The sequence below is a fragment of the Mesocricetus auratus genome, unplaced genomic scaffold (genome assembly GCF_017639785.1).
Source record: "Mesocricetus auratus isolate SY011 unplaced genomic scaffold, BCM_Maur_2.0 Super-Scaffold_6730, whole genome shotgun sequence".
NCBI classification, from domain to species: Eukaryota; Metazoa; Chordata; class Mammalia; order Rodentia; family Cricetidae; genus Mesocricetus; species Mesocricetus auratus.
The window spans coordinates 37,246,517-37,318,605 of NW_024429184.1; the positions used below are offsets into that span (position 1 = coordinate 37,246,517).

General features: G+C 41.2%; 1 long non-coding RNA gene across 1 annotated transcript; it reads right to left on the minus strand.

The window, feature by feature from the left end:
- Positions 1-10,853: 10,853 nt before the first annotated feature.
- Positions 10,854-21,046, minus strand: LOC121138951. Its single transcript, XR_005875814.1, has 3 exons — positions 20,741-21,046; positions 16,412-16,501; positions 10,854-11,228 (listed from the first exon to the last, which is right to left on the minus strand). It is a non-coding gene; the product is annotated as an uncharacterized LOC121138951 (long non-coding RNA).
- Positions 21,047-72,089: the final 51,043 nt, after the last annotated feature.

The following is a 72,089-nucleotide window of genomic DNA, read 5'->3' on the forward strand; positions in this document are numbered from 1 at the left end:
CTCCTGAGTCTTTGCCCGTGTGAACGAGATTGTTTTCTAGTAGATGTATTCTGCTGATTGTTTTCTAGTACATGTGTTGTATTATGACAACTTGACACAAGCTGGAGTCACTTGGAATCAGGGACCCTCAGCTGAGAAAATGTCCCCAGTAGGTTTTCCTGATGATTGATGTGGGAAAGTTCAGCTCACTGTGGTGCTGCCAGCCCTGGGCCCATGGTCCCAGGTGCTATAAGAGAGCAGGCTATGTAAGCCATGATAAATAAGCCAGGAAGTACCTTCTGTTTTGGAAACAGTAGGATGTATTTCTGGATCTTAGTTTGAGTGCAAGATCCTCCATGGTGGGAAGGCAAGGTGGCAGGAGACTGACAGTCAGGAAGCAGAGAGATGAAAGATGCTCAAGTCATTTTCCCCTTTTCATGAAGTTTCGGACCCTAGTACATGCTGTCCACACTTAACTGTTTTTAACATAGTACAAGTAAACACGGGTTGTGTTATTTATGATTTAATAAAGCTTGTCTGAAGGTTCAGGATGCAAAGCCAGCCACAAGCTATAGAAGCCAGGCAGTGATGGCAACGCACCTTTAATTCCAGGACTCAAAAGACAAGCAGATGGGAGAAGCAGCTCACACAAAGGTGATTTCAGCACTTGGCATCACAGGCATTTAATCCCGGCACTAGGCAGGTATAAAAGGAAGAACCCAAGGATCTCATAGGAAAATGCGTCTCCAGCCACGTTGAGGAGAGACAGCAATCTGGGGTTTCAGTTTGAGGATTTGTGGGGACAGGATTGCTGTTTCAGTCTGAGGTACAGGTAAGAGCTAGTGGCTGGCTGCTGTGCTTTTCTGATCTTCAGCTTGAAGCTTGAACCTCCATATTAGTCTCTGGGTCTTTTATTTTTCATGCTACAACTCTCCACATGACAGTTCTCATAACAAAGCTTTAGGCATAGCTACACAAACACTCCCTAGTAAGGTAGCAAATCACCTTCAGCCTTTACAATAAGAATGAGACCTATTTGGTGATAAGCAGTGCTCAGGGCAAGGACTCAAGGAGGAGGGATTTGTAATATGTATAGGATACATTCTATTGGTGGAGGCTGCCAAGGACATGGAACCTCTTTCATAAGGATGGGTTCTATTCACTGATAGAGAATGCTCAGGATTGGGGCCTGTGGTGGTTTGAATAGGTATGGTCCCCACAGACTTGTACTTGAATATGTGGCCCATAGGGAGTGGCATTATGAGGAGGTGTGACTTTTTTAGAGGACATGTGTCACTGTGGGCTTTGAGGTCTCATATGCTCAAGCTATGCCTAGTGTAGCACACAGTCTCCTGCTGTCTGTAGATCAAGATGCAGAACTCTCAGCTCCTTCTTCAGCACCATGTCTGCCTGAATGCTGCCCTGCTTCTTGTCATGAAGATAATGGACTAAACTTCTGAACCTGTAAGCCAGCCCCCCAAAAATGTTTTCCTTTATAAGACCTGCTGTGGTCAAGTTGTATTTTTGTTTTTGTTTTTGTTTTTTGAGACAGGGTTTCTCTGTATTATAGCTTTGGAGGTTGTCCTGGAACTCACTCTGTAGACAAGGCTGACCTCAAACTCACAGAGATCTGCCTGCCTCTGCCTCCCGAGTGCTGGGATTAAAGGCATGCGCCACCAATGCCTGGCCAAGGTGTATTTTTTCCTGATATTTTATTTAATTTTTTTTCATTTTACATACCAACCCCAGCTCCCCCTTCCTCCTCTTCTCTCACCTCCCCATTCCTTTCCCCTGTCCACTTCTCAGAGGGGTCAAGGTTTTCCTTTGGGGGTTGTCATGTCTGGCATACCAAGTGAGGCAGGACCAAGCCCCTCCCCTCTGTATCAAGGCAGAGCAAGGTATCCCACCATAGAGAATGAACTCAAAACAGCCATACACCTGGGATAGGTCCTGGTACCACTGCCAGCCCCCCCATCAAGTCACATAACTGTCACCCACATTCAGAAGGCCTATTTCAGAGCCATGTAGGTTCCCCAGCTATCAGTTCATAGTCCCTGAGCAACCACTAGCTCCAGTCAGCTGTCTCTGTGGTTTTCTCCATCATGTATCTTGACCCCTAGTTCATATGATCCATCCTTCTTGTAATCAACTGAACTCCAGGAGCTCAGCCCAGTGCTTGGCTGTGGATCACTGCATCTGCTTCCATCAATTATTGGATATAGGTTCTATGTTGGCAATTAGGGTAGTCACTATCTGATTAAAGAGGAAGGCCAGTTCAGGCACCCTCTTCACTACTGCTAGGAGATGTCTTAGCTTGGGTCATCCTTGTGGATTCCTAGTAGTTTCCCTTGCACCAGGATTCTCCATAAATCCATAATGGCTCCCTCTATCAAGATATTTCTTTCACTGTTCTCCCCCTTCATTCTTTCCCCAACTTGGTCTTCTTGATCCCTCATGTTCCCATCCCCTATCCCATCCCTTCTAACCCCCTCCCAGTTTACCCAGGAGATTTTAACTATTTTCCCATCCTGGGGCCCTCCATGTGTATCCCTCTTAGGATGCCCCTTTTTGCCTAGCTTCTCTAGGGTTGTAGATTGTAGATTGTAGCTTTTTTATCCTTTGTTTTTCATCTAATATCCACTTATGAGTGGGTACACACCATATTTGCCTTTCTTGGTCTGGATTACATCACTCAGGATGTTTTTTATAGTTCCATCCATTTGTCGGAACATTTCAAGATGTTGTTGTATTTTACTGGTTGGTAGTACTCCATTGTAAATGTACCACATTTTCTGCATCCATTCTTCAGTTGCTTCTAGGTTCTGGTTATTCCAAATAATACTGCTATGAATATAGTTGAACAGATGGCCTTGTGGTATGAGTGTGCATCCTTTGGATATATGCCCAAGAGCGATATCAATGGGTTTTGAGGTAGATTGATTCCCAGTTTTCTGAGAAACCACCATATTGATTCCATAGTAGCTGTACAAATTTGCACTCCCAACAGCAATACGGGGGGGTGTTTCCCTGACTCCACATCCTCTCAGCATCAGTGTTTTTTTTTATCTGAGCCATTCTAATAGGTGTAAGATGGTATCTTGATGCTGCAACGATAAACGGCATACTAGTTGAGGGTATAGGTAACTGTTTATTGTAAAAATTATTCACAAGAGAAAAAAACAAGCAACCCAGATGAGTCTACTAGTTTTCTGCCACCGAACTAGAAGCCGAAAGAGAGTGAGCACTCTGCTGTTCAGTCCTTTATTCATTCCTCCGTTCACGCCCCTAGCCATGCCCAAAAGTGGGCCTGGCTAGTGGTGTAGTCATGCCCAAAGTGGTTTGGTTAGCAGCATGGTTCCGCCCTTTCGTTACCACATCCATATGCGTCTTTAGAGCGCCATGTGGCTAATGGCGGAGTCCTAAGTTTTCCCCTACTGTATCTCAGAGTCATTTTGACTTGCATTCCCTTAGTGTCATTTCATAGCAATAGAAACCTAACTAAGACAGGGACTGGGGTATTGCTGTCTAACTATATTTTTGTTTGGAGGAATTTGGATTTTGGCACTTTGTGTTAGCTAAACAATGGAATGCTTTAAGCACTGCTTAATGGGTCATACTAATAGAAGCATAGAAGACAGTGGTGCTGTCTCAAGAGGGTTCAAAGGAAAAGAATGCTAGAATGTTGCCTAGGGATCATTCTTGAGATATTTTAGTGAAGAATCTGACTGCATTTGCTCTTGTCCAAAAGGTTTGTCTAAGGTTAAATTGGAGAGTTTTGGATTAATTCCACTGGCAGAAGAAATCTGAAAACAGCTTAGTCTTGACTCTGTTGTGTGGTTGTTAGGGGTCATTCTTATACAGACCTATAGTGAAAAGGAACAAACAGAGCAAGAAAAAATACAAAATATACAGACTGAGGAGAAAATGGGGCCCTAGGAAGTAGAATTGAGCTAAATCCTGTATTCAAGGAGATAAACAGATTAGGAAATGGAATAAAGGGTCTAGTGACTTAAGGGCAAGACCCTACCCAGGTAAGCTGAAAACCTGTGCAAAGTAATTAAAGAAAATCTTAGAGCCCGGTGTGGTGAGGCACACCTTTAATCCCAGCCCTCAGGAGACAAAAGGATATAGATCTCTGAGTTCAAAGGCAGTCTGGTCTACAGAGAGAGTTCTAGGACAGCAAAGCTGTAATGAAGGAAACCATTAAAAACAGAAAGCTCATACAGATAGATGTAACTGAATGGGGGCTCCATGTTCTAGCCCCAGCAGACAGCAGAAGCTTTGGCCTTGTGGTTCTGGTTTTAGAGTAAAGGACAGAAGAAAGGGGTTATAGAAATCTCCCTTCATGACTAAGAAAAGCTGCTGAGGCCAGGTGTGTGACAGAGGTGTCCCTGTGTGGGAGGTCCAGAGAGGCCACTGTATGAAGTTGTGAAGGTGAAGTCTCACTTGCCATGGAGACCCCAAGATGCTGGAGATACCAAGGAGAGCTACTAATATGGAGTGAAACCAGCCCAAGAGAAAGAAGCAGGTCACAGTTAACAAAGCTGGCAAGAGTTGGAGATCTAAAGATTTTGACATCAGACATGGAGATGGAAAATTTGGAGCTTGTCCAGCTGGTTTACAGTCTTGCTTTGGTCCAGTATTTCCTTACTATATTTCCTTTTCTCCCTTTTGGAGCAGTAATAAATATCCTGTGCCATTTATATGTTGGAAATGGGTGATCTGTGCTTTGATTTTGATTTTACAGGGGATTACAGTTAAGGGATTGCATAAATCTCAGAAGAGACTTTGAACTTTTAAACAGAGTTGAGACTATTATAGACTATGGGGGGCTTTTGAAGTTGGACTAAATGAATTTTGCATTATGTTATGGCTACTAGCCTATGGGAGTCAGGGATTGGAATATGGTTGTTTGAACAGGAATGACTCCCACAGTCTCATGTGTTTGAATGCTTGACCCAGAGGGAGTGGCACTATTAGGAGGTGTGGCCTTGTTGGAGGAAGTGTGTCACTGTGGAAGTGAGCTTTGAGGTCTCAATATGCTCAAACTATGTCCAGTGTGGTACATGGTCTCTTCCTGCTGCCTGCAGTCCAAGACGTAGGACTCTTAATTCCTTCTCCAGCACTATGTCTGTCTGCATGCTGCCATGCTTCTTGTCATTATGATAATGGACTAAATCTCTGAAACTGTAAGCCAGCCCCAAATAAATGTTTTCCTTTATAAGAGTTGTCATAAATAGTGCCCAGTATATTGGAGTATCCAGGAAGGCAGGCTTCATAGAATAGCAAAGATATCATCAGGTTGTCTGATAACATCCACTCCAGCCTTCTGGGCAGCTAGGCGTCTGTCACTTCCTTCCATTTAGGAAGATAGACCTGCGTGTGTGACAGGTCTGGTTCCTCCAATGCTTTCTTTAAGCTGACCCTCCTACAGCAAAGAAGATATAATTGCTATGAAGGTGGATATGTTTGGGAAGGTTGAAATCCCTGGCATTTCAACCAGGTATGTGAATTATGATAACAAACCAATTAGGTTGGTTAGAAAGCTCCTCATACTGTTGGGTTTCAATAGCGCTTTTCCCAGGAAGGGAAAGTACATTGCAATAATTCATCCATTAGAATGGATGAATGAGGGATAAATTTCATGTAAAAATCTTAACCTGATGACTAACAAATATTTAAGTCTCCACACATAGGAGAGCTGTTATTAGTTTCATTTCTTCCTTATCATAATTCAATTTAGGTAAGTAACAACATATTGATAAAAAGGTATATTTAATAAATAAGATTTATAAATTCCTAAGGTTACTCAGCTTCACAGTAATATTTGTCTAGTTTTAAAAAATTTGCTCACTTTGTTAAATTTTAGCTATTTGGATAACTGAGTCATACAAAAATACTTCAATTTTTTGTAATCGTGCACTAGAAAAGAAAAGTTTTCTGAACTAATGGTTTATTTTGATGCTAAAAGATCTTCAGTTAAATCTTCAATTCAAATTTTAAGGCTCAAACTTAACAGAAATAAAGCTGTGAAAATTCTTATTTTATGAAAGCTACTAATTATAAACTATTAAAGATAATTAAGACATGCAAGCTAATACTCACTTTATAAATGATCAAATCTTTAATGTGTTCGGAAATATAGTCATGCTAAGTACGAATTTAATGAGTTACAGGACTAGCTTTTTTTTTTATTTTCCAGTTTAAATTTAGATAAGAAACAAGGTTGCTTCACAAGTCAGTTCCAGGTCCCTCTTCCTTTCCCTCCCCTCCTCCCGTGCCCTCCCCCAACCCCCCCCGTTATCCCTCATTCCCCCAGGGAGGGTGAGGCCCTCCATGGGGGTGTCCATAGTCTGTCATTTCATATAGGGCAGGGCCTAGACCCTTCCCCAAGAGTTCAGGGTGAGAGTGCACCTCACATTGTTCTATGGGAGTCCAAAGTCCATGTGTATACTTGGGATGGGTACTGATCTGCTGCCCAAGGCTCAATAGATTACCTAGGCCTCCTCACTGACACCCAGATTCAGGGGGTCTTGATCAGTCCCATGCTGGATTCCCAGGCTGATGCCTGGGATTCAAGAGTTAACCTTTGTCTGGTCAGCTGTTTCTGGGGGTTAAACCAGCCCAGTCTTAATCCCTTTGATCATCAGTCCTCCCTCTCTGTTACTGGCTTTCTTGAGTTCAGCTCAGTGTTTAGCCATGGGAGTCTGCCTCTTCTTCGATCAGCCACTAAATGAAGTTTCTGTTTCCCAGACTCTCTGGCCATAGGATTGTAGGCTGGCACTCCCCAGATCTGTGTCTAAAATCCATATATGAGAGAGTACATGCCATGTTTCTCTTTTTGTGACTGGGTTACCTCACTCAGGATGGTTTCTTCTAGTGTCATCCATTTGCCTGCGAATCTCATGATTCCATTGTTTTTTTTTTTTTTTTTTCTGCTGACTAGTACTCCATTGTGTAAATGTACCACATTTTATCTATCCACTCTTCGGTTGAGGGACATCTAGGTTGCTTCCAAGTTCTGGCTATTACAAATAAAGCTGCTATGAACATAGTGGAACAGACATCTTTGTTGTATGAATGGGCATCTTTTGGATATATGCCTAAGAGTGGAGTTGCTGGGTCTTGTGGTAGGTTTATTCCCATTTTTCTGAGGAATCTCCATACTGATTTCCAAAGTGGCTGAACCAGTTGGCACTCCCACCAGCAATGGAGGAGTGTCCCTCTTTCACCACATCCTCTTCAGCATAAATTGTCACTGGTGTTTTTGATTTTAGCCATTCTGACAGGAGTGAGATGGTATCTCAGAGTTGTTTTGATTTGCATTTCCCGGATGGCTAAGGATGTTGAGCACTTTCTCAAGTGCCTCTCAGCAATTTTAGATTCCTCTATTGAAAACTCTCTATTTAGTTCTGCAGCCCACTTTTTAATTGGGTCCTTTGATGTTTTGGAGACTTGTTTCTTGAGTTCTTTGTAAATTTTGGAGATCAACCCTCTGTCAGATGTGGGATTAGTGAATATTTTTTCCCATTCTGTGGGCTGCCTTTTTGTCTTGCTGACTGTGTCCTTTGCCTTACAGAAGCTTCTCAGTTTCAGTAGGTCCCATTTATTAATTGTTGATCTCACTGTCTGTGCTACTGGTGTTATATTCAGGAAGCTGTCTCCTGTACCAATTCGTTCAAGGGTACCACCCACTTTCTCTTCTAAGAGGTTCAGTGTGGCTGGATTTATGTTGAGGTCTTTGATCCATTTGGACTTAAGTTTTGTGCATGGCGATAAACATGAATCGATCCGCATTCTTCTACATGCCAGTCTCCAGTTATGCCAGCACCATTTGTTGAAGATGCTTTCTTTATTCCATTGTATATTTTTAGCTTCTTTGTCAAAGATCAGATGTTCGTACGTGTGTGGGTTAATACCCGGGTTTTCAATTCGATTCCACTGGTCTACCTGTCTATTTTTGTGCCAATACCAAGCTGTTTTCAGGACTATAGCTCTAGAATAGAGCTTGAGGTCAGGGATGGTGATGCCTCCGGACGTTGCCTTGCTGAACAGGGTTGTTTTGGCTATCCTGGGTCTTTTGTTTTTCCATACAAAATTGATTATTGTTCTTTCAAGGTCTGTGAAGAATTGTGCTGGGATTTTAATGGGGATTGCATTGAATCTGTAGATTGCTTTTGGCAGGATTGCCATTTTTACTACATTGATCCTACCTATCCAAGAGCATGGGAGATCTTTCCAGGACTAGCTTTATTGAGCCTCCTGCATGTTCAAAGTTAGGCCTATTATAATAAGCACCTAAAACCAAGCAAAGTTTGTTTAGTTTACACATAATAGATAATGATCCTTAAAACTTCAGAGTTGAATATGGCATTTAAAGTGTTTAATGGATGGGAGGAGCAGGAAATGCCACAAAAAAGCTTCCCTCGATAGAGAAGAGTGCCAGCTCCTGGAAGCAGCCTAAAATCTCCCTTAAAGGAGACAGATGGGCACAGAAGATCTCTACCTGGAACTTTAAATGTGCAAAGCTGGCCACAGGGTGAAAAAGCTCACCTCCCCTGCTGCTGGGGACCCTGTCGGCACTGTGGACAAGTAGGACACTGGGGAGTTGATTGCTCCATTTTGCCTAGACAAGCAGGTATGTTGGTCCTCTCAAGTTCCTAGGCCACAGCAGTGTCTGATCTTCTAGGTCTGGCAGCCTAAGACTGATGCTGCCCTAGGACCTCTGCCCCCAGCAAAGTCAAGATACCATCGAGGAACCTAGGGTAATTGTCCAGGTAGCAAGCAAGTCCCTGTCATTTGTAACAGATTTGGGAGCTGCTTGGTCTACATCTCCTACTTGGATGAAATTCATCCTTCTCAGGTCTCTGGTGTTGATGACTAGGCTAATGATAGCTTTGTCAGTTTAGCAGCATCAACCAAGGCTTCTGCTGCCTTCTCAGTTCCCTTCATATGTAAAAATCAGCCCTTAATCCTCACTTTCTTAGAGCTACTCTAGGTCTGACACAGTTTACCTTGCAATCAGACTCTGAAAAGAGATACGCTCACAAAACAGATTTCAGTGTAATTTTTTGTATTATTCCTTTATTTAAAGGGACTCCTTTTACAATGACTGGTCTCTGTAATCAACCCCCTGTGTCTCTTGGTAAATGATTGGGTAGACAACAGTGTAAATTTATGTAAGGTCTTAGGATTTGAAAGCTTAAGTAAGTTGTAAGAATCAAAAAAAGTGTTTTGATATGTAAATGCAAGTTATAAAGTTCTAAGAAAGTTTTAAGGTGAGTAAATGCAATTTGTAAAGGTATGAGAAAATGATTTAAGGTATACATAAAAATGAAAATTGTTTCAGATTTCTTCCTTTTTCTATGCTATTGTTATATTAAGACTTAAAAAGTTCACAGTAGTCAATGGAGTTCTCATAAGCTATTAATCTAGTTCTGGTAAGAACTGACTACTATTATTATCATAGTCACAAGCTCAAGATTTTAAATTTCATTTAGGATTGTTTTCTAAGTACAGACTTAGACATGCTTCTCACTGTGATAAAAATATCTCTGTCCAATCAATATAGCTGGCCCTCTGGAAAGAGTGTAATGCTTTTACCCCAGAATCATTTTTGGGTCCCCAAGTTTCTACTGTGACTCAAAGGTATAAGTCCTGCTGCCTTTTCTACGATGTGGATTCCAGTACAGATTAAAAACAGTGGTAATGCTACCATATCCAAAACATCTTCTGTAAACTTAAAGCAAATTCTTGTAAGCTTCTTGGAGTTGACTTGAACTACTTCTCAAAGGTCAAATAAACTCTGGATAAATACTATCAATCAAGATCCTGTTTCCCTACCTGCCTCTTCTGCTTTTCTCTCCCATTTTCCTGGTCTTGGGACTCCCTTCCCCAACTACCATGGGCCTAAAATTTTCTCCTAAACTCCTTAAGTTTTCCTTCTGTCCCATATATATATTGAAAACTTCTCCCATGTGACCTGTACCTCCCTAGCATCAGATGGTCCTGCAGAGCCTAGTCAGCAAGTGAAACAGCCAACTTTTCTTGGTCTTGGCCAACATTCCTGCTTTCTTGGGTCCCCAAAGATTTCATAGCCCCCAAACAACAGGAAGCAGTCTAAAGAGCATGGCATCCTCATCAGTTACCACTTCCTGTTTCTTAACCTTCTATAATAAACAAAAGGGAGGAATATTAGGAACCATCCACATTCCAGAACAAGTTTCCTCCCCACCTTCCCACCCACATTCCAGAACTAGATTCCTTTTGCCTTCAATGACTCAGTGCCAGTGCCAAGTGATCACTAAAGGCCAGTGCCATGCTTCACACCCCCACCACCTTATAAAGCCTACATCACCCTGGCCTGCACTCTCTTATCCCCACTTAGAGTTGGCCCTTTTCTTCTCCCCTTCTGTAAAGAGAAGCCTTCCCACCAGCCTGGTTCCAGAGCCCCATGAGTCCCAAATAAACACACAGGAGGCTGTATTAATTATGAAGCTGTTGGTCTTGCTTGTTTCTTACTGGCTAGCTCTGACTTAAGTATTTTCCCATAATTGTTAATCTAAGTATTTCTCTTACCGGAGAACTTTTCGGGCTTCTTATCCCTATGGCAGTTACATCTTGTGGGTTTTTTTTTTGTTGTTTTTTTGGTTTTACAAGACAGGGTTTCTCTGTATTGTTTTCGAGGCTGTCGGTCCAGCCCGGCCTCGAACTCACAGAGATCCGCCTGCCTCTGCCTCCCGAGTGCTGGGATTAAAGGCGTGCGCCACCATCGCCCGGTGGCAGTTACATCTTGACTCCCCGTGTTTCTCCTTCCCAGAGTTCTCCTCGACTCCTAGTCCCACCTATCTTGCTTCCCTATTGGCCAACAGTGCTTTATTGACATATACACAGGACTTCCCCCATCACCCTTCCAATAAAACTCTTGTGTGAGGTCTGTTGTATGGTGTGATATTAGCAGCATTCCTTGGCCCCCGATCACCACAAAAACACTTACAGGCTTATTTTCACTCTCAGTTTGAAGATATAGTCCATCTTGGTGACAGGAATATAACACAGATGGTCACATTGCATGCATATTCTGGAAGCAGAGAGATACGAGTGATCTTCCCAGCCCACTTTGTCCTTCTTACTCACTCGAGGACTCTTGCTCATAGGATGGTGCTGTCACATTCAAATTGAGTCTTCTCATCTCAACTCAGTCTAGAAGCTCTCTCTCACAGGCATACTCAGATGTTTCCAAGGTGATTCTAAATCCAGACAAGTGAGTAATTCACAAAGAAAGGTAGTTAGATATCATCCCATGAGATCATGTCTAAGGAAGAAGAGACTGATGGAAAAGAAGCTGTGGGAGCTGGCCCATCCTACAGATGTTGAATGAATTGTCAACATTTGCTAATTCTTCAGCCATTTCAGGCTAGATGGCTGTTGATAGAATCAAATCATTGGGCTAGGACATCCCTTGGATAAACAGACTTCTCAAAAGACCCATAATGTTGGAGTAGAGAAGGAGGGGCTCAAAGTTATAGCTGTGAATCTCTGCTTCACAGCTGCTTGACCTTAGTCACAGTTACTGTACCTATCCAAGCCTCAGCCTGCTCATTGTAAGATGGTGCAATAAAGGCTTATTCCATGAAATTGCTATTATGCTTGAATTAGATGGGATGAGTGCTTCTCATGGACTAGAGGCTGAATAGACTGTAGCTGGGATTTCTATTAACTGAGGACTTCAGGGTTAGCATACTATTCTTCCTAAAGTGGAAAACAATGAGGGAGGTTAAGTTGGGTGAATGATTAGATGAAGGGTAAACATAAAATTTAAATGGGTAGAGATTATTTGAATGACATTAAACTGAGTTCAAGTTTGATATTGGTTTTATGCTATCAAGTGTATTATTATCCATCACACAGTGTTCTCCAAGCCTCTAACAGTACCACTATTCATACTTCCTTGGTAACAGCATTTGTTAATACACAGCTTTAAACTATGTCCATTGTAATTATCTTTTAAAGATTCTTGATGACAATCTTGATTTCAATATAAATTGTTGAATTGCTGCAGAAATCAATTTTTATGTTGATTTTTTTTCTTAAATTTATATCTTGGTTTTGGCTTGTCTTCAGTGTTTTGACAATTACTGAGACTTAGGAAGGTATTTCAGAAATCACCTCTCTGTGTTATAAACATAGCCCCTAGCCTTTTATTACTTACAGGACATCAAAGATTCTTTTGTTTCGCAAATGCAAGCATTTCTTAGATTGAGCAGTTTTCTTTTAGGAGAAACCTCTGACCTAGTAGATTGTTCTAAATTTCATAAATGTCCTAAAACACTTTAAAAGTAGTAGTATTAGAGAGGTGTGTCTGGTGGTAAATGGCTTCTTGTGCATGTGTGAAGACCTGAGTTTGGATTCTCCATAACCCACAAAAATCTGGCCACAGTGCTATAAGATTATAACCCCAGTTCTGGGCCTCATTGCCTAGCTAGTCTACCTGAAACAGGGTTACTGGGAGACACTCTCTCAAGAAAAAAAATGGAGGTAGAAAACGATTCCCAACATTGACTTCCTACTTCCACATGCATGGCATGGGCAAGTGCACCCACAAATGCATGGGCAAACCTATCCGTACACTACACGTCTTTAAAACTCAGAAGGAGATATAGAAGGTTAGGATAGTTTCACATAGTTAGGTACCATCCTGAACCATGTAGATGGCATTCTAAGTGGTCAGAGGATGATCCTATTTCTAAAATGGTAAGAGATACGGAGGTGACATGGTATTATTTTTTAATCTTTAAAATTTTTATTTATTATTGTTGATGGGTGTGTGCATGTGTTCATGCTTGTGTGTGTGTGTGTGTGTGTGAGTGTGATGTGATTTTACGCACAGGTGTTATGCTTCCCAAGTGGAGGTCAGAGGACAGCTTTCAGAAGCCTATTTCCTCTTCCTACCATGGGACCTGGGGAGATCAAACACCAGACTTGTGGAGCAAGTCCTTTACCTAGTGAGCCATCTTGCCACTCCTCAGCTTGTTTTTCCTCCCAATAATTACCACAGATGAGACAGATATAAAGAAAAAATTCATTTTGCTCATAGTTCTGCTCCAGTAGTGAAGGGCTACATCTGATTATTCTCATAAAAGCAAAATACTGAGACCATTAGATTGGAAGACCAGCAGTGCAAAAGAGATGTGGGCAAGCTGGTTTTTACACTAGACTCACTCTCTGGAACCCTTAAGTCGATGCATGTATCCCTGGTCCATGAATCACACAAAGGGACTAATCTAAACATGAGATCAGAGGCCTCATCATTTTTTTAATTTTAAAACAATCTTTTCTGTTTTTACATACCAGTTCCAGTTCTCACTCCTTCCTCTCCTCCTGCACCCCCTACCTTCCCCCCATCTCACCCCAAACCACTTCTTAGAGAGGTAAGGCTTTCCATGGGGGAATCAACAAAGTCTGGCACATCACTTTGAGGCAGGACCAAGGCCCTCCCCCCTTTATCTAGGTTGAGCAAGGTATCCCTTTAAAGAGAATGGTTTCCAAAAAGCCAGATCAAGCACTAGGGATAAATACTGGTCCTACAGCCAGTGTCCCCACAGACTGACTGCCCAAGCCACACAACTGTCACCTACATTGAGAGGGTCTAGTGTGGTCCTATGCAGGTTCTCCTGATGTCAGTGAGCTCCCACTAAACTCAGGTCAGTTGTTTCTGTGAGTTTCCCCAAAATGGCCTTGAGGGGGTCATTATGGGGCTATTGAGAAACATGGCACTAGGAATTCCCAGGAATCCACGAGGATTATCCTCAGCTAAGACCCTATGCATTAGTGGAGAGGGTGCCTCAACTGGCCTTCCACTGTAATCAGATTGATGACTCCCTGAATTATCATCATAGAACCAGCAATTGATGGAAGCAGAGATCCACAGCTAAGCACTGGGCCCAACCTCCAGTGTCTAGTTGAAGAGAGGGAGGAGTGACATTATGAGCTAGGTCATTCTTAAGAGCCACAGAGTGACCCAATTTTAAAACTTTTCATACTAAAGATTGAGTCTCAACACGAATTTCAATAATAGCAGGAGAAAAGGGGAAGAAAATTACAAAATCTGAAACTCCCTAATACTTTGAACTGAAGTTGTTTAAGAGTCTGATGTTGTAGAAAGTATTTGCTTAAATCTTGTAGCAAATGAAGCAGACAGTCGTGGAAGTATCAGTTTGCACAGGCCTGATAGCCACTGCCAACCTCCTTTCCACCTGTTTGTCCCCTCCTCTTCCTCCTCCTCCTAGCCCTCTCCTCCTCCTCCTCCTCCTCCTCCTTGTCCTCTCCTCCTCCTTGTCCTCTCCTCCTCCTCCTTCTCCTCTTCCTTTCCTCCTCCCCTCTCCTGTGTCTTGTTTTACCTTCTGTGTCTTCTTCCTTTCCCTCCTCTTAATTCTGAGCATTTAACCATTTTCCTTATGTGAATGCCCACAAGCATGCTTGCCTACAATGAATACACGGTTTCCTTTTGTAGTTTTAGAACACTCCTTTCTAGGCTCTCTTGTCTGTCTCCCTCCTACCTTGTCAAGTCAGGTAGACCTCTGCCATTAATTTTCCTCATACTCTGTAATTATAAACAAACCAACATAGACATACACATGCCTGCGCAAGGAAACAAATTAGGGAAATGTTTCAGTATTTAAAAATGGGATGGTAAGATTCTGACTTTTTCTCAACCGTTTTCTTTCCCACTTACAGAAATCTTAAGGAAGATTTTCCAAGTGTGGGTCAAATTCTGTCTTATTCTTTTAAATGATGCACAGTATTTCATGATATAACCAACTCAACAAACTGGTGCTCACCCATGTGCTTGCAGTGTGGACTATTTTCTATAATGCTGCAGCAAGCATGCTTGCATACATATCTAGTTATGATGCCTGTGTCCCTATGTAATGCCCAGTGTATTGTATTCTATGTGCTGAGTAGCACTGCTAGGGCCAGGGATGTGAAGTACATTAACTTGTAATAGATGTTAAACTATTAAGTCTGTTGTTTTGCCCTGCCAGGCAGCAGTCTCTTGTTCTCCTAACTCTTGTCAGTGTTGGGTTTTTATTTTACTTTAGTTTTTTTGTCAAATACGATCTCTCGTTGTTACTGTTTGCATTTATTTGACTACTAATGAATGTGAACATCTTGTCATGTGTTTGGTGGCTGCTTGGATACACTCTTCTGTGAATTGCCTATTTGCATGCTTCGCCCATGTCAGGCATTAATTCCTAAGAGCCTTTTGTGTGTTATAAATAATAATTTGATGATGTTCCAATGTGTAATGTGAGTTCCACAAAGCACTGTTCGTTTCGTGTCTGACTTTTGTTTGTGATACTTCCTTTCTAGTTAAAGGTTGTCTAATATTTTCCCACCCTCGCATCCTTCTCTCTTCCTTCCTTTTGCCCTTCCTGATTTCTTGTTGTTGTTGATTTCTTTAAATTTTGTTTTTTCTTACTTATTGAGATTTTCTCTGTATCTAGATTTTATATGTAGTGTCTTCAACTTTCTTCCTGAAAGGTGGAGGTTTCTGTTCTACCTGGTCCCTCAGCCGATTAGCCCCAAATAAGCACACAGCGACATATTAATTTAAAAACTGTTTGGCCGATGGCTAGGGATTCTTACTGGCTAGCTCTCTCTTAATTATTAACCCATTTCTATTCATCTAAGTATTTCCACGTGGTCTTATCTTACTGGAGAAGGGTTCAGATCTCTTACTCCTTTCTCGGTTACGTGGTATCTCTTCGGCAGCCTCTCTGTGCCCCTCTCCCCAACCTTCTCCTCCTCTGGTAGCCCCACCTATACGTCCTGCCTGGCTACTGATCAATTAGTGTTTTGTTCATCAACCAATAAGAGAAACAGATAAACAGAAGGACATCCCCCATCATCTTCTCATTTTCAATTTCTTTTGTTTTAACTGGTTTTAGAATTAAAATATACCCCTGGAGTTTGTTTCGCATATATTGCAAATAAAAGCCCCACATTGTTTTCTCATCAATACTGTGCCAGTATTCTTCATTAACTAACCAGGTCTTTACCCACAACATTGGTATCTCCTTTTGCCACACACACCCTAGGATCTATTTCTGGATTTCTATTTTATTGCAATGATTTATTATATTTACATTTTATTTTATTTGAGACAAGATCTCACTGTATATCTCTGCCTGGCTGGCCTGAAAGTTGCTATGCTGACTAGGCTGTCCTTGAACTCACAGAGATCCACCTGCTTTTGCCTTCCAAGTACTGCGAATAAAGGTGTGCACCACCACCCTCAGCTGGTTTATTATTTCAATCTGCTTCTATATCCATACCACTCAGACCTCACCTCATTACAATAAATTTATAGTCTCTTACCAATTAACTGTAAATTAATTAACTGTAATTAATTAAAAAAACAGGTACTTACCCCTCACTCCTGTAGAATAGAAGTGGAAAAATTTCAGGGGAGAGGCCGAATGACTTATGCTTTCCCATTATCTTAGTTACTGTTCCATTCCTGCAAAGAGACACCATGGCGGAGGTAATTTATAGAAAAAGCCTTTTTGCTTACCATTTCAGAGGTGAGTCTGTGATCATTACAGTGAGAAGCATGGTGGCAGGTTGGCGTGGTACTGGAGCAGCTCACATCTGATTCACAAGTCAAAGGCAAAGAGGGCTAGACTGGGCTTGGCATGGATGGCCCTTTAAAACCTCAGAGTCACCCCAAATGGCACACCTCCTCTAACAGATTACACTTCCTAATTTTTCCTGAATAGTCTACCAAGCAGGAACAAAACATCTATCTATCTATCTATCTATCTATCTATCTATCTATCTATCTATCTATCTATACATATATTAAGATTATTCTCATTCAAACCACCAGATTTTGATCTACCTCCCTTTGAGAAATCAGGAGGGTTGTGGGGAAGTGGCTTTGTTTCCAGGCTTGGGAGTGGTTGTCTTCTCTTTTCTTCCCATTCCACCAGCGCTTACATGGTATTCCTTATGTTAACAGGAAGCTGAGGAGCACAAGCAATTGTGAGTGCAATAGGAAAGAGTGGTTTTGGAGACCAAATAGTCTCTGCCATTTAGTCCTCCTCTGTTCTCTGAGATTTTCTGCGTTTTTCACACTGGCAGTATTTGTTCTATGTGTATTCTCTGATACACAGTGAGGCCTGACTCATGGCAGAAGGGTTTCTCACACACACCACATGCTTAGGGTCCTCCCCCCCCCCCGCTGTGTGTTCTGTAAGGCACTGAGCAGTATGATTTGCTAAAGAAGGTTTTCTCACATTCACCATGGTTGTAGGATTTCTCTCCTGTGTGCACTTATTGATGTTTAGTGGATTTAGGTTTTTTTCTGGAAAGTTTTACCACACACATTATATTTACCAAATTTCTCTTTGGGGTGAACTTTTGAGTGTGACTGGGGTATAGTTTCACGTTCAAATGATTCCCATTTTGGTCACATTGAGGGCACTCTTCTCCAAATGAGCTCTGTGAAGATCCTGGGGTCAGTTCTTCCCCAACAGTCTCCTCTGAGCCTTACGATCATTTCTCCTACCTGAGTCATCCGTTTGGCAGCCAAAACTCTCAACGCAGCCCTTCCCACTCACATCATCCTAAGATCACCCCCAGGAGCCCTCACCTGTGTGGAACAGCCTCTGTTAGCGGCTTTTCCTTCTCCACTGTTTTCGAAATGCTGCTTACCAATTTCAGTTTTATGGTTGCCAAGATGGGGGCCATCTGAGGGATTTCCCTCTCTTTTGAATGTCATTACATTCACCAAAGGCACATTTTAACATCGGCAGAACCTCTCAGATTCCTTTCAGAATAAATTTTATGATTTACGATCAGCTTTGAAATATGGTGCTAGCCCTTGTTTTAATGCTTTTTTTCCTTTCATGCCTCTCCTTAAAAAGTTTTTTAAAATTTATTTTAGTGCATGCCAAAACAGGAACACGCATTCACACATATGCACATATACGGGCACGGGCATGGTTATCAGAGGACAACTTTATTGAGCCATTTCTTCTACCTTGTTGAGTCAGGGGCTTTCTTGTTTTTGCAACACAGCATATTTCAAGATAGCCAAACAAGAACTTTTAATTAATTCATCCATTTTCACCTCTTACATTGCCATTGGGATTACAGATGTATGCCACCAACAGCCCACTTCTTATGTGTAGGCCATGGCCTTGAGATTATCCTGTCCATAGTTCTGCTCCTCATTCCAGTCTGAAGATTCCCACAGGTCTGGAATGAAGTTCCCTGGAAGCAGATCTCTTCTCACATCTTTCCCAGCTCAGAAGTCTTTATCTGGTTCATAAATGGGAAGACCACATGATGTACATTTCACATCTGGGAATATCTTGTATACAAATGAATGCAAACCTGTGTTCTGAGGTGATCTGTCTGTCCCTCTGTGTTTGCTTCAGCATTACCCACAGTAATCAAGATTTAGAAGCAACCCAGAGAGGCAAGAAACGAAACCACCGGTGGTCAACATCTCACATCGTCATGACCATCCTTGAATAGTAGGTTTGAAGTCATTCCATGCCCCCTGGGAGAACTCTATAACATCCAAATATCACTGCCCTGAGGGGCAGATCTCACAGAAAGGGCTGAGGACCAAAGACAAGTAAATGACAGAATGGTCCTTCAGCAGCTCCTTACCCAGGGTGCACAGGGCTGTAAGTTCCCTCTGTGCTGGTGGAGAACCCCCGGGATGAGATGGAGCCACTGTCCCAGCACCCGTGTGGGTGGCAGAGGTGGTGGAGGGTTATCATTAGGTTATAAAATTACTCTTTGGGAACTACTCTTGATATTTATTTTTACATGATGAATAAGATAACTATGTTGATAAAAATATTTTGGGACACTAGTTAGAATTGCGTTGATTTATTTATTACTTTAGGGAGAATTGGCATTTGTTTATATTTATTGTAGTACTGTGAATTGATCCTAATGACAAAGCTATCTATCTCTGGGCTATATCCCCAAGCCTGCAATAATAATAGACATTTACTTTTTTTCCTGTTTTTAAAAATTATTTCTCCATTCTTATATTGTGACTATGGTTTTTGTCATTTTTGTGACTGTAGTATATTCCATTTTCATTTGTATGTGTGAAAAAACTACTGATTTAAAGTATGTATTTCATGAACAGCCAGTAAATTGTATCAGTGAGTCTACTGGCCATGTTTGCCATTCATTCAACAACTGCATGTTGAACAGTCTGCCAAGTGCTAGAAATGCAGCAGGTGGAAAAACACACAAAACACCCTGTCCTAGTAGAGCTCACATGTAATGTGTAAAATAACGAAAGAGACAATATAATTTCATCTAGCAACAGTGAGACATAAAGCAGGCTGGTGGAACAAATATTTTCTGTTACTTAATTACATACCTCAGGATAAGACATAATGATGGTCAATCAAGATGCTAATTCTTTATCAGAAACAGAAGCACATATATCTACAGTCACCTTTTTGGACACTAAGACAGGAATCTCATAAGTTTGAGGTTGGCCTCAGATGCAGAGGGAGAGGGAGAGAGCTCTTGGGGGGAAAACCAATTCATTTAAACCTATTCTCAATTCTTGGCATCACTCTAAGAAGTTTCCAGTTTACCTCAGTTCCTTCTTCTTTATGGTGTACCACACATTCAGAGAATTTGGGTGCTCCAAGATGAGTCTGTTAATTTATGAGTGAGGCATATAAAAACATTTCTGTGTTGCCATTTGGATCTCAGAAAGAAAGATAGTAAGCAATAACACTGTTATTTATACACAGAAACAGTTGTGTCAATACCACAGCTTTTATGGATATTTACTGAAAGAATGCCAAGGTCTTTGTTAAAGTCTAAATAAATTGTCATTACTCAGGTATCCTCTTGTTAGTTCTGTCCAAAAGATGTGATATGACCTGGTGTGGTTCAGACTCTGGCAAATGTAGACTAATAACTTAGTTTCATGTCCTTCCTAAGATAGACACATTAATTTCTTTGTTGTATTTTCAAATGATTTTTGAGATACCAACATACAAGCCATTTCTCTCCTCTGGAACTGGACTCATATTATTCTATAGCTCAGGAATTATTCTTTTGATGACCATAATAAATCAAAAATATCTTTTCCAATAATTTGCTGGCTCATAATCCTGGTAATACTGTTAATCTTTATTATTGCCTGTCTAGACCTTCACATCCTGGAGTTAGTTATAAGGCAGCTGAATTGTACATTAATCCCATTCTAGTTTGCGTTGAAGCTTATTGACTCAAGTTTATAAAGTAATTTCTGTTTATGTGCCATAGCACAAAATATGCAGAATTGTTTTATGCACATAATTGATGACTGATAAAATATTAGCTCCAGAAATTATTGGTTGCATGTACATAATTGATGAGCCACAAAGTATTTTTAAAAATGTTATAGCTGTAACCCTTGTGAGAGATAGAATAGGGGTAACTTGTGTAGTAGACAGAAGTGCACAGCATGTCAGGTAGCCATGCTAATTTTGAGTGAGGGACACTCAAAGAGGAAGTCATATCTGTGCACATGTTTTCAGTCTTCCCATGTTACAATGAATCACCTATGTGTTATTTTAATGCTTTCAGGTTTATTTTTTCTCTTGGCACTATGAGATTATATCATCTAGATACTGTATATTTGAAAAAAAATGAATTATGTTTTGGTTTGCTGTTTCTGGTCACTCCCCACCACTGAATCCTGTGGGGGAACCAACATACTCACCGTGCTTCATGAGTATTATTCTGATGTAAGTTGGGAGGGTCAAGCCTCCTTAGACTGTTCTGGGTGGAGTTGTGCCCATCTCCTGGAGTGTGCTACATAAAGATGAAACTTTTAATGTGGTTTTCTTGTCACAAAACATGCTAATTCAGGGTTATCAGTTTGAGGCTTGAACATCTGAGAATTAACACCTGAGGCACGTCCTATGAGAAGTAAGACAGTTTGTGATGGATTAATGCTAGCTCCTGGGAGCCAGTAAGTTTCTTCTTATGGGGCATAGTAGTGAACATTAGCTGGCCAGTCTGATTCCATCTTCTATTTCAGAATGCTCAAGCCAGGGGACTAGAATGTCTCATTTCATTATGACATTGTTTCCAGGTAATAGGAGGAATGCCTTTGGGCTTAGGACTTAATTCTTTAAGAAGGTGTTTTGAAGATGTGGAATGAATCCAGCAGGTGTTTCTCTCATTGTAGCCATGCTTGAATATGTTTTTTCTTTGCTTCTTTGAAAATGATCGGAAATATTTTGTCTTTTGAAAGGTAAGTTTCATATCTAAGGCAGTGCCAAGAAAGTCCTTTTGACACTTGGAAGAACATGGTAGTAAACATGATGGATATCATTTTAGGCAGAAGGAGGGCAGACATTTAGGATTTGAGAACAGACACCGGCTGAACAGCTCCATTTGCATATGACACCATTTAGGACAGTCAAACTAATGAATGAATGTCACTGCTAATGACAGGTCAAGTGTCAGGTACTACACACACACACACACACACACACACACACACCATGTACTGTATATGTAAGGATTCAGGCATTATGCTGGCCTTCCCATGTCACCTGGAAGAATGCACTCAGGCAGTTCCCTGGTCAGCCCAGGGTTGCACGGAGTCTGCAGACAGGTGCAAATGACTCCTTTAAAAGAAAGACTCCACCCACTTAACTGTCTTTTTGCCTGCTCATCTCTTTCTGCTCTCTTCTCTTTCCTGCTTCTCTCTTTCCACTCGCTCTTTCCCGCTCTCCTCTCTTTCCTGCTGTTTCCCTGTGGCAGACCGGACTTTTCCTGTCTCCCTCTTATCTGTCTTCTCTCTCTCCATCTCTGTGTCTCTTTACCTCTTCCCTTACCCCTTCCATCTCTGTTCCCAGTTGGCCAACACCTACCTCTCCCTTCACTCCCTTTCCCAATAGCTCCACGTGGGTTTGTTGAGTTTTGTGGTTTGTGTTTCATTACCCACAGCTGCAGCAAAAGAACAACAGTATAACACTGTGTGTGTGTGTGTGTGTGTGTGTGTGTGTGTGTGTAGCAAATTTGAGAGGTGGTATAATAATCTCAATTTCACAGGTGAGGAAATGGAATATAGAACAGCTACGTTATTTGTCTAAAGATAATCCTCTATTAAGTTGTTGTCTGATTGTAGCCTATGGCAGCGGAGCTCTGAAACACATGAACTATTAAGTCCAATGTTATACTAATAGCATAGGTGGGCTTACCAGAGACTAATCCTTATTGTTTGTGCTTGAACTTGCTAAGCTAGGAGCTTGTTCTAGGCAGTAATTAATAAGTAATTCATAAGAACATATTCAAAAGCAGCATTTATTCAGATACTTAAATTGTATGTAATAAAAATGAACATTAAAAAAACCAATTGCTTATTTCCCTGCTTTTTAAAATTGCCATACTTTGTGTGAAGCAGAAATTCTTTGTAGAGTTCAAATGGTTTGGGAGACACAGTTTTGAAGAGAAGAGAGAATTTCATTTGACCACCAGATGGCAGCAATGTAGGATTTTGAAAGTCTTGAGTGTAGATGTCTTCAAAGACTAGATATTAAAACTTCATTAATTCAGCTTGTCCTTTATGGAAACACAGCTTTACATATCTTGGGAGAAAAGTGAACTTCATGTTTACATAGAGAAAATGAGCTTAACCTCAGAATTACTGGGGATCTGTTTTAATGGGATTTTAATATATTTCTAGATGTGTTTATAAAACTAGATATTTTAAAAAGAACCTACCATGCTACTCATAGTGTGACAGACATGTTTCAAGGAGAAATGTCTTCTTTTTGTCCTGTTGTAAGACAGACAAAACCCAAACTTATTGTGCTGTATCAGCAGTAGTAACATTGTACTATACCAGCAATTCTTAACCTGTTGGTGGTGATACCTTTTGGGGGTGCATATCAGATATTTGAATTATGATTCATAACAGTATCAAAATTACAGTTATGAAGTAACAATGAAATCACTTCCTGGCTGGGGCACTGCAGAACATGAGGAACTGTATTAAAGGGTTGCAGCCCTAGGAAGGTTGAAAACCATTGCTCTAGACTATGAACTTTGTGGTCACTGCCATACATCTTTAAAACAATTTAATTTTAATGTTTTAGTTGTGTGTGTGTGTGTGTGTGTGTGTGTGTGTGTGTGTGTGTGTGCATGGGAGTTTATGCACTTGATTAGAGTGCCAGGGAGACCAGGAAAGGGTGTTATTCTTTGGAGCTGGAGTTTCAGGCAGCTGTGTACGACCTGAGATGGGTTCAGTGAATTTAGCTTGTGTCCCTAACAGTCATCTTAACTGATGAGCCATCTCTCCATCCCCGATTGCCAAGCATTTTAATAGCATAGTATATTATTTAGATTGTTCTCTCCAAGTTAGTTCAAATTGGTGTTCATTGTATTATACGTCTCAACACTATATCCAAATTTGATAGTGATGTGATACTGATAACAATATATTCCTTCCACAAATTCTGATGAGTCAGTCAAATATTTTCCTACAGACTACTTCATTTTACCGTTAAAAGTTAGTAGATTGGTTGACATATGAATTGGGAAAGGAATTAGAGAATCACTTTCATAAGTATTTCTCTAATTTACTTTCATAACTGATTTTTTGGTGGAAATATCACTGTAATCTATTATGAAGCTCCAAGTTAGTGATGGACAGACTCTTGTTACTACTAAACCTGGCAGGACAATTTGAAAGATGGTTTGGGATAATTGTCTCAAGGGGACACTTGAGACAGTCACTTGGCTGTCACTATGGCTGTCATTGGTTGTTGGACTTCCTAGCCCATGATAATGGGCTAGGTCATCTCACTTTTTCACCTCCAGACACTGATGACTTTGTAGATGTCCCTTCTGACAAACAGAACCAGCATATTCAAAACAAAATCACCACCACCACCAAAAGCAGCAAATCATGGTGTGAAAACCAATGTTTAATTCTACAGAGGTTTAGCTTTAGGGGACTGTCCTGGGAAATCTGTCTGCTGAGACTTAGTATATCCTTCAGTGTCATCATTACTGAGCTTTTGTAACATTACAGAAAGCAATCTTTGCAAGTTCAAGCACAAACAATAAGGATTAGTCTCTGGTAAGCCCACCTATGCTATTAGTATAACATTGGACTTAATAGTTCATGTGTTTCAGAGCTCCACTGCCATAGGCTACCATCAGACAACAACTTTAGACAAATAACGTAGCTGTTCTATACTCCATTTCCTTACCTGTGAAATTGAGATAATTATACCACCTCTCAAATTTGCTACACACACACACACACACACACACACACACACACACACACGGTATTATACTGTTTTTCTTTTGCTGTAGCTGTGGGTAATGAAACACAAACCACAAAACTCAACACGTGGAGCTATTGGCAAAGGGAGTGAAGGGAGAGGTAGGTGTTGGCCAACTGGGAACAGAGATGGAAGGAGCAAGGGAAGAGGTAAAGAGACACAGAGATGGAGAGAGAGAAGACAGATAAGAGGGAGACAGGAAAAGTCCGGTCTGCCACAGGGAAACAGCAGGAAAAAGAGGAGAGCGGGAAAGAGCGAGTGGAAAGAGAGAAGCAGGAAAGAGAAGAGAGCAGAAAGAGATGAGCAGGCAAAAAGACAGTTAAGTGGGTGGAGTCTTTAAAGGGGTCCTTTGTACCTACCTGCAGACTCCGTGGAACCCTGGGCTGACCAGGGTACTGCCTGAGTGCGTTCTTCCAGGTGACATGGGAAGGCCAGCATAATGCCTGAATCCTTACATATACAGTACATGGTGTGTGTGTGTGTGTGTGTGTGTGTGTGTGTGTGTGTGGTATGTGACACTTGTCCTGTCATTAGTAGTGGGCTACTGAGGGAGACAACGTGATGCAGAGAAGGAGACAGAGTGGGAGGGCTGAAGTGGTTGAGTTCAAGAGTGAGAACCACCGAGTTTCTAGCTCAGTGGAAGAGTGCTTGCTTAGCGTGCTAAGACCCTGCATTCAACGCCCACACCTTAAGGAAACAAACCCAGAACAGAAGAGGTAAAACAGAGAGGGGACCCAGGGGAGAACAAGAGGTGGGAACAGGAGCCTAAGTGCACCCCCCCCACAAGAACTAGAACTACAATGTAAGTTACTATTCTTTGAGTAATATGATTATTTTACAATTTATGTGTGAGTCAGAAGAATACATAATAAATCAGATTATAGTAATGGTGAAGTCTCTACCCTGAGACCCTTCCCATCAAAAATATAAAGAAAGCAAGGAGGAAAGCTGAAGCAGAAACTGAGGAGGCTGGGCATGCTATGGAAAGTGTCAGGCAGTGTGTGGGCTGCTCGGAATCTAAAGGGGTGCAAAAGGAAAGACCGTGGTAGAGAGAACACAGAAAAAAAGGAGACAGTGGTCCGGGGAAGGGGGAGGCATACATCGCTTGTCCTCTGGGCTCCATCACGTGGGCCGATGTTTATCAGCTGCTCCTTGTTAACGTGACCTTGAGCAGGTACTTGGTACCAGGTTAGCTGGGCGTGGGGTCCCTGAGATGAGATTGGGTGGGCATTCTAGCTCACCCCTGAAAATGATTAAATCAGGATCCCTAATCAAAACATTTTTTCAGCTACTAGAGTAATTTTTTACATTTAATATTTTTTGATTGACACATATTAATATCTGCATATATTTATGAGATGTGATATGATGGTTTTGTTCCTGTACACATTGAGGGGTGACCCCAAGGGAAATTAGTATATCCATCTTCTTAAACTATTAATGTCTCTCCTAGTAGTGTTCTCTCATTCCTCTCCTCAAGCTAATTTGCAGTCTACAGAGCATTTTGTTTAATCTAGTTCACCTTGCTTTGCCAAAGCTCATTTTCTGTCATACATTAATACTGACCGCACTTCTATGAGATTAACTTTTCTGGCCCCTATTTACAAGTGAGGTCATGATTTTTGAAGATGAATCCGAGTAGAGTCAGGCCACCGGCACGGTGCGGTTATATGCACACAACGCACACGTCAGCTTGCGTTGTTATCATTCTCATTCGCTTTAGATAGATGTAGGCTCTGGTGTATAAGAATCCGACCTGAGCAGTGGGACTAGCAGGTGATTCCAGTTTCCTGTATGCTCCTTAGAGCTGTAAACCACCAGTTCTTCTCACTTCTCCTGTCAGACATCATGGTTCTGTTGACTCTGGTGACTGTGACAATGACTTATGGTAATACCAGTGTCATTTTTGGTTTTATAGACTGGGGCCTCCAACCAGGAGAAAGCTTGCCTCCTATATAGATTTGGCATTTTAATCTCCCTGGAGTGACACAAAGAACACCTTAAAAGCACCATTTAGAAGTTTTCCTCCTTGATGATGCTTGGGGACAAAGCTCTTTCCAGGTTCCTATATTGTCTTAGCACCTGGAAGAGTATCAAGTTTTGATGATACGTCTTGGAAAGGATTTCCAATGAGATGCTCTGGGAAGGATATCTGTCTTGTGTAGGAGGTACTCTGGAATGTAAAAGACTGGGCCCCTGTGGATCATGGGGACAATTGGAGGTCAGTGAGCTTAGCACAAACTTCCCGAAGTTCTCTGAGTGTGTAGCCACACCAACCATTTACTGATGCAACTGCCCCATGACCACATGACTCCCTTTTTCCAATGTTTTTGTCCTTACAGTGTGAGTGGTTCTGTCTTATGGAAACATCAGGATGGTGGTACACACCAACTCGCCCCGAGTAAAAGGAGCATGGCCCCTCCATCCTTTGGCTCTACGTGACACACTTGCTCTGCCTCCCTCTCTGTCTTTCTTTCTCCTCCCCTCTCTAACTCACCTTCTTTGTCTGTACCTCGCAACCATTCATTACATGAAGTTTTGTTTTAAATCTCCTTCTAGCCTCACTCAAATACCTGATAGGTCCTACTTACTCTACTGGGCTTGTTACTGTTTTGTTTAATATCAGTTTTTGTTTGTTTTGAAACGGAGCCTCATCATGTAACCTTGGACAGCATAGAATTTACTATGTCGTCTAAGCCAGCTTCCAAATCATAAACTTCTGCCTTACAAGTCCTACTATTAAAGGTAGGTACTGCCATGCTCAGCCACGTTTGTTACATTTGCAGGTTAATGATCTCTTACTCTAAGTTTCTATCTCAGAATTCTGCCTTTGAGCCCATGTATGCACAGGCTGCTGGATGTCTCCACCTCAATGGCTACCGGTCATGGTAGTAAACAATTTCCCTACTCAACATTCTATTGTCTAAATTCATTGAACAGAAATCAAATAAAAATTGTACAAAGATTGAGAGCATTTGAGCTAAAATGGAGAATTAATCAGAATGCATTGTCAGATTCCCACACTCAATGAGGATGCCAGTCCAACAGGTACTGATGCCAGTTCAATACACACTTATGCTGCTTTGTCTTGCTGGGTTGTCCTCTACATGGTTGCTGGCAGCATTTAGACTCCCATCTCAGGGTCTACAGTATGAGAGGAAATGAGGGCTTATTGAGTAGTGGGGGCAGGAGGACACCTAATGTGGTAAATTGATTGCCATGCAAGCATGAAGACTTGAGTTTGGACCCCCAGTACTCATGTAAACATCTGCATGTGGCTGTATGTGCCCATAAAGTAATTTTGGGGGTCAGAGACAGCAAGCTCTTTGGAGCATCTTGGTCAGCTAGTCTAGCAAAACTGATGGATTCCATGTTCAGGGAGAGATTCTGTCTGAAAACATAGATGGAAAGAGAGACTGAGAAAAACAGTGCTGACTCCTGGACTCCATATGTACACCTACTGTATATGTAACACATGCATGAATACACACACACACACACACACACACCACAACACATGCAAAGGCACACACTTTTGGAAAGGAGAGCAGTGATTCCAGGTTACACGGGTCTCCAGAGCCCATGGACCTAGCAGAACATGCCTATGCCCTTCAAAAGTAGAAGCCTTGTCCCACAGAGGATAGGATGGGTCAGTTTTTTCTTTTTACTTTGCCATAGTATGTCAGATAAATTTGCATATTCAATCACACAGTTCTGTCACTAAGTACATTCACAATGTTGTATAAACAGTATCTAGTTCCAGCAAATTTTCATTGCTTTAAACAGAAACCCCTGCCACTTCTGGGCTTATTTCTTAATCTTCCATATCTAGAGTCTCTGGCAACTGCAAACTTGCCATTCTTGCTCTATAGAATATTCACAAAAATGGTATGGGATGCCTCCTTATGTATTGTTGGTCAAAGGCCCCTAAAACAACGCAAGCTCTTGTCATTCCTCTTGGCTGCCTATGGGAACCAGATGATAAGACCCTATTGCTGAAGACACCATACACCTTTTATGCAAGATACGAAGAAACCAAATGAAACTGAACTGGAAGCTTCCTCCCTGCTGACCAGATTTCATACAGAGAAGACGCTGTGTATGCTCTTATGAGAGAAAAGGCATCAGTCTCGCACCCAGACAATAACCCTAAATACTGTAACGCTTAGCTGCCGAAAAGATGTACCCGTTAGTACAATGGTGGTGCGACTGTTGTGGGGGTAACTAAGTGCTTTCTGATTGGGTTTGAGACTATTCTAGAGAAATGAGTCCATGCCAGATATGATAAACCTGGTTAAAAGCCCTTGACTAGAGAAGTCATAGGTCCTGGCAAGGAATCTACTCCTAAATTGACACAGCAGCAAGCTACCTTCTAAATACTTATATTTATACCTGTAGATAACTGTTCTCAGTTTTTTTGAACATTTTATTTTTTGTTTGATGTGTATATGTGTGCCATGGGTGTGCCTGGTGCCTGTGGAGGTCAGAAGAGGGTACTGGGTCCCCTGGAACTGGAGTTACACATGACTGTGGGCTGCCATGTAAGTACTAGGAACTGAATCTGGGTTCTCTAAGAGTAACAAGTGCTCTTAACCACCGAACAACCTCTCCAGCCCCTCTTACTCTCATTTTTAATCAGCTCTAGGTGCTGAGAGGAGATGGCGGTGGAGTGGGTGCTCATTCCTGACAGGGACGTTCTTACCGCACTCTCTGAGGCCGGGGAAACAATGAAGAAAGACACAGAAAGAGTTTAAGAGCTGGAAGAAGGGAGGCAGGCTGAGAAATGCAGGCGTCCAGGCAGGGCTCAGTCATTTCAACCTTGATCTTACAGCAGTAGTGACTGCCTGCCATGAGCACACACAAGATTGGGCCTGCCAACAGTCAGTTAGACATGGAAGAGCCTTATGGCCCTACCCCTCCTTGCTGAACTATGGTCTACTGATGGCTGCCGAGGGAGGCCGGGCACTGTCTTCAATTGTCTGCCAACGGATGAACCCACTGTGTTTAAACATAGATGCCCTGGTTCAACTCAGTGTGTCAAAACAATAAAAAAGACCTGAATGCTGGACTTACAAGGAGGGGTAGGGTGGGAGGGGGAGGGGGAAAAAGAGGGTGAGGTTGACAGAGATCAGAATTCTCTCTCTCCTTCTCTCTCTTCCTCCCTCCCCCTCTCTCCCTCTCCCCCCCCCCACAGAGTTGACAGTTCCTGTGTATCACCATGCTAAAGAGTCTATTTAGACAACCTTTTCTCCATTTTGTACCTTCCTCTTAACTGCCCTTCGATTTCAGCATTTTGTATTTCCTATTGAGACGGGGTCTTGCTATGTATGTAGCACAGGCTGGCCTGAAAGCCAAGCCCTTCCTGTCTCCACCTCCAGCATGCTGAATGTGTCACAGTAGTGGCCTGTATTCTTCTCTACTATGGGAAGATAGTATCTAAGTGACTAGTTTCTTTGTGTGACTCTTATTCCTTAGAAACTTTTGGCAGCCTGTCTTTACTCTCAGATGGAAGACCAAATCCTAACGCTTCCAAGACTTTGCCTTTCTGTCTCTCACCTTCGTGCTCAGGCTTCCCTTCTCCTCTTCCTCTGTGCTCCTTCCCTCAAGCCTCTGTAACCACCCTGCATTAGCAACATGCCCAGTCTTTCTGTGGCACATGCTATACTGTGTTGTAGAGGCCAGTGCAGTAGGCCACAAGCTCCTTCTTAGCACCTAGAGCGATGAGAGGGGTGTTATACACTAGTCTAATGTGCTATGAGGCTGTAACTTTACTGCAAGAAAGGTGAACATGAAAATTTGGGTAAGAATTAGACAGCAGCAGGATAAGGGCTGCTCACACGGTTCTGTCATCCTGATCTGCCTCCAGACCTCCATGCATCACGCAGATGACCGCTCATGGTAGAGGCTGTCTCACCTGTACCACGTGTGGTTCATGTCCTAATAGAAATAAAAGGTTGCTTGTGAAATTCTCACTCACTGGTCATGGTCTCTCTGGTCATGACGTCTTGAAAGAAGATATTTAACCTTATAGCCATAGCTCTTTCTTCTCCACCACGAACGTCTCCACATAACAAGACTCAATTTTCCCGTCACAGACAGTCATTCTAGAGGCATCCATTTCATGGACAATTATTGCATATTATACCAGTGCAGAGCAATTTAATGACAAGAAATAAAAGGGGATTAACTGTCAGTGCAGACTTGTCAAGTTTGATAGTCTAGAGCATTTTATCTCCCTGTTGGATGGTGAAGGCAAAGTAAAGTCACCATGTTCTCTGTGTCCCCAACTTATTGTCTGCTTCTCTGGGATTCTGAGGGCACATCACCATGTAGAAGGGGTTTGATTTTTCAGAAAAAAAGAAAACCCACAACTGTTTGGTTTTTATATTGCTTTTGGAAACAATGAATTGTAGGTAAGTAGAAAAATTCTCTGTCAGGGAACAAAGACACCCAGCGTTGACTTCTCATTTCTTCTTATCTCAGTCTCACCATAGAATGCGCACTTGAAGGGAAATAAGATATTGATGCTTTTCTGCTCAGGGAGACAGAGGAGGGATAGAATAGAATAGGCCTTTGTCTCATTAGCAGTTAGTGGCCTCTGCTTTGTCTGAGGAAGCTGCTCTCGTGAAGATAATCACGGTGTTTTTGTCACTGTAGTGAGGAATGCTTCCCCCATTTCCCCAGTTTCAGCTAACAAAGGCAGTTCTGGCTGGGACTGCTGGCCAAGGCAGCCAGGTATAGAGTCATAGAGTCACCGATAGATGAGCTCCTGGCTGCTTCCTGGATAGTACTGCCACCTAGTGGGAAGAGAGCAGGTTCCAGCATCACCTGAGCCTGCTCATGGTACCCTGGCAGTTCCTGGAAACCCTTGTATCTCAGTTTCTTCCCTGCAAAATGGGTTCAGTGAGTCTGATCTCAGAATGCTATCGTGAGGAATAAAGAATAAGAGAATTGGCCAACACAAAGTGAGCTCATGCTCTCAGTCAGATTGTGTGCCCTGACTTCTGTTCATGGTTCAGCCACCTCACAAGCGCCCAGATTGCTTATTATCATCCGGTTCTCAGTGAAGACACAGGGCTAGAAGCCCGAGCAAACAGACAGAAAGAGTCAGAACCTGCAAGAGCCCAGGCTGGTGGGTCTCACAGTTAAGATCTTCATGTTGGTGCATGCTTTTCTTGAGCTTTAGTAACAAACTGACTCCTTCGAAGGACAAAGAATTCTTGTGTGGATTGTTTGTGTTGGACATTGTTTAGTTTGCTTCATCTGAAGACCAAGTAGACAGGCTTGTGGAGATGCTGCCCCTGTGGTGCTGATGCAAGGGTCTGAGACCGACAGGGTTTTTTCTACCACTTGTCAGTCAGAGCTCCTGGGAACTTTCTCTAGGGGAAGCCTGAAAGCTGTTTGTGGTACAGTTTATGATGCCATCAGGGCCTTCCTCTGGCTGAAAAGCAGGCTTCCCATACAAGTCTGCTTCCTGTGGTGCCATGTGAGCCTGACAAGCAAGGCCATGTGGGGCCAACACATTCAGAAAGACAAACACCAGGCCAAGCACTGCCCCACGGCCCTAAAATTTAACCATTGACTAGAACCTTTTGTTTCATGCTCTCTCTCTCTCTCTCTCTCTCTCTCTCTCTCTCTCTCTCTCTCTCTCTCTCTCTCTCTCTCTCTCTCTCTCTCTCTCTCTCTCTCCCCTGTCTCTCTTTCTTTTTGGTTTTATGAGACAAGGTATTTCTATGTAGACTGATTTAGGCCTGTCTTTCCAATCCTTCTGTCTCAGCTTCCTGAATGTTAGGGTTATAGGAATGTAGTATCTAGTTTGGTCCTGGACAGATGTGTTTAAAGGATATAACAGTGTTTCTCAGCCCCAGTAAGGTATCCAGCTATTTTATTCATGTGACTCAAAAATATGCTTTTATTCCTCAGAAAATGATTAATCTACTAGATATGAAAAATTATGCTATCAATAATGTAATTGAAGATCACAATAAACTGTAAGTTTCAAACTGGGAAACAATGACTTGTCCATTATTGACCCTTATATAACATTGCTTCAACAATGAGAAACTCATAGAAAATGATATGACTTCAATATGTTAAGTCTCGTGAAATAATTAAGTACCAATCTCATTTTTAAAAAACTAAATTGTTTAAGTAGATGCTATAGTCACATGGTCCAAAATGAGGTGCTATAGTCACATGGTCCAAAATGAAAATGCAAAAAGGAGATTTTATATTTAGATGAATAGTTTTATACAACACATAGTCAGTTAATATTTGTAATATTTTCATTTCTGTGCCAGTAAAATGTATGCATGATTTTACAAAGGCACATATAATATATAGTTGATCATTCCTTGAAATACAAAATACTCATAGGAAAGAGGAGCATAGATTCAATGCAGTTTCACATGTACATATGTAGACCTATGTGGCTTCTCCCATGGTAACAGAGACTGAATTATGGACACAAGACTCTCAGTATTGACGAGAAAGTACACGGTGTGTGTGTTGGAATGTCACAGGCGAGCTGCTGGCGGTACAGCACAGTATTCCGAGGCTCTGAATCCAGGGATTAGATTTGTGTCACTGGGGAGGCTTCAGAGAGAACAGATGCGAAATGCAAAGCCAAATGAGTGTGTGTGTCTTCCACATCTGTCTCCTTAATTTTCTATGCTTTTTGCTTCATTATCTGCATTGCTGAATTGCTGTATCCGTCGTATGCCAACAGATGGCAACCTCAGGAAGTCTTCAGAAAAGACGGTTAGAAATCAAGGACAGTTGCTGTGGCTCCCAGATTAGTCAGCTGGAAGAAATGAGATCTTTATCAGCTGTCTCTCTGGTATTACAAAAATCTTGCTTTGTAAAATTTCAGGTAAACATTAGCAATGTTTTTTCCCTTCACCAATTCTTGACCAGTTTTTTTTTAACCATTTCACATAACCTCTAAATTTATGCCTAAATCATTTTTCTGTATTTTGTGAGTAAATCTCAATACATTTGCTAAAAATAAAAAAGAAAACATTCATGCAATATAGTATAAAACTATGTTTATGAAGGTCTGCTATGGTAATGCTTAGTGTGTAAAATGTTTAATGTCTTAGACCTCTAGGCACAATCACAGAGTTGAAGGGTTCTTTACTTCTCTAGAGAACAAAATATAAGCAAGCCACATTTGCTTTGTCACCTCTCTGTTAATTTTGGTGTATGGTGCACATGTGTTTATATGTTTATGTGTGTCCAAGTGCGCATGCATGTGCGAAGTCTGGAGGTCAATGTCAGGTGTCTTCTTTAGTCTCTCAATGAGACTAGAGTTTGCTGATTGGCTGTCCCGGTTGCCCAGCAAGCTCCTGGGATCTGCTGGTCTCTATTATAACGCGGTCTGCATTGAGGGTGCTGGCATACACTTCCAGGCCCAGCTTTTTTATATGTGTGTTGGGATTCTGAACTAAGGACTTTACCCACTTGGTCATCTCACCAGACTCTCCATCTCCTTTTGTGTGTGTGTGTGTGTGTGTGTGTGTGTGTGTGTGTGTGTGTGTGTAAGACAGGGCTTCTCTGTGTAACTTTGGAGCCTATCCTGGAACTCACTCTGTAGACCAGGCTGGCCTTAAACTCACAAAGATCCACCTGCCTCTGCCTGCTGAGTGCTGAGATTAAATGTGTGAGCCACCAAAGCCAAAACCAAAGTGTTTTAGAAGAGAGATTTCAGATTTACTGAAGGAGTTTTGAGTTTGAACCATGTGCTCACTAAAATGTGGAGACTCCAGAGAGTTAATGTGGAATCTTGATCAAAGTTACTCTTCGTATTCAGTTAAGAATCATATAAAGCATAGGAAGTTTTACCCCTACCACAGAATTTCAAAGATGAATGGAGGGACGTCTGAGCTCTGGCTTTGCCAAGGAGATATGAACCAAAGGCTTAAGGTGGGGAGAAAATGAGCTCAAGGACATCCCAACTGCCCTACTTTCTCAAGGAAGAATACTCGTTTTTTTTCTCTTAACTTTATTTAAATTTGTGTGTGTGTTGTGTGTGTGCACGCGTGCGAACGTGCACACCTGAGTCTATGTAGGTTTGTATATGTTGCTGTAGTTTCTTTTCCCACCAGGTCCCACCACTTCAACCCCAAATGAACACACAGAGACTTATATTAATTATTACACTATTGACAGATGACCAGGGCTTCTTTTTTGGGGCGGGGGGACTAGGGCTTCTTATTGGCTATCTCTTTCTTAATTATTAACCCATAACTACCAATCTATGTATTTCTACATGGCCTTATCTTACCAGAGAATGCCTGGCACATCCTGCTTTCCCGGTTTCTCTGTATGGCATCTTCTCAAGGTCTCTCTCTGCCTACCTTTCCCAGAATTCTCATCCCCTAGTCCCACCTATGTTCTTGCCTCAATTGGTCAAACAGTGTTTTGCTCATCAGCCAATAAGAGAAACATAAATACAGAAGGACATCCCCCATCATGTATATGTACCCATAGAAGCCAGGAGAAGGTGTCAGGCCCCTAAGAGTCGGTTACTGGCAGCTGTGGATGTGGGGGCTGGAATGTGGCAGTTGCTTGTTATTGGTGTTGGGATCTGAACCTGTGTCCTCTATAAGAACAGTTAGTGCTCTTAATCACTGGGCAATTGTGGGGACACCAGACCTTGAGCAGAAACCCACTTCCCCTTCGGCCTGGGAGCAGGCATCTGTTAATGTTTACTGAAAACAATTCAGTGCTTTAAAGCTCTTGATAGGACTCAGATAAGGGCTTGCTCACTGAAATACCATGCCTTTCACACCCCCTACGGCTAGATGCCTCTTCCTGTTTCCCTGTGGTGTCTCCCCGATTCTGGGGCCGGAGATTAAACCACCAGCCAGGAGGAAAGAATGGTATGTAGATGAATGACAAAAGTCCTTAAAAAGGGAAGCTCCTTTTTCTTAGAGAGACTTCTCCTGAGACTTCTCTCTCCTAAGCAGACTGGGGTCTCCTCCTAAGCTGACTTGGGAAGAATAAAGTTTTCTTAAAGCAACCGACCGGTCTCTGTGTCATCTATCCCGACCACCTCGCTACATTCTCGGATGCAGGCCGCACAGCAGGTGCGACAGGCAATCTCTCCATCCCCTATTTTTTTCTGTAGTCCATGATGATCTCAAACTTCTTTTCTCTGCTTCTGGAGTACTAGAATTATTATAGGCACTTCTATTGTGTTGGGCAGTTTACTTTATTCTTGTGCCAAGTTCACATTTATTTGTCAAGTTCTTGGTAATGTTTTTTTTCTTTGGCTAGCCCTGGACCTTTGGCATATCTCCTGGGACACATCTATTTGGGAGATGTAAGATATGTCCACCCCCAACTCCCACCTCCCCCCACCCTGCAGAGGCAGATACCACCTACACACTAGAGAGCTCAAAATATCACTGTATCCATGGCTCAGTGTAGCTGTAAATACTGCTGCTGCATTTAAGCTGCCTTGCCAGATTCCAGGTGCTTGGAGGACTTCCCCACTGCTGTCTCAAATTCAAGAGAATGATTGACTTGGAAGAGTCACTTCTCTGTTTCAGTTATTCCATTTCCCACGATGCCTAGGCTATATTATGTTTCCACAGAGAGTTCCTTAATATTTGAGTTCCTGGAGGCATGCCACTAAAAAAGGCCTGAGAACTTTTTGCAGAGTCTCACCATCTCTTTGCAGACTCATGGAGCTAATGTTAGAAACATTCTTGCAGGATACTGTGGTTTTAGTTTGATTTAACTTGGTATTTCCTACATTTACTTGAACATTTTCAAATGTAACCCCTGTTGTTATCCCAAGAAATAAATACATTGAGAAACACATACAGGTCAGTTAAAACAATAATGACAGCTTTGTAAGTACAGCTATATGAAATTTAAGACTGGAAAACACTCCACCAACTGTGTTGATGGGAGCTGTGTCATCCAGGTTGTATTGTTATAATAAAATACTGGAAGCTGGGAAGATTATGAAGTAAGGAAGTGCAGTTAGCTCACAGATCTGGTGATTCAAATGTATAGTTGCAACACCCACCTGCTTAGTCCTGATGAAAGCTCTGTGGCAAATAGCCTGTGAGGGAAAGATCACATAGTAAGACCGAAGTATGCTATCTGGGAAATGCAAGGTTTAAGCTACTAGTTCCCAGGGGTTTTCATCTGCTCTGAGATATAGAGGTGAACTAGACAAATGAGACCCCACTTGCCGCGCCTCCTGCGCAGCCTGTATCCGAGAATGTATCGAGGTTGTTGGGATAGATGACACAGAGACAGGTCGGTTGCCTTAAGAACCAAATCGGCTTAGGAGAACTTCCCAAGAAAAAACGCTTCCCTTCAGAAAGACTTCTGCCATCCATACACACACTGATCTCCAACAGAGCTCTCACACACCCCTCACAGACCTCTCACCCTCCTGGCTGGTGGTTAAATCTCCAGTACCAGAATCAGAAAACAGCAGGGAGTAGCTAGCCATCGGGAAGATCAAAGTCATGGTGTTTCAGTGAGCAAGCCCTTATCGGAGCCCTATCAGGAGCTTATGGCACTGAATTGTTTTCAGTAAACATGTTTTCAGTAAACATTGTCTCGCAGCTGCCTGCTCCCAGGCTGATGGAGGAGTGGGTTTCCGGCCAGGGTCTGTGATCCCCACACCCACTTCCAAGATTGGCTAAGCATAAAAGAAGCAATGGTACTGAAGCAATGGTACTGATTTAGTTAACATTGTTAGCAGTTTCTGGAAAATGTAAGTGATTTCACATATTAAAGACAACTTCTGTAGAACATTAATTATAAAGTAGTGTGACTGTGGACGAACGTGTTAACAAATGTCATCTTAATACCTTTATCACACTTAGAAGCAAATTAAACTTTGCGACCTCTCAGACCATATCAGCAAGCTTGTCTTTTTATTTCACTATTTTGAAAGTTATGATCTTGCTTTTCATAGTGTTTTATAAGCTTTTGAATATCAGTAGCACATATAAACATTAGCCTTCAGGTTAACCCAATGATGCTTGGTGTGGAGTTTTACGATTTTATTTTAATATTCTATTATTATTATTTGTGTTAATTTTATGTGTATGAGTGCATGCCTTCATGTATGTATGTATGTATGTATGTATGTATGTATGTATGTATATAGGTATGCATATATATGTACCAGGTTTGTGGTTGGTGCCCTTGGCAGCCAAAAGAGGGGTCGGCTCCCTTGGAACTGGAGTTATGGAGGTTGCTACATGGTTTCTGGGAACCAAACTTGGGTCCTCTGAAAGAGCAGTAAGTGCTTTCAACTGCTGAGCCATCTCTTCAGTCTCCTATTAATTTTATATATTTATTTTTAGTTAGCACATATAGCACTAGAGTTTCTTGTAACATTCTCAGATAATTTTGTTTCTGTGGATTCCTCCATTCCTGAGGGGCTGAGCTAATACTTGCAGTGTTGGTCATTTTCTGCTGAGGGGACTCAGTCAGTGTGATGTTCTCTGCTTCCATGTAAAGGGCAAATGTGTGATTAAGTTCCAGCAGTGGCTGAATTTTATTATTCATGGCAGAAACCCATATTTATTCATTTTTTAAACTTTTGTTTTTCTCTAATACATTACATCATGACCATAGTTTCCCCTTCCTCTACTCCTCCCAGTCTCTTCCCACACCTTCTCTCTCCCTTAGATCAACTCCTCCTGTGTTTCCCTTAAAAAAATAAAAGAGCAGGCCTCCCAGGGACATCCACCAAATATGGCCTAACAAGATGCAATAGCACTGAGTGCAGATCCTCATAACAAGCCTAGACGTGGCAACCCAGTAGGAGGATGAGGGTTCTGAGACAGTCAAGAAAGTCAGAGACACCCTCACTCTCATTTTCAGGAGTTCCACAAAAATATCAAGCCACATAACCATAGGTTATATCCAGAGGGCCTAGCTTACACCCATACAAGGTCAGTGTTTGTTGTGTCAGTCTTTGCTTAGTTGATTCTGTGGGCTGTGTTCTCATGGTGCCCTTGATCTCTTTGGCTCTCACAATCCTTCCTCTCGCTCTTCTGTAGGAATTATCTAGTGTTTGGCCTTGGGTCTCTGCATCTGCTCCCATCAGTTGCTGTATGACACCCATCTGATGACAACTGGACCAGGCACTGATCTATGAGTATAGTCCAACATCATTAGGAATCATTTCTTTGACTTTTTTTCCAGTTGTGTTTGGTTCTATCCTAGATTTCCTGGCTGTCCTGGCTCTGGTTCTTGGAAATCCAGGCAATGTCAGGCATGGGCTCCCTTGTAGGCAGATTTTTCTGTCCCACCTGCTAGCTCCCAAATAACCACAAGGAGACTTCTTATTAATTATGAAAGCTTGGCCAATAGCTTAGGTTTATTTCTAACTAGTTCTTACAACTTAAATTAACCCATAATTTTTATTATTTATTTTAAGTTTAAATTTAGATTAGAAACAAGGTTGCTTCACAAGTCAGTTCCAGGTCCCTCTCTGTTTCCCTCCCCTCCTCCTGTGCCCTTCCCCCTAACCCCCCCCCCCAATATCCCCTCATTTCCCCAGGGAGGGTGAGGCCCTCCATGGGGGTGTCCACAGTCTGTCATTTCATCCACGGCAGGGCCCAGACCCTCCCCCCAAGAGTTCAGGGTGAGAGTTCATCTCACATTGTTGGATGGGAGTCCAAAGTCCATGTGTATACTTGGGATGAATACTGACCTACTGCCCAAGGCTCAATAGATTACCTAGGCCTCCTCACTGACACCCCCATTCAGGGGGTCTTGATCAATCCTATGCTGGATTCCCAGGCATCAGCCTGGGATTCAAGAGTTAACCCTTGTCAGGTCAGCTGTTTCTGGGGGTTAAACCAGCCCAGTCTTAATCCCTTTGGTCATCAGTCCTCCCTCTCTGTTACTGGCTTTCTTGAGTTCAGCTCAGTCAGTGCTAACCCATAATTTTTCAATCTACCTTCTTTTATATGGTTAACTTTATAAAGCCTTGCTGCTTGCTCTGTTTCCCTGGTGTCTCCTCATGACTACACCCTTCTCCTTTCCAGCATTCTCTCTGCCCCCAAAATCCTGCCTAGCTATTGACCATTTAGTTTTTTATTAAGACAATCTGTGTGATATTTCTTCACAGTGGGATGGGTCATAAATTGGACCAGTCATGGGTTGGGCACTCACACACGTTCTACACATCATTGTCCCAGCATGTCTTATAGCTAGGACAGGTTGTTGGTTGAAGGTTTTGGGGTTGGGTTCATTTCCAGTCCCATTGCTAGAAACCTCGCTGGTTATAGAGCATGACCAGCCTGGGCTCTCTATCTCCCATTTCTAGGACACTTTGCTAGGGTCTTGCTCATGGTTTCCACTATTGTTTCTACATCTCTGAAATGCCCCCAGTTCTAGTCATCTCTCATAGTGCTCTTTTCCTCCATCTCCTCTCTTTTCCAACCCCCCACCTGTTCCCTTCTATTTCCATCCCTACTTGCCCCCATTCGACCAGAAAAATCTATTCTATGTATGTATCCCACTGAGCCGTGGGCTTAGAATACTTTTTTGATATTTTCAAATGTTATGAAATCAACATAAGTGGCTTCTTTTTTAAGTTTAAACTTTCTGTGTAGCATTTGTATCTTAAAAATTTGATGGGGTATGACTTTATATATCAAAAGTAAATGCATTTTGCTTAAGTTCAAAAAGAAAGTCAAGAAGATACAGTAGAGTAGGGAGAGCATAAGCTGACTTGTCTTCTAGTTTGGATGCCGGATTCTTTTGCTAGCTCACCGTGTGACCTGAAATAGATCTCTTAGAACACTGTGTTCATGATGAAGGAAATATTTGATGTCAAAATCTGCATTCTTCCCAGTGTTCCATTTTATAACCTCAGACAAGTATATGCAGGAGGGTGTCTTACTCAAAGGAAATCTCATGAAATGTTCACAAGTGGACTTCCCATCCCCTGAGTGTGGACTCTCATTTCCCACAGATACTGTCATGGATGGTTCCCTCATTGAGTCTTCTCAAGACCAACTTGTACAGGTCACTACAGTAAACCTTCCCATAGGACTTGCCTTCTTCCAATTTAACCCCACCGTCCTTCCCCTAGCTTGCTTTTCTGTTCTCTTCAGCACTTAAATCATTCATCAAATATTCCCTTCTTTCTCTTTTGCTCTCTTTTTCCCATCTATGTTTTTTGGTCTCTCTCTCTCTCTCTCTCTCTCTCTCTCTCTCACACACACACACACACACACACACACAAGCACAATATCTTCATCTTCTTGACCTGAGAAAAGGTAAAGAGGGTAAAAAGATTCAGCCAAAGACACCCACTCTGCCAGATCCAGTGAAAGAAACACACCCAGGATCTAAAACTTCAGTCAGTGAAAGAAACACTTTTAGCCCTGAACCCAGAGCCTAAGAAACATACCCTGACTCTGAAATCAGAGCCAAAGAAATATACTTTGTCCCTAGAATCAGAGCCAGTGTAATAAGTATGTCCTGGCCCTAATATTAGAGCCAAAATGCTAAAAATGACGAGAGAAACAAGTACAGTTTTGCCCTGGAATCAGAGCCATATCTGCCCCTGACCTACTGAAACTTGTGGAGGAAAAGGGTTATTCATTTGATTCATTTGACACTTCCACAGCACTGCTCATCACCAAAGGAAGTCAGGACAGGAACCCACACAGGGCAGGACCCTGGAGGCAGGAGCTGGTGCAGAAGTCCTGGATGGTTTCTTCTTACTGACTTGTTCCACATGGCTTGCTCAGCCTGTTTTCTGATAGAACCACCAGACCACCAGCCCAGGGGTGGCACCACTCACAATGGACTAGGCCCTTCACCATTGATCACTAATTAAAAAAATATTCAGTCCAGCCCACAACCCAATCTGATGGTGCTATTTTTCCAGTTGAAATTTCCTCTTCTTAGATGACTGACTATAATTTGTGTCAAGCTGACACAAACCTAGCCAGTGCAGAGCAGATAAAATTGTTTGCTTACAACAAAACACTAAATAAATAGATCAAAACCAGTGTTATGCCAGTTAGCATATAAAGGCTATTAAAATGCTTAAATTTGGGCATTATTTCCAGCAACACAAGGTGACTAACACCTTCCCCTGCATACCATTCTGTTACAAATGTGTATACCTAAGAGAAGTGGGCACAGATCGTGATGGAGTAGCATGTGATAAGATGACCAATGAGAGCTTGTTTTTCAATGATGGTGTGAACTTCCATTAGTATATACGACATGACTGGCCCATGCTTTGAGGGATTCCTGAAGGTCCTGCCATTTTTTTGGAGAAGTCCTTTGGCAGAAATTCAGCTTACTCATGCCAGCTGTGAAAAGGAGAAGAAGCAATGGCATCATTCTGTTACCAGACATGTGACCCTGGAGGATGACAATGTGCAAACCAAGAGCGCAGTGTGCATCTTCACTGTCCTCCAGCGCTCACATGCTAGTAATCTCCAGCTTGTGGCATGGTCAGAGGCATGGAACAGTTAGGAGATGGGGCCTAGTGAAAGAGAGTTAGGTTACTGGGGCATGCCTGTGAAGGGTACGTTGGAGCACCAGTCCCTTTAGTCGCTTTCCTCCTGGGCACCGTGAGGCGATCATGTCTCTTCCACAGTGCTTTCCTGCCATGACCTGCTTCGATTGTCCATAGGTCTGACACCATGGGCCAAGACTTCCAATACCACAAGCCCAGATCACATTGCCTCCTTTCAAGTTGTTTATCTCAGGTATTTTGTCACAGTCATGAAAGTTGTCAAACCAAGTACCCTGACCTACAGCCAGGGCCAACACATTAAAGTTGTTGAATGGGTTCTTGAAAATTCCTTTTCCTTTACTCGACAATAAAGAGTCCTCTTGTTCTTTAATCTGTGGTGTAGTTAAGAACAGTCAGTTTAGGTTAGTATAGAAATGGGTGCATTTAGTGACGATTAAATATCCTTTAATTACATTTAGATTTTTATTTATTTGTCTGTGTGTCTGTGTGTGAATGTCCTGGCATGCATGTGCAGGTTAGAGGACAGCTTTGTGGGAGCTGGGTCTCAATCTCCACTGTGAGGGGCATGAGAATCAGACTCAGGTTCATTGGGCTTTGAGGCACGCACCTTTACCTATGGAGACATCCTGATAGTCTTAATTGTTTATGAAATTTGAATGAAATTGAAAATGAAATTTCTACCAATCGCAAAAACAAACATACTATGTGGGAGATGTGGAGTGTCTGGAGGAGGGTTAAGACACAGATTCTCTATTTATTTCCTTCTGAGTAAAAGATTTAAGTTTTTCGTACCAAAAGAACCCAAAACTCGTTGCTCCTTTGAGTCAGTAGTTGTGATGGTTGGGCTTTCTTTTGAATTCTTTTAACCATCAGTGGAATAGGAATTAGACATGATTAGTCACTGAATATATTTGTCTCATTGACCTACTTAGAAAAAACGATTGATTTTTTTTAATTTGTTCTCTTGAGAGGGGTTTTGAAACCTGAAATTTCTCTCTATCTTTTTAAAAACTGTTTCAAATCATTTAATCATAGTGTTGCTTAATTTATATGTATATATAAAATAGGGTGTGGGTTTTAAAAATTAAATATTAAAATAAATGATTCATATAAAGATGTCAACAGAATACTGATGGGCTGAATATTTTTGTGATTCTTCTCCAGGAGGCATTTAGATGCTCCTAGCAAGCTCTTCACAAAATAAAGCCTGTGTTTCCCTTACAGTCTCTGTGGCTGGGTTGATCTGCCTGTAGACAGTCTTATCTACTGGCACATGTACATGCATACTCAAGGCTCTCCCATGTCTCCATGCTTCAAAACATGCCCATGCTTATCTATGTGATTAGAAACAGGAGTATTTTAGCAGTTGTCAATACCCAAAAGGAGTCACTTATGTGGCAGAATGTGCACTTGACCGTATACCTGTGGTGACAGTGATCTCAGTAGTGGATTGAGAACTTAAGCTCACAGCAAGTCTACCACAACCTTGCAGTGAAGCCACTTCCTCAGGGTTGTCAGCCCAGTAACTGAGTACCCATGAGGGGAGAGTATCACTCCTGTTACTGACCTGTGTAATCAAATAATAGTCAGACATTTACATGGCCTTCCTCATTTTACACTTAGAATGTTTGCTTTCCTTTCCCTCCGTATGAACACATTTTCCAGTCAGTAACTTTTTACTAGTCCAGAATAAACTCTTTGTCCTCATTTTACATTTAGAACGTTTGCTTTTCTTTCCCTCCATATGAACACATCTTCCAGTCAGTAACTTTTTACTAGTCCAGAATAAACTCTTTGTTGGGGAGAGTTGGTCTTGTTGTTGCCTCTTTTTTTTTTCTTTTACTAGTTCAGAATAAACTCTTGTTGTTGCCCATTATTGTGTTTATGTAGAGGAGTGTCTTAATCATTTTCTGTTGCTGTGACTGAACACCACAGAGTAGGGAATTTATGTGCACGTTTTCTTGCCCTTATGACTCTAGAGGCTGACAGGTAGCCCTTGGAAGACTCCCTCTTGCTGGTGGTGGTTGGAGAGACTTACTGAGAGGGGAGAGAGAGTTGCATGCATATGACAGACAAACTGGCTTTGTATTGGACCCAATCTTGAGATATTCATTTATACACTCATTCATGAATGTACAACCCATTCATGAAGACAAAGCGCTCATGGATTAATCATTTCATTAATTTCCCTCTAAATACCCAGACGCACCTCTTAAAACTGAAAATGTGAGCTTTCGTTGGGGCATTCAAACCATAGCTGGACTCTGTTGTGTGATTAAGTTTATTGATGCCAATAGAATTTGACTGTTTGCCAAGGCTTGTAAGTAATTAACTTATTGAATAATTAGGAGCTATACCACACGTGCATTATTAAATGGTGTCATATCAAGTTTAACAGCTATGTGAATGGGGTTACCTCTTGTCTCAATCATTAAGTCTTCAGTGAACACAGTGGTGAAAATACTCTGACATAGCTTTCAGTAGGGAGACAGTGAGGAGGAGCCATTTCCTTCTCACTCAGTAGGTAGACAGTGGGGAGGAGCACTCACCGTCTCCTTCTCACTCAGTAGGTAGACAGTGAGGAGGAGCACCAACCATCTCCTCACTCAGTAGGTAGACAGTGAGGAGGAGCACTCACTGTCTCCTTCTCACTCAGTAGGTAGACAGTGAGGAGGAGCACCAACCATCTCCTCACTCAGTAGGTAGACAGTGAGGAGGAGCACTCACTGTCTCCTTCTCACTCAGTAGGTAGACAGTGAGGAGGAGCACTCACTGTCTCCTTCTCACTCTAGCTTCTTCACAAAGTTAGGCTTTGGTTTGCGCCTTTAGTGTCTGTTCCATTTGCTCCAAGGAGATGACAAGGTTAGCTTGGTCATAAAATCCATTTCCCTTTCCACAAAACTTTCAAAAGTTTCTTGCGTATGGTTAAAGACAAAAATTGGAGCTTGGGAACAGTAGGGAGCACGCTTGTTGCTTTGAATTTAGGCTTTTATTCTACCAAGCAACACAATCTCCCCCTTTCCTCTGAAGCAGCTCGGAGGATGCTCCCTAGAGTCAGTGTTTGTTATAAAAATGTAGAAGCCACAGGCCACATTTTAATCCTGTTACCTTTCCTGTTCAGCGGATGCTCAAAAGAGAAATGTTGATTAAGTGTATCTATAAAACCTGGAAATGGGGAGCAAATGTCTCCCATGTAGTCGGGACTCTGAGTCCTCTGGGGCTGTCCCTATTAATTTAGATTGGGAGCCCACTTCATATATTCTACCTGCTTGTGTGCTTTGTTTATAAACACTTTGTTTATGGAAGCTATACGTGTTGTTTTTTAAATAAGACTGTGATATTATTATTGCTCACAGCATTCTCCAGCATAATTTAATAATTCACGCGGCACATTTTTTTTCTGATTGAATTATATGAGTCACAGCCTGTGTGAGGGGCTCAAAGCTACCTGTGTCTCATAGCTCTCTGCTCCTTTCCTCCAGGCACAAAGCTAGAGTTTACAGAGGGATCATTCAGTAAACAGGAATTTAAAGAAACACACCCTGAGACCAACAGGGACACAGAACTTGGCTAACGTGATGTCACCCATAGCTCTGGCTGTGCAAACTACAGATTTATGTGAGTAATTAATAGTGTCTTGCCAAGAGAGTCGGTAGTCTTTTCAAAAGGAATCTTTCTTTGTGTCTTCTGATATTTAAAGAGCTATAATTACAATGGCAACACTCTGAATTCTTTCTTTCCTCTCATCCTCTTGTACACATTAATTTATGGACCAATCCAGTATTACAGACAAGCTAATGAAAGAACTGCGCACTCCCTTTATCATTTTTTTTTTTACAGTTTCACTTGCGTGGATGAATGTAAAGTAGTTAATGCTATAAATAAGCATAATGATGTATCTCTACTCTCAATGCCAGTTGTTGATGCCGTATCTTACACAATGGAAGAAAGGGACTGAATTTAAATCTTTACCCATCTTGCTTCCTTCCCTGTACTTGGACACCAGTTAAAAAATTCAAATGTTTCTTCCATTATGAAGTGATTTTTAAAAAAGACTTGAACTGGAAAATTTCCCCCTCTTTATTTTTAGAGTCAGAAAACTAATTACATAACTTCTACAGTCAGCATAGGCTGAGCCAGTTTTCTCGCTGCTTGATGATATTCTTTTCACTGTGGCCAGGGCTGGGGAGTTGATTCCTGTCATTAGAGCATATTGGTGCCTGGTCTTCAGTGTGCCATGACAGGAGGGAGATACTAACAATGAGCCTTCAAATGTTTGTGGAATTAGTTCAGCTTCTGATGAAACTGCCCACTAGAATACATGAATGTATGCCCTGGGAGTTTTGAATGCCCCTTTTAAAGAGTTTGGCATGATTTATTTTTGCTTTTCTAGCAAATAAACATACCTTTTCTCTCCCCCCTTCCTCTTTTACCTTTTTCCTTTTCTCCTTCCTCGTTTTCTCTCTATTCTTTCTCTTTTTCATTCCTACCTATCTACAGGAGAAAGTCATATTAGTGCAAACCCTTCCAGGCACATGAGTGGCCAGGCCCCTCCCCTGAGGACTTCTACCTGACAGAGTAAAAGCCCCAGCCCCAGGACTCAAAATTCCCCACCTTGAAAAGCTTCACTCCAAAAAGTGCCACCCTCCTTTCCCAAGAAATGCTACATACACCCAGCTCTCTTCTGTTTTTCACTTAGCAGAGGCAGCCACTCTCCTTTCCCAAGAAATGCTATATAAACCCAGCTCTCTGCTTTCTCTTACCTAGCAGAGGGAGCCACCCTCTCGACTTTTTCTCTCCCCCAAAATTTCTTCTGTGAGGTTTGTTGTGCAGTGTGACTGGTATTCCTTTGCCTGGACTGCCAGGGTTCTTTTTCATTTCAACGGTTACGCTTAGACTATGTTGTATTGCTACAAAGGCGTGTAAGCATTGAAGCTTGGATGGGAAAGTATCCTAGCAATCAAGAGCCAAAGAATTCCACAAAGTCACTGCACATGTGGCAGCTTACAGTTCTGTTCCAGGGAAAGGTTTCCCCAATGTAACAAATCTGCCCAGGCAGGGGAGCATTTCCCCAGTGAAGTTGTTACAGCTCTGCTTGTTGATATCCTGGCTTCTCCCTCTTCCCAGGTCTTGGTCAACATGGCACCATTCCTGCTTCTGATGCCACTCCTCCCGGCCAGTAGTTTCTCTTTAATACCCATCTGCCAGTCTGCACCAGCCCTCTTCTGGGCCTGTACCTTCTCCTTAGGGAGCCTTTCTTTCCTTTATTTTCTTAGTAGATTTTATTTAAATTAGAGACAATCTTATTTTACATATGAATCCCAGTTCCCTCTCCTTCCAATCCTTCCATGCCCTCCCACCAACCCCTGCATCCCATCCCCCATCCATTCCCCAGGGAGGGTGGGGCCTTCCATGAGGGATCATCAAATCTGTCAAGTCATTTGTGGCAGGGCCTAGGCCCTCCCCTGTGTATAAAGGCTAAAAGAGTATACCTACATGGGAAATGGGCTCCCGAAGTTCATTTGTGCACTAGGGATACATCCTGGTTTCACTGCCAGAGGCCCCATAGACTGTCCAGTGCACCTAGCTGGACCCAAGTTCAGGGGGCCTGGCTTGGTCCTATGTTGGTTCCCCAGCTGTCAGACTTGGGTCCAAGAGTTCTTACTTGCTCAGGTCAGCTGTTTCTGTGGGTTTTCCCAGCATGGTCTTGATCCCTTTGTTCATCAGTCCTCCCTCTTTGAAACTGAATTCCAGGAGTTTGGCTCAGTGCTTGGCTGTGGATCTCTGCTTCTGCTTTCATCAGCTACTGCATGAAGGCTCTAGGATGGCATTTAAGGTAGTCGTCATTCTCATTATAAGGGAAGGACATTTAAGGTAGCCTCTCCACTATTGCTTAGAATCCTAGTTAGGGTCATCCTTGTGACTCTCTGTATGATACCCTAGTGCCAGATTTCTGTTTAAACCTATAGGGACTCCCTCTATTGTTTTGTCTCATTTCTTGCTCTCCTCTATTCCTTTCCCCACCTCAATTTCCTGATTACTCATGTTCTCCTTCCCCCTCCTCTTCTCCCCTCCTCTGTCTCATACCTCCCTCCCTTATCCCTCTATGCTCCCCATTTGTTCAGGGGCTCTTGTCCCTTTCTGCTTCACTGGGGACCTGTATGCCTCTCTTAAGGTCCTTCTTGTTTCCTAGCTTCTTTGGAGGTGGGGGTTGTAAGCTGGTAATCTTTTTCTCTATGTCCAATATTCACTTATCAGTGAGAACACACCATGTTTTCTTTCTGTGACTGGGTTATCTCACTTGGGATGGTTTCTTTTAGTTCCATCCATTTGTCCGCAAATTTCAAGATTCTATTTTTCCCGGCTGAGTAGTAATTCATTGTGCAAACGTACCACATTTTCTGTATCCATTCTTTGGTTGAGGGGCATCTAGGTTGCTTCCAGATTCTGGCTATTGCAAATAATGCTGCTATGGACATAGTCGAACAGATGTCCTTGTTGTATGAATGTGCATCCTTTGGGTATATGCCTAAGAATGGAATTGCTGGATCTTGAGGTAGACTGGTTCCTATTTTCCTGAAGAACCACCACACTGAATTCCAAAGTGGCTCTATGAGTTTGCACTCTCACCAGCAGTGGAGGAGTGTTCCTCTTTCTCCACATCTCCTCCAGCCTAAACTGTCATTGGAGTTTTTGATTTTAGTCATTCTGATAGGTGTAAGATGGTATCTCAGGGTTGTTTTCATTTGCATTTCCCTGATGACTAAGGATGTTGAGCAATTTCTTAAATGTCTTTCAGCCATTTTAAATTCCTCTATTGAGAATTCTCAGTTTAGTTCTATACCCCACTTTTTAGTTGAATTATTTGCTATTTTGGTGACTAGCTTCTTGAGTTCTTTGCATATTTTGGAAACCAGCCCTCGGTCTGACGTGGGGTTGGTGAATATCTTTTCCCATTCTGTGGGCTGCCATTTAGTTTTGTTGACTGTGTCTTTTGCCTTACAGAAGGTTCTCGGTTTCAGGAGGTCCCATTTATTAATTGTCCATCTCAGTGGTCTCTTGTGCCAATTCATTCAAGGGTACCTCTCACTTTCTCTTCTAAGAGGTTCAGTGTGACTGGATTTATGTTGAGGTCTTTGATCCATTTGGACTTAAATTTTGTGCATGGTGATAGGTATGGATCTATCTGCAATCGTCTACATGGTCACATCCAGTTATTACAGCACCATTTGTTGAAGATGCTTTCTTTTTTCCATTGTATAGTTTTAGCTTCTTTGTCAAAGATCAGATGTTCAAAGGTGTGTGGATTCATATCAGGGTCTTAGATTCGATTCCATTGGTCTACCAGTCTGTTTTTGTGCCAATACCAAGCTGTTTTCAGGACTACAGCTCTATAGTAGAGCTTGAGATCAGAAATGGTGATGCCTCCAGATGTTGCTTTGTTGAGCAGGGTTGTCTTGGCTATCCTGGGTTTTTGTTTTTCCATATAAAGTTGAGGATTGTCCTTTCAAGGTTTGTGAAAAATTGTGCTGGGATTTTGATAGGGATTGTATTGAATCTGTAGATTGCTTTTGGTAAGATTGCCATTTTTACTATGTTGATCCTACCTATCCAAGAGCATGGGAGATCTTTCCATTTTCTGGTATCTTCATTAATTTCTTTCTTTAGAGGCTCACTGGTCTTGTTATACAGGTCTTTCACTTGTTTGGTTAACGTTATCCCCAGATATTTAATGTTGTTTGGGGCTATTGTAAAAGGTGATGTTTCTCTGATTTCTTTCTCAGCCCATTTATCATCTGTATATAATAGGGCTACTGATTTTTTGAGATAATCTTGTCATCCTGCTACTTTGCTGAAGGTATTTATGAGCTGTAGGAGTTCCCTGTTAGAGTTTTTTTGGATCACTTATGTAAACTACCATATTATCTGCAAATACTGAAAGTTTGACTTCTTCCTTTCCAATTTGTATCCCCTTGATCTCCTTTTGTTGTTGTACTGCTCTAGCTAGAACTTCAAGTACAATATTGAAGAAATATGGAGAGAGTGGACAGCCTTGTCTTGTTCCTGATTTTAGAGGAATTGTGTTGAGTTTCTGTCCATTTAGTTTGATGTTAGCTGTTGGTTTATAAAGGGGTCTTTACCTTTTTTTTCTTTCCTCCTCCACCCCTTCCCTTTCTGATAAAACTTCTCACTTAAGCTCTGTCTGCGTTTGTTCCTCTACTTCGGTCACCCTTGTCTTCCATGGAATCCGCCAAGGTTTCCCTTGCAAGGTCCTCCACAAGCTTTATCCTCACAGTGATGTTTTTCAGGGTGGGAATTAGTCAGATTTCAATCCCTAAGTTTGGACAAGCTCAGAGTTTGGCTGGATTTCCTGCTCATGGATTGGTTGGTTTTCAGGGCCAGTGAATTGGCTCTGGTCTCAGGGTCAGGGTGTATTTCTTAGGCTCTGGGTTCAGCAACAAAGGGTGTTTTTTGGCTATGGTTTCAGGGTCAGGAAGTGTTTCTTTGGCTGGTGCTTTTACCCTATACCATAGGCTGGGTGATGTATAAAGAAAGAAGTTTAATTAAGCCATAGTTTTGGAGGCTGTTTGCTTGTGATCTGATAGCTTCTGATGCTTGCCCTTTGGTGAGAACTTTCTTGACTGTAACTTCCTGATTGGTGATATCACAGTAATTTCAAAGCTAGCTAGAGGAATAGGAAAGAAGATGATCTTGTTCTTATTTGTTGTTTTGGTTTTATACAAGGTCTTGATACGTAACTCAGGCTGGCAATAACTTTGCTGTCCCCTGCTTCAGGTGTGTACCATTACACCAAGAGGTATCCTGCTCCTTGGCAACAACCTTTCTACAAAGGAACTCCCCAATGGCTTCTTATTAGGCTTCATTTCTTAAGCTTCCTCCATAACTCAAAACTACTCTAGTGGAACCAAGCACCCAGCTCTTGAACTCTTGGGGCACAAGTTACATCCAAGTCATAGCATCTACGTCATATAGAGGCACTAGGGCCAAGATACTTCCACTTCTTTCTCCATGCAATGATTCATGATTTTTATACCTGAAAGAAAAAATATTTTTCTCCAAACAAAATATGCACAGAACAGGTCTCAGTTCTTGGAGTTTAACTTAGTAGCACATTGTGTGGTAATTCTATTTATTGTACTTTTTCATGAATTTAGAATTTGGTCGGACTTGTATATCATCAGAACAAGTTTCATGGATGATAAAACTGACAGCCTGTAAAAGGAGCCACAGACCAGGCTCCAGCTCACAGCAACCAGCCAAGCAATTTTGGTCTTCTGGGTCATAGGCAGTAGCACTTCAGCTCTAGTCCAGCCACTCATTTTAGTGACACTTGTCAGTTCAGCATGGGTAGTTGCAGCAGTTATTTTGCTGATTTTTCAGTTTGTTGATTCTGCTAAACTGTAATTTTCTTGAGAGAAAAGACCTGTGTACTTAATTTGCTTTTTATGGACCTGGGAGAACTTTATAAAAATGGATAAAGTATGTTGTGTACCTTGCACTAAAGCAAGAATATGACATGATTTTTTTTCAAACTTTGACATTGCAAGTGTTTTGACAAACACCTGATTCATCTGAACAATTCTCAAAGGACTCATGAGATTTAAGCCTTATCAACAGGACTTCTTGAGTAAACAACTGGAGATAAGTACAGATATATTTAGGTATAATTCTGTAGAAAATAATTCAAAATGACAGTGTTTAGTTATTAAATCTTTGTTGGTACTTTCAACACTGTGTTCATCATGTTTATGGGTCAACTGCTGGATCTTTCTTTCCTTTCTTTCTTCTTTCCTTCCTTTCTTTTATTGGGTGGGATAGTGTATCTTTAAACAGTCATGGCTGTTCAGGAACTCCCTATGTAGATCAGGCTACTTTCTATTGCCGACCAAGTGCTGGTATTAAGTCACATACTACTAGGCTCTATGTATTGTTATTCAAAGCTTGTGGTATTTGGCTTTGAAAAGTCTCCTCCTCAGGAACTTATGTATCAATTCCGAGAACAGTTTGATACTTTGCTTACATTTGCCTAATGTTAAAACTGTAAGAAGTATATGATAGCTAATTATGTTTCCATAGTAATTGTCATGATTGTTTCTAGTTTGTTACTTCACCTGTCAACAACACAGAGAAGATTCCTTTTTGTGATTTCCTTCTGTGTCCTCAAAGTGAGCTAGAGAGTACATGCTTAGGAGAGAAGAGAGTAAATAGGATATCCTTATAAGCATATTAACAATCAATCTAATCTAGTTTTTTAAAAAGGAGTGTCCTTATCTTTTTCTACAGTCCTAGACTGATTCATCTTTGATGATGAAGAATGAGGACATTGGTTCTCTCTCAATGCTGATTTTTAGGAGTGTCTGTTCCCCAAGGGTTGCTATTCTCCATACGTTATGGTAGAAAAGAATGGTATACATAAACCCTCTCTCTATCTGAGAAGAAGAAGATATCAATGAAAATTAAGAAAATCAATGGTGAAAAGACCTTTGACTTTTTGCAATCTTCATTACTGTATCTGCTTCCCTCAAGTTTTCACAATCGTTCAGTTTCATTGTCACAGTATTTGTGGCTTTGGTTAGGTTGCATGAAGTTGTGGTGCTATTTTGTTTATGATATAACAAAGTTTGCTTTAAGATCAGAGTGCAAAGCTAGCCGCAGCCATAGAGGCCAGGCAGTGGTGGCACACACCTTTAATCCCAGCACTCAGGTGACAGAGGCAGATGGATCTCTGTGAGTTCAAGGCCACCATGGACTTTATGAGAGTGAAAAGTCTAAAAGAGAAACAGAGCTCACACAAAGGTGAACTCAGCACTTGGGATCTCTAGCCTTTAATCCCAGCACGAGAGAGAAATACAAGGTGGGAGGAGACAGGATCTGAGAGCAGTCTGAGGTCTGCCGGAGACAGATGCAGTCTGAGGACAGGATGGCCCCTTCACTCAGAGCATTGGTAGAGGTGAGAACTCTCTAGTGGCTGGCTGCTTTGTTTCTCTGATCTTCAGCTCTAACCCCAATATCTGTCTCTGGGTTTTTGTTATTCATGCTACATCTGGTACGTAATCTTTGGGGTATGAATTCACAAAAAGGTGCTTGCCTGTGCCTTTGCAGCCATCAGCACATGGGGTCTTGCTGGAGTCACTGCCCTTGCCAGCTAGGTTTTCTTTTCTTTTTTCCTCAAGCCTCTGAGCAACTTTGGGATTTTCCTCTTGTACCCTCTCTGAAACAGTCTTCAGCTGCCCCACAAACTCCAGAAGCATCTGGGCTCCAAACGCCACAAGACTTATCCACCCTAGACCGGCTGGCTCTATCTTCAGTATGCTACCACCACACATTTTTTCCACACAATCCTGTGTGCAGTTTCCAGTCAGCCAGCCACTCCCCCCACCTCCACCCTACCATGAGTTGCTGGCTTTCCTTACAGTCTCTTTCCTCAGGCTGTCACTTTCAGCTAATGGCTACATGCTAGTTCTCTGATCAGACATATTACATACCTCACAGTCCTCTGATACTGTTGGCAGATTTGGTAAGACAATTGGGGATTCGAAAAGGAAGGAATTAGTTAAAAGATGGAGTTTTCCCCACATTATAAAATGTGAAACACTATTGCAATGGAGAGATTTAGGACTCTATATGATAATACACTGGATGGTTTGAAAATGAAGCAATTAAATGAGGGGATAACTAATTTAGATGGGACTTATGTAATGTCAATTATAAATTATCCGTATTGTCATTTTTATTTTATCACTAAAAATTTGGTTAATCTGAATTCAAGTTTTAGAAATAACAATAAAACAGATCATAGAGAATTTCAGACCCAGACAGAGGACATTAATGGAGAATCAATTTCATGATTGCATTATAAGGAATAGCCTAAAGTTTTCAAACAGCCAACTTTAATTTATCTAGTCACCTTATAGGGACAACTGCCAAATAGTAAGTATCTCCAAAGACTGTGCAAGAGTTAAATGGAGTTCTGTGGCAATGTTAGATTTCAGGAGATTCAAGGAAGTGATAGTCTCATATGACATGCATTCACTATTTGTGAGGCAGATGCTAAATTCATGGTCAATTTGTAATAGAATTATCCTGGATAGACTTGGTTAAAGCTGTTTTAGAGCCTGGTACACAATTACAATGCAGTACCTGAATTATTTGGTGTTTTGGTGACTAGCTTCTTGAGTTCTTTGTATATTTTGGAAATCAGCCCTCTGTCAGATGTGGGGTTAGTGAAGATATTTTCTCATTCTGTGGGCTGCTGTTTAGTCTTGTTGACTGTGTCTTTTGCCTTACAGAAGCTTCTCAGTTTCAGGAGGTCCCATTTATTAATTGTCCATCTCAGTGTCTGTGCTACTGGTGTTATGTTCAGAAAGTGGTCTCCTTGCCAATTTGTTCAAGGGTGCCTCCCACTTTCTATTCTTAGAGGTTCAGTATGGCTGGATTTATGTTGAGGTCTTTGATCCATTTGGACTTAAGTTTTGTGCATGGTAATAGGTATGGATCTATCTGTAATCGTCTACATGGTAGCATCCAGTTATGCCAGTACCATTGAAGATGCTTTCTATTTTCCATTGTATAGTTTTGGCTTCTTTGCCAAAATTCAGGTGTTTGTAGGTGTGTTGGTTAATATCAGGGTCTTCAATGCAATTCCATTGGCCTACCACTCTGTTTTTGTGCCTATACCAAGCTGTTTTCAGGACTATAATTCTATAGTAAAGCTTGAAGTCAGGGATGGTGATGCCTCCTGAAGTTCTTTTATTGTACAGGATTGTTTTGGGTATCCTGGGTCTTTGTTTTTCCATATAAAGTTGAGAATTGTCCTTTCAAGGTCTGTGAAGAATTGTGCTGGTATTTTTATAGGGATTGCATTGAATCTGTAGATTGCTTTTGGTAAGATTGCCATTTTTGCTGTGTTGATCCTGTCTATCCAAGAGCATGGGAGATCTTTCCATTTTCTGGTATCTTCTTCAATTTCTTTCTTTAATGACTCAAAGTTCTTGTCATTTCCCATGTAGGGATACTCTTTTAGCCTAGATACGCAGAGGAAGGCCTAGGCCCTGCCCCAAATGACTTGACAGATTTTAATGATTCCTCATGGAAGGCCTCACCCTCCCTGGGGAGTGGATGGGGGATAAGATGGGGGGGTCATTCGGTGGTATGGGAGGATGGAAGGGAAAAGAAACTGGTATTGATATGTAAAATAAGATTGTTTTATATCTATCTATCTATGTATCTAGTTCAGAGAAGAGGCTAAGACCATTGAATAATGGAATAGAGCTAGAGGTATGGAAATCTCCCAAGATCAACTTCTTGGAGAAGGAGATTATACCACTGTAGAAAAACAATCTCTATATGATGACCACACTCTGGCTTTTTACTGTGCAGCAGCTTTTGCTTGGGACAGAATTGGTGAAGTAGGAAAGAAAATTGAGGCATTTACTAAAGTTATACAGGACTCAAAGGAAACCTTTACAGATTTCTTACAAAGACTGACTTCAGCAACAAATACAATGATAACAAATTCAGAAGCTAAATAAATAGTAATTGAATCTCTGACTTTTGAAAATACTAATTTGCAATGCAAAAGGATAATTTGGAGGAATGAATCTGAGATGTAATCAATATTGAATCTCATGACTATGATGATGCATGGATAGGAGAGGTGATCTCCAGATGTCTGAAGAAAAATCAAAATGTCAAATGTTTCATTTGTGGCAAACAAGGTCACATTAAAAGGGACTGTAAACAGGACATTCCTAGAAATAATGTTTCTTCTAAGCATAATAGAAACAGAATGCCCCCTGCCTTCTGGATTATGAAGAAGGTGTGGCAAAAGCAGTCATTGGACTAACGAATGGAGATCAACTAGGGACATTCAAGGTAACCCTTTGCCTTCAGGAAACTCCTTGAGGGGTCCCTCACAGGCCCCTATGTCAAATTCAGTTCAGTCATTCCCTGTCACCATGGTGAAACTACTCTCCAGAGAAACTGAAAGATTAAATATAAACAAGAGACCTCTTGATTAGAAGAGATGATAGTTTATACGATAGCTTGACTATTCAATCTAAGCTAATTCGTAAGGTTAATGAATGCTTTTCATTTGATCACATATAACTTGCCAAAAGGGAAACTTCCCAAGTTAGGGTTGGGGAAGGGTTTTGTTTCTCTCTTTTCAGAAAAATAAAAGCAAATATCTTGAGGAGTTTAAGATCTTTGGACAAATAAGCAGCCAAAGAAGAAGAGAGAACTAGCTGGAAAAAAAATGCCGCGAAAAGGTGATCTAATGTGATCTCTGAAGTCTTCACAAAGAAGATGGAATCACACAATGATTCCACCAGGACTATGATATCACCACTACGCTATAAAACACCACCTAAAGGTTGGCTTTGGACTACAAATTGCTCAGAACAATTTCAAGGTGGCTAGCTAAGATGATCCAGTATCACATACCACTCTAGCCAGAACTTGCGACATGTCCTGAACCTTCCAATTATGCAGAGACCGAACAAGAAATGAAATATCTCCCTCTCCCAAGACTGGACAATTATCCTGAATTTTTCTTTTCAGGATCCCCTTAAGATGCTGTCACCTCCAGACAGCAGGAAGTAAATTTAAGAATATTCCCAAAAAGTGGGGTGGGTGGTTTCTGGTCATTCAATGAGTTATGGATATTTGCCATTGTTTAGGCAGACTGGTTATAAGCTTTTATTGGTAGTGGTCAGAAAAATTGCTAAACCAAGGAGATTAAATTCAGGGTTCTTGCTTTGAAAAGAAAAAAGGGGGATACAAATAAGATAGGATAAAAATGTTGATTATTGTATCTACTCTAAAAAGAAAAAAGTGAGGATATAGATATAAGAATCTACTTTGAAAAAGCAATTACCAGTTTTAAATATTTTATATTGGATTGGATTTTTGTATATTGTACACAAATTTTGTATGTTGATACAAGTTTAAGACTAATATTTGTTAGAACATACATTTCTAATCATGTTCAAGGTGTTGTACCTATATAGTTCATTTAACAATGCAATACAGATTTCTAGTTATTGAAAGTTATTATTACCAACTGTTTAGGATAATAAGAAAACTCAGGTTAGTAATTAATGACTTATTACAATTGAATTTGTAGTCATATTAGGCATGCTTACAAGGTCAAAGAGAGATATATTTTAGATAGACAGATCATCTTCAAACACTTCACAGATCTCCAAAATATGGGCCTTAAGATGTTTTAATAATTACAGCTTCTATTGCTTATGACAATGAAACAAGCTTTCTTCTGGCAATTTACTTCAGAGAAGATGATGAGCACTGAAGAAACTCCACATGGATTTACTTTCTTTGTAGCAAAAGTAAGCTACTGGGTAAAAAAAAGTGCCCTTGCCTGACTACTGACAGTATGCTGTCCAAATTGGACAAGCAGGGCACAAAAGAGAGTGACTGCCAAGCCTTGCCAATACAAGGGAGAACAGTCCTTGTTCTGCAGAAAAGTCTGTCAGATATGCTAGGCCTATAGACTGAAGACGGATGCCCTCACCATTACAAAGGAACCTTTGGTGACTGTCCAGGCAGCCAACTGTTTGTGTCATTTCTCACATTTTTTTGAAGTCGCTTGCTCACACTTCCTGCTTACTCAGCCAATATTATTGCCTTCTCAGGTCTCTGAGGGAGTTGAAGACTAGTTTTCCTTATTTACTAGATGCAGAAAAGAAATTCACTAAAGAGGTGTAAAGTACATGAGGTTGACATATATCAAAAGATAGTTTTTGATGGTAATGCAAATTATGATAGGAAGTAAATTCGGTACAAGACTTTGGCTCACCAGGATAGAATAGATAATGAAGTATTTTCTCTGAATTTGTTAAGAAAAAAAATTAAATATAGAACCATTTCAAGTTAAAATGCAAGATTTTGTCTAAAACCATTGCCTTCTATAGAGATAAAAGAAATTTCACTGTTAGTCTTTTTTCTAGCTGGCTGAAAAGAGAGTTTTTAGACTATGAAAACCTGAAGAGTAGATTACCATAATTTTAAGAGCATCCAAATTTAAAATGGTAAAAATTCCCTATTTAGCTGTTTAAAATATACATTTGAATTTATATCCATAATAATTTACTGAGTATTGCTAGGCAATGTTCTCAGTATGAGGTGTACATAGACAGTGTCCAGCATTCCAATGGACTGTAGTTCCAAGAATCCCACTGAATCCGGAACCCACAGACATATATTCTTTTACATACAATCCTAGAGTTTCTACAATACCATGGATAAATCCTCCTGTCTACCCAAATCATCTCAAAATTTCTTATTATACTGAATATTATAAATATTATACATATAGTTACAATGTTAAGTGTTGACAATTAGAAAAAATGCCTATTTTTTGCTGAAGAGAACACTTACTTATATCATCAAACATAGAAAAATTGAGTTGGTATCCAACTGGAAGGTTTACTCCTATTGATTAGTACCTATGTTGCTGGAAGGTGCTCTGCACACTACTGTAGGGGAAAGGCAATTGTTGGGGGAAGTCCTGTGATTATGTCAATAAAGCACTGTTGAGCCAATAGGGAACCAAGATAGGAGAGACTAGGAGTCCAGAAGGACTCTGGGTAAGAGAAACACAGGGAGTTGAGATGTAACGCCATGGGGTAGGAAGCCCGGAAACTTCTCCGGTAAGAGACATACTTAGATTAACAATTATGAGGTAATTACTTAAGTCAGAGCTAGCCAGTAAGAAACAAGCAAGGCCAACAGCTTCATAATTAATATAGCCTCCTGTGTGTTTATTTGGGACTGATGCGGCTCTAGAACCAGGCTGGCAGGAAGGCTTCTCACAAGGAAAAAGCTTCTCTTTACAGGCAATCATAAATATTACTCAACTACAAGCCTTGAAGCTACAACGGTGACCTACCTGCAAGATATACTGGTGCAATAGTGGCACAACAATTATGGTATTAACCAACCATTTTTTATTAGATTTAAGGCCCACTTAAGGAACACATACCTTATACTGCTAACATGGCCATGTACCTGAGACTAAATAGGTCATGAATCATATGGAGAACCCATTAGTATTATGCTTAAGAAGCAGCAATACAATGACTTCTAATGACATATTGCTATATCACTAAATCAGTGCCTTGTTCAATCCTCATCATAGAAGCATCTTTTTGCAGTAGATAGTAACTAACACAGAGACCCACAACAGGGAAATAGGTATGACTCCAAGGAAATAATGTCTTTCAAACACAATAGGACTGATGCACATGTGAACCAACACAGAATAAAATCTGCACAGGTTCAAGCTAGATGGGGTCATGGCACTGAGAGAGTGGAAAACAAATACAGGGTACCAACCTTTAAACAAGATGCTATTTGTAGTTGATATCCAACCACGAAGGGAAAATCAGGTTTTTTTTTTTCCCCATGTCAGTGGGCATATCAACCACATTCCAGGGCAAGCCCTGTGCCCAGCAGTAGTTGACAATACAAAATGGACTCTATATTGTTGTTTTAATTCTTTGGATGGGCCTTTTGCTTTGTTTCAGCATTTTTTTGTCTTATTGTTTTTGTTTTTAATTTTGTGTTATACATTTTTTTTCAGAGAAAGAGAGCATAAAGTTGAGTAGTTAGTGAGGTGGGGAGGATCTGGAAGCACTTAGTAGAGGGGAATACATAATAAAAATATATTGTATAATGTTTTAAAAATAAAAATTATTTTACATACAGTTGAAAAAGAAAAGATATCTGTGTATTTAGGATGATTTTCCTCATTAAAGGATATTTTCTGTTGACTCTGAAGATTAAGAATGAATGTGTAAGTAAAATTTGATTTCTGGGCATGTATCTCTGTGGGTAGAGTACCAGCCTAGCACACCAGAGGCCTTAGCTTTGATCCCACCAATGTATAAACCAGAGAGGTGCAGGCACACAGGCCTGTACTTCTAGTTACTTTAGCAGTGGAAGCAGCAGGATAATGACATGAAGCTCAGTTTTGGCTCGAGCCAGCTCAGGACCTATCTATACTACATTAGAGTCTGATTAAAAATGGATCAAAAAAAGTTGGAGTGAGAGATGGCTCAAAAGATAAAGGCATTGATCACCAAAATTGATGACCCGAATTTATTTTCCAGGATCCACATCCAGGAGAAATCAGTTTCTAAAAGCTCCTCTTTGAGATATACATGCATCCAGTAGTGTATATACCACACATGTGCATGCACATTTGCCAAAAAAATGTAATTAAAATAAAAAAATAAACTTGGGATTCTCTTTGTACCATTTCTAGTGGGGAATGAAATGCGACTTGTAAAATATATTTAAAGCCGATCACTGAAGACAGAAAATGAGGGAATATGGAGAGGTTTCAGAGGTTAAGAGCACTGGCTGCTCTTCTTGGGTTTGATTACCAACACCCTCCTGGCAGCTCACAGCTCTCTGTAACTCCAGTTCCAGAGGATCTGATGTGTCTGTTTGTGTTCCAGCCACACATGTGGTACACATAAATACCTTCAGTCAAAATACTCTGTCTCAGTTAAGATTTCTATTGCTGTGAAGAGATACCATGAGCATCACAACTCTTCTAAAAGAAAACATTTACCTGAGACTGGCTTACAGTTCAGAGGTTTAGTCCATTATGATGGGAAACATGGCAGCATACAGGCAGACATGGTAGTGGAGAAGAAGTTGAGAGTTCTACATCTTGATCCACAGGCAACAGGAGACTGAGTGCCACACTGGGCATAGCTTGAGCATATAAGACCTCAAAGCCTGCTCACACAGTGACATACTTCCTCCAATGAGGCCACACATCCTAATAGTGTCATTCCTTTGTGGATCAAGCATTCAAACACATGAGTCTACAGAGGCCGTACTAATTCAAACCACACAAACACACATAACTCGTAAAATAAAAATAAAAAATACTTTTAAAATAAGGAAAAGAGAAAATGAAAGCAAGGATAGAGCTTGGTGGCTGTAACAAAATGCCACAGTCTACATAATTTATAAACAATAGAATTTATTCTTGACAGTTCTGGATGCTGGAAAGTCCAAGATCAAGACGCCAGAAAATTTCGTATTTAATGAGGGCTTGTTTCATGGTCTATAGATGGCTCCATTTAGCATTTACTTACATGAAGAAATCAAATAAATTCATTGGGACTTCTTTTATGAGTGAGCCTTCATCCTAATAATAGGACTTCATTCATGGGGAATGAATTAACTTCCAAAGTCCCTCTCTCCTAATTTTATCACCATGGAAATTCCATTCAATACATGGACGACTGGACACAGATATTTAGACCATAGGAGGAAGCTTAAAAGTACCAAGAGTTGGCTGTTGTTGAGATCTGAAGTGGAGTGAGCAGCACAGAAAGAACTATGGGGTTGGAGCAGAAGAGATAAGGGAGTCAGTCTTGTGCACAACAGAGCACAAGCAGGAAGAGCAGCTGGTAAATCCCTGAAAACAGGGGGATTGCTTGAGTCACTGATATATTGCCAGGAGTTTGGATAAGTTTGGAATAAAGAAGAGGAGAAAGAGATAAGACTTCCTTTTTTGCATATCTGTGAGGCAAATATGCTTACTTGTGTATACACAGCTCATTTGAGTCCTCATGAATCATTGTTTTAAAAAATGATTCAATTTGACTGAGTTGGAAAGCCAGTCATAGGAGGAATTTTGCGTTTTTCAAGACAGGGTTTCTCCGTGGCTTTGGAGGCTGTCCTGGAACTAGCTCTTGTAGAGCTGGCTGTTCCCGAATTCACAAAGATCTGCCTGCCTCTGCCTCCCAAGTGCTGGGATTAAAGGTGTGTGCCAACAATGCCCAGCAGTCATTGGAGGATTCTAAGCAGAGGTGGCTTCCTTGTTGGAGTAGGAGGACTTCACAATGAGATACTGGGATAGAGACTACAAACAATAGAAAAGACTGAAAATACACTTTGGGCATGATGTTTTACTCCTGTAATTCCAACACTTGGGTGCCAGAGGTGAGAAAATTGAGAGCTTAGGGCCAGCATGGACTGTGTAGAAAGATCTTGTCTCAGAAAAAAACAAAAAGGCAAACAAAAGAGAACTCCCTCCCCAAGTCCAAAAGGACTAAAAAGAAAGCTTACTGTATTTTGGTATATTTTATTGTGTTTTGGTGTGGAGAGTTGGTAGCATGATAGAACTCATTCTGAAATGTTCTGTATTGCTCCAGGCAGAGTTGATAGAAATTTGGATCATGGTGGCAATGAGGGACATGTTGAGCCACATTTGGCTTCTGCACAGTGAGGTGAACATGGGACATGTGGGAACACCAGACCTTGAGCAGAGACCCATTTCCCCTTCTGCCTGGGAGTAGGCAACTGTGAGACAATGTTTAGTAAAAACATGTTTACTAAAAACAATACAATAAGTTCCTGGAAAAGGCCTTCTCACGGAAACCGCCCTGACCTCGACCTTGTCCAAAGACTAACCGCACCTTCAAAACCCACACACATCCACCTCTGGTGTCAGAGCAAAACCAGCCAGGGTAGAGGAGAGAGCAGAAGCTTCTCTGGTGGGAGCCTTTCTTAGGAAGTTTTTCTTGAACCTTTTTGGGGCCTGCTTAAAGTTTTCTTTATATCCTTAAACGAGTCTCTGTGTTGTCAATCCCCGACACCCTCCGCATGTTCTCGGACACAGGCTGCGCAGCAGACGTGACAGGGACATGAGAAGAAGAGAGGATTACAAATAATCTCAAGGTCTGTACTTTGTATACAAAAGGATGAAATTCCAAAGTAGCTGAGCCAGAGGTGATTCTAGAGACAAAATTTCAAGACTCTATCTGCCTGTTCTAAACTCAAGATATCTAATACATATATTGTGTTTAGTCAACTCTCTGTTGCTATGACAAAACATCCAAGATAAGCAACTGATACGCAATAAATGTTTGTTTTGAATCACAGTTTTAGAGACATCACTTCATAGCCCCTTGGCCTTGGTGCTTCACTTAGTCTTGTAGAATAGTTCAGCATCTTGGTAGAGTGCATAGTGGAAGAAATTTGTTGACTGGAAAGCAAAAAAAAAACCCAGGGAAGGTCCAGAGACCCAGAGTCTCCTGTAAAAGCATGCTCTCAGTGATCCAACTTCTGCTTGCCAGGCTTCACTGTTTCCTAACAGCACCACATGCTGCCAAATAAACCTTTGTTTTATTTTGTTTTTCGAGACCAGGTTTCTCTGTCTTGCTTTGCAGGCTATCCTGGAACATGCTCTGTAGACCAGGCTGGCCTTGAACTCACAGGGATCCACCTGTCTCTGCCTCCTGAGTGCTGGGATCAAAGGTGTGTGCCACCAAAACCTGGCTATAAACTTTTAATACGTGGTCTTTGTGAGACATTAATATCCAAACCATAACAAATTTCAGCAGTGACAAAAGACTTGGCAAATACATGTCTCTACAGTTCAGGTTAGAATTGCAGTTTGGAGATATAAGTTTAAAATCCCAGTGAAAGGTGGTGTTTAAAACTGTGAGTTTAGGCAGCATCAAAGACAGAACAATCACCTAAGAGAAGCAGCTCAGCAGATTCCCCAGATGAAACCCTGAAAAGGTGGGAAACTAAAGAAGGATGAACAGAGGACACAGACAGCACAGGCAGTGTGGGTGGGGTGGGGGACAGGGCTGCTGTTCTGGTCAGCAAGAGAAGACATTGTTTCTATGTTGCAGGCATTTTTCTTGCAAGGTCCTGCCGATTCAGCCCAAATAAACACACGGATACTACACTAATTATAAAATTATTGGCTGATGACTAGGGCTTCTTATTGGCTAGCTCTGTCATAATTATTAACCCATTTCTATTGATCTTAAGTATTCCCACATGGTCTTATCTTACTAGAGAAGGGTATAGACCTCTTACTCCTTTGTGGTATACATGGTGTCTGTTCTGTGTACCTTTCCCAGAATTCTCCTTGTCTCCTAGTCTCTCCTATCTTCCTGCCTCTACTGGCTATAGGCCAAATGGTGTATTATTCATCTACCAATAAGAGAAACATACATACAGAAGGACATCCCCCATCATTTCTATCACCAACTGCACTCTGCACTTGTGGATCTTTTACGTTTCTACATTGAGCACTCAAGAATTTTTTAGCACACCACATTTTAATATATGGATAAGGAAAAAGTTACTATAACATAAACATTTTTCCATTAGGATGAGTGTAGAGTATTTTTAAAAACTGTTTTCACTGGTATTTGGGAGAAATCCTAGAGAGAATTTATATTAAGTCATATTTTTATATGCTGGAATATATACACATACATATACAAATATATATCTACAGTGCTATAAAGTAAATATTTCTTTGACTTTGGTTAAAATGTATTTAAACCTCATAATGAAGCATGAATTTATCTTCCAAAACTGGACAAAACATGTAAGTACTTTCTTCCACCTACATGCTGACAGGGAAGATGGCTCCTATGTCTGCATATCCAATCATGCACTTCAGATTCTCTGAGGCTACCCTTTCATGCCTTGTTTTACAGTCAGAAGAAGAGTTATTCTTTTACCAGTGCGTGGAATTCCTGAAGCGAACATGCCACTGTTCTGGTTGCTCCCTAAAGCCTCCGGCAAATCAAAAGTTCTAAGAAAATGCTTACACCTATGGACCGAATTAAGCCTTACTGGATGGGAAAGGGAGTTAGCAGCCTTTGAATAAACTGGATTAACCTCAGTGCCAATTCTTTTAGGGAAGGGGCAGCTCAGCTTCTCAGCGCTTTGCAGGTCATCAGCAAAAGTCAGATTATGAGAGCCTTCAAGTTGCAATCATTTCATACAGTAAGGGAATTGGATGTAATTTAGGCTTGAGAGTGAGGGAAATGAATTTTTAGTTAAGAGTTGTGAAAATCAGCACCATCTCATATCGTTTAAATAGACAGCTATTTTTGGCTCAATATAGGCATTCATTCAGTTTAGTTTCCCTGAGTTCAGAGGTAATAAAAAGACTCATGGTTTTTCTACAAATTCAACCAATTTTGAAAAGGTCTATGACTTTTAAAGCTATTTTTTGTTTAAATTGCATAACTACTAATTTTTGTTCTGTCAATTTCAAGGAGAAATTCAACAGCCCTGATGCTGTTCGATCTGTTTTGAGACTGAAGAGAGGATGTGTGAGATGGCATGATTGTTGAATGGCCACTCTGCCTTTCAATCCTGTCCCAACATTTCAAAGAGATTTTAAAATTTAAAAAGAGAGGACTGTATGACTATGAAAGGGAGTCAGACATCTGAGACATACATTAACAAACTCAGATTAGTTAGCATCTGATACCAGAGAAGAATGCAAGGCTGTTTTCCACCTACTTCAGAGGAGCAAGATGTTTGCTTCCAACAGGACTGGATGCACACAAGTAAACCACATGGTCAAGGTGACAGAAAGTTCTCCGACCGTGTGAATTAAGCAACAAAAGCTAAAGGTGCCAACATTTCCTGCCTAGCAGTTCTTCTGAAGTGTTCCATGTGCTTAGGTCCCAAGACTGCATGCCTTCTCTCTCTGCTTTCATTATGTCTACTCTTCAAGGTGTGTTCTGGCTTTGGCGTGTCTCTGCACATGTTTCTGTTGGAAACTGTAAGTGGATGCTTCCTTTCACAGCTGCGGATTCCTTAGGAGGCGCTCATGCTGGTTGAACGGAACACCAGGGAGCCTGGGTAGGTTACCTAGTGTTGGGAGGTAGAAGATGATTGGCTGGATTCCCAGAACACGAAATCCCTTTTTGAGAGGCTGTTCTGATATATCATGATAGACATTGTTTAGTCCTTCATGCTTTTAACTGTATTCATGAATTTCCTTTTTTGTTTGTTTGTTTGTTTCTTTCTTTCACTTTGGTGTGGTAGGCACTAGTGAGTGACACAGATCACTAGGGAAATCAGCAATGTTAATCATGCAGGGTTGCCTTTTCAAAGGAGGAAATGAACACCTCTTTTCTACCCAGAAGACTAGGTGTGGTTGTTGCTAACTACCTGGTTATCTTTACTCCTCTGTAGAGCCAGACCTCACCCAAATTCTACAGAATGCGTATCCCGACTCTCCCTTCCTAGATTTTTGTCTTTATCTTTGTTTCTCAGCCAGTAGAACCCATCCTTAGGGTACTTGTTACATATACTACATAGTCTGCTGCAAAGATCACACCATGTCCTAGGCTCATAAGCTATAGAATCCATCTTCATAGTCACATGTAGTTTGAATTGAGATTTGATGTAAGTATGCCTTCTTGTTCATTGTGGATTGTATTATCCCAGGAAGCCTCTCCCACTGCCCCAAATTGCACTGTGTTCAAATATGCTTACAATAAATCATTTGGTGTCAGACTCTTTAGAAGTTTGACTCAGCACTGACTAAATTGGGCTGAACTGAGCTTTCTTTATTGCCTCTTTGTGGTTCATTTCCCTGATGGCCTTGATGCTTACAGGGAATCACACACTTTGGGATGATGAGTGTGGAACTGACAGTCTCGGCATGCTAAGAGTTCTACCACTGAGTTATACACTCAACCTCATGTGCTTTCTTTTGAAAATTCTCTGATTGGTTAGAGAAGGCTTTATAGTAAGTGTTGTTGAACAGGCCAGAAGGATGGAGACTAACTATGCATTTTTCACCTAGCAGATGGCTTTGGCCAATTTTTTTTCTCTTGCTGTGAGCTCACAGCATTGGTTATGACATTCAGAGTTGGATGAAAATAATGTTTGCCACCTGAACATTTCTGATATATTTTATCCAAAACTCTGGGAATTCATCCTTATTCCTTGGATACATTCCAAAACCTGCAATGTGTACTTACTACCACTGAAACTTAGTATTCGAGGTATTGTCCCAAAGTACCCTAAAGCACTGTCCCACAGTATCATAATTATTCTGTACTTCCATATTTTATGTCTGATGACTCCTTTGTATTATTATATCCTAGTTTTTCAGGGAAATTATTAAGTAAAATAAGGGTTACCCAACTTTGTGACCAGTGTGTTATCCCAATAGTAGACTAGTACCTGAGTCATGGCTATGACTACTAGGTTGAGTATGTAGTGCTCCTCACACAGATCCTGGAGGCTCATTCCCATATATGAGAGGTGCAGTGGGGTAAGACAATTGAAAACTTGTCATTTGTTTGTTTGTGGAGTCTTCTATTTAACAGTTTTGGATGGCAGTCAGCTTACAAATGAAATTGCAGAAAGCCCAGTTGTGGCTAAGTGGGACCAGTGTAATTAAGTTTTATTTTAAATTCATAGAAAACTTGGAGAAAGGATAATAATCAAAAGAAGCAAACGCAATATCCCTTAAACACATCAGTGGCCAGTCATTAGACTACTTCTTTCAGTGTTGGACATAGATGTTCTCCTCATACTGTCTTGGAAAACCAGTTCACCGTCAGCTTTACAGGAAACAAGAGTGGCTGGCCTTCTCTCCCACAGGCCCACTATAGTCACAGTCACCTGATTTTTGTGAGAAAACAGCAAACGAACAACTTCAAAGCCTCTAAAAATTTTAGTTTTCTATTTTTTTACCTTAGTTCTTTTCATGTGCTGGGCACACTGCCAGACCACCCTCAATCCCAGACTGCACAGGCACACACCTCTTCCCTGGTAACTGATTCAGTGAAATGAAGCCAGTAGAACAATCTCTACGGTCTTGTTCCCCACAATCATTCACGTCCCATCATGGCAAATACTTGCAGAGCCTTTGACTTTGTTTCTCACCTGCTATTCACTTGTTTTCTTTCTTTAGCAAATTATATGTAGGTATGCATGTACTTAATCTGTTTATTTATGTATGTATGTAGACATGGTCTTTATGCTTACTTACTGCAGCTGAGGCTGGAACTCCATAATCTTTTTGTTTCCACCTCCCTAGTGCCAGGATTACAGGTATATGCCACCACACCTGGCTTTGTTTTATTAAGTTTTAATTGAAAATAGATTCTTCTCTTACACATTATATCCCAAACACAATTTCCCCTTCCTCCACTCCTCCTAGTTCCATCCACCTTCCCTCTAGCCCAGATCCACACCCCTCCCTCTGTTTCCTCTTCAGAAAAGAGCAGACCACCAAGATATGACAGCCAAACAGGACAAAACAATATGTCAAGGCAAGAGTCCTCATATGGAGGTTGGGAAAGACAACTCAATAGGAGGAAAAGAGTCTCAAGAGCAGGCAAAAGAGTCCAGTATATACTGACTCCCACTGTTAGGAGTCCCACAAAAACTAGAAAAATATGCACAAAGAATACATGGAAACTAAATTGCCTTCATACTCCTTATTATTAGTCTCCTAGTCTCTCTTATAAAATGAATATTTCTGATAAAAAAATCTCATTTCTCAGAAATAATTCTGCACATTAGCAAGTCTGTGTGCCTCTTTCACTCACCCATCTTCAGTATTAAAAGAGGAAGCAGTGGGTACTTATTGTGCTAACTACTATATATAAACCTTGGAAGCTTTGCTTGAGTATGGCTCCTTCAGTGTCAATCCCTTTCCATTCCCAGTGCTTCCCCCCTCCATTTCCACACCTCCCATTGCTGGTCTCTTCTTCCTTTCTTTGTCCTCTGCTAGCAGAGATCAGGCACAAGTCTCCGGGATGGGCCTGTGGTTCTTCATGGACCACAGTATCCATCACTAAATAAGTGACTAGAGTCATCTGTCTACTCTGTCTCCATTAGGTTGGAATGTGAGGTGCAGAAGGGATATTGACCCTGTGGGTGGTGGATCATCGTGTATGCATGGTACGTCATGATGTCAGCATCCTGGACCCTAGGAGTTTCCTCACTTATGTCCTCATTCCACAGAGAGTGGAACTTAATCATCAAATAAAAACACTAGAACAAGTCAATGGAGAGACTAAGGGAGAAATCAAAAGTAAATTTTAGTGTCCTTTGTAGCTCTTTCTTCCTAGTTTCTGGGCAAGGACCTTTGAATTTTTATTTTGCACTTAGATCTTTAGACCACACAGCCAGTGTGATTGCAACCTCAATAAAACCATCAATAGCCTCACCTGGTTGCAATACAGACAGCTCTATGTGTTTCTACAACTGGCTGTCTGTCTGGTAATTCTTCACAGTGGATAAATATTTTCTGCTTTTCCCAAGCCTCATTTGTTTATCCACATTCCTATAGAAGAGTAATTTGAATGTCCTGCAGAGGTCTCAACACCAGCATGTCTAAAATTGATCTTACCATTTTCTTGCCTACTAACCCAACCTGTGGAATATTGAGGTTCTTGTCTGTCCCTGTTACCTGAAAGTAGACTCTATTATTATTATTATTATTATTATTATTATTATTAATTGCTGTTTTCCATGACTAGCTTTTTGGCTCCCTTTCTCTTTTTAGACCCCGACACATCTTGGTCTCTAGACTATGGCTCAAATGAACTCAGGGTAGTTTTGTAAGTCACAATGCTCATGTACTGGTGTCCTATTCCTAGAGCCACTCCTCTGTGTTTTAATGTAAGCACCTAGTATTTTTTTTAGATCCTTGTATAGTTTTATAATTGTTAACAAACTTAGGTAAGAATGCATTAGCATCTAAAAAATCATTTAGGCAATTTTTATTTCCATTCCCTGCCCTTTTAGGCTAATAGAAACCTTCTTGACAATCTTTTCCTTTCCTGCAGTCAAAACAACCCCTTTGGGACATGACTGTGTTAACATAGGTTTCTGACAAGCATCAGTTCCCTTTCCATTGGCAACTGTCTGGTGTCTCTTTGCCTATTGACACTGAAGTGTAGGTCAGTGTTTCCTGGTAGGAAATTAAAATAAATATTTTATTTCTCAGGGTGTTCATAGTATCTCTGGACCATCAGGGCCTGAAGATGGGCTACATCCGTCCTATTCTTACACCCATAGACTCTCCTATCTCCCTTGTAGTCACGCAGGATGTCTTTCAGAACCTATACTTCTTCAGATTAATTTTCATATTTATCTATTATCATTATTTATATATAGTATAGGTTTATCGAAAACTTAAAGTCTGGCTTCTAGAGTTTTCACTCAGGGTTCAAAAAAGGAGCTACAAGTAAGCGAAGGAACTAAAAAATCCAAGGGAGAAAGCAATTGACTCACACACAATCACTCCTCAGCATGTTCCTCTTTTCTTCTGCTCTCTTTCTCTCTTGCTTTGCTGTTTCTCTGTTTTTTATCCCTATTTCTCCCTAGTTTTGGGGGTACATGTATACATACACATTTGCAACAATAATTCTTTTTACAATACAATGTGAGGCTTGAGTTTCAGGGTCAGAAAGGCAGATAAGAATTCACACACAGAGCAATAAATTAAAACTGCTAGGAGAAACTTTTAGCATCAATTGCTTAGGGCTGTAGGTCAAAGAGAGGGCCTAAGTTAAGTTTGCACAAGAAACAAAATGTGGGGACTTCCAGTGCTCTGGCCTCAGTGGTGGCACAGGCCTTCAGAAAAGTTTACTTTTCCCTGAGGATGAGCATAAGGGCTGATTACATTTGTCTTTATCTTCTCAGGGGAAACAGGAAGGAACAGTAAATCTCCGAGCTAAAATCATGAGGTAATAAACCAAGAAGTTTGAGAACCTTTTAGTGCAGTATTTAGGTTATTACTTCTCTGTCTGTCAATGAAGTAAAACCAGGGCATGCTTATTTTTTCTATCCATCTAAGCAGCTATGAACCAACAACTTTGGTCTTGTAGTAATTCTGTGTCCTTGGATATCTGGGAATGTCTTAGATGGAATGCTTTTTCATGGGACCTAAACCTTGACCAAACACCTGTCAATAAGAATAGTTGCAGGAAGGCAGATCTCTGCAGTTACAATGGAGAGGAGAACAAGGACCTGATAGTAGGAAACAGGTCTCACACGTAGCTAAGGAAAGTAATCAGTAAATTAGTACCTGTAATGGAGAACAGGTTTCACAGATAGCTAGGGAGTGTAATCAATAAACTCCAAATGCATGGGAGAACATTTTCCCAGTAAATGATCAGATAGTGCTGAGCTGTGGGAAGTAAATCCCAGGTTTGTTGCAGAAAGGAATAAGCTACAGGAAGAATCTACAGCAAGAAACAGCCAATTCATTCACAAGACCATAACTCCAAAAACAACTTTTGTATTGGTTTCATCCATCAGGAGAATCCTTAATTCATCTGAGTTATCTCATATACAATGGCTGTATAATTACTGTGTGATCTTGTGGATTGTAGCACAGGTTCTTCATATAATCCCTCTGAAGTCTCTCTTAATATTCCTAAGGCAAGTATTTGAAAACTCAGAGAGGGTTAGATAGTTAATAGAAAAGGCTGAAACAGGTGAGCCTACAAGGCAATAGGGAGTGGTAGGGTGATGGGGAAGTCCTGTGTATATGTCAATAAAGAACTGTTGGCCAATAGGGAAGCAAGATAGGTGGGACTAGGAGTCGAGGAGTACTCTGGGAAGGAGAAACACAGGGAGTCGTCACGTAACCCGCCATGTATCCTCTAGATAGCTATTTTATGGCCTGAGTCCTAAAGGCACAGGGTTTTGAACAAGGAGAGCCATGGAAGGTGTTGCCCTTCCCTTTACTCAGGAAGAAAGTAGGTATGATGTACCAGGTGGCACTATCATTGCACATCATGATGTTTTAAAATGTCCTGCCAATTCTTTCTGGAGTCTGCCCTCAAACCCTAAGCATCATAATTAGCCCCCCATTTGGGTCCACATGGTTCTCCAGACAAGATCCACTAGTGTGCCCAGCAGTTTATATTGGTACCAATAGTGACCTTATGTTTTTGCTTCATTTCCTTCTGTGTCTCTCTCATTCTGAAGAATCCTTTGCTAGCAAAGGATTCTTTTTTTAGTCACACTCCATGGTTTGATAGATAATATATAGCCTAAGCAGAGACTGCATAACAGGAAGGAGAAGGAACTCCACGTAGGGAAGAAAAGTACACTCCTGTCAAGAGTTGGGAACCACTAATTCTTCTGCTTTGTTTTGTGTAAAACTAGTAATATTTCAGTTTTCCAGAAATGTAAAATAATAGCAGAAAGGAAGAAAAAGACATTAAAAGGGCTTATAGGGTATGTGAAAGGATATATATTATTTCAAGCTTACTTCACATGTCAATCCCAGCTCCCTCTCCCTCCCTTCCTCCCCCGCCATCCCCCACCAGCTCTTCCAGGCCCCCACCCAATCCCCACTCCATTCCCCAGTCTGCCATTTCGTTCAGAGCAGGGTCCAGGTCCTTCCCCAAGAGATCAGGCTGAGAGAGCATCCCTCACTGTGGGAAGGACAC